This window comes from Nicotiana sylvestris, chromosome 7, assembly GCF_000393655.2.
Source record: "Nicotiana sylvestris chromosome 7, ASM39365v2, whole genome shotgun sequence".
Taxonomy (NCBI): Eukaryota; Viridiplantae; Streptophyta; class Magnoliopsida; order Solanales; family Solanaceae; genus Nicotiana; species Nicotiana sylvestris.
Window position 1 is genome coordinate 163,508,001 of NC_091063.1, and position 72,089 is coordinate 163,580,089.

Sequence of the window (72,089 nt, forward strand, 5' to 3'; positions counted from 1 at the left end):
ACAACTAAAAGGCGCAAGCGTAGAGGCATAGCAATCAGCCAAGTTGGTAACTAAACCCGACCCACCAATAGTGTCAATCAAAGACCCAGACATCGTAGAAGCCTTCAAGGCAACCATAGAGGATCTTGACCCAGTCCAATTAGACAAGGTCGACAACACAAAAGAGGCTTACATAGGGCACACCCTCTCGGAGCCAGGTAAGTATCATGAATTTCTAACTGACAACGCCGATTTGTTTGCCTTCTACCATTCAGATATGCCCGGAATCCCAAAGGACATCGCCACTCACAAACTGAAGGTCGACCCACTCTATCCGCCAGTACGACAAATGAGGAGAAAGTTCAATGCTGCGATCAATGAGGCAGTCAGCGAAGAGGTGGATAAACTACTCACCAACGGTTCCATTAGAGAATCGAAATACCCCCAATGGGTCGTCAATGTGGTCATGGTAAAAAAAAAAGAACGGGAAATGGCGAATGTGTGTGGACTTCACCGATCTAAACAAAATATGCCCAAAAGATTCCTTCCTATTACCCCACATTGACCAACTAATCGATGCGACATCGGGGCACGAATTCCTGAGTTTCTTGGACGCCTACTTCGGTTACAACCAAATTCTAATGGCTGAAGAGGATCAAGAAAAGACGACTTTCATCACTCATCAGGGAACTTACTGCTATAAAGTAGTTCGGACTCAAGAACGCAGGGGCCACGTACTAGAGGTTGGTCACCAAAATGTTCAAAGAGCATCTCGACAAGACCATGGAGGTCTATATCGACGATATGCTAGTAAAATTGACAAAGAAGGAAGATCATATTAGCCACTTGTAATAAGCCTTCGAGATATTGAGGCAGTACAAGATGAAGTTGAATCCGGAGAAGTGCGCCTTCGACGTGGCCTCAGGAAAATTCCTAGGTTTCCTTGTGTCGCGGAGAGGAATCGAAGTCAACCCGAATCAAATCAAAGCTATCGACGCGATACCAAATATACTGACCAGCAAAAAGCAAGTGCAGAAACTAACGGGGAAAATAGCCGCCTTATCAAGGTTCATTTCACGTTCCTCGGATAGATGCCACAAATTCTTCAATGTGCTGAGAAAAGACCACGGGCTGCAATGGAATGAGGAATGTGTCGACGGCCTGAGGAAACTAAAGGTGTATCTATCTTCGCCGCCACTACTCATCAAAGCAGATCCAGGCGAGTGTTTGCTTGTGTACTTGGAAGTTTAAAAAGTTGCGATAAGTGTAGTCTTGGTCCGTGAAAATAAATGTACGCAATCTCTGATTTATTATATCAGCAAAACTTTAATCGATGCTGAGACAAGGTACCCTCACTTTGAAAAGCTAGCCCTGGCACTGGTCGTGGCTTCACAGAAGCTCAGACCGTATTTTTAATGCCACCCCAAAAAAGTAGTAACGACCTTCCCTCTAAGAGGTATCCTATACAAACCCGAACTATCGGGTAGACTCGCCAAATGGGCCATATAATTAAGCGAGCATGATATAATATACCAACCACGAACTGCCATTAAGTCGCAAGTGCTCGCAGACTTCGTTGCTGATTTTAGCACAGAGATATTGCCCGAGGCAGAATAAGAGGCGCTTCGTACCTCCACACATACCGACTTGTGGGTCCTCTACATCGATGGTGCCTCTAATGCCTCGGGATCGGGACTGGGACTCGTCCTCGAGGTCCCTACGGGTGAACTGATTCGCCAGTCCATACGATTCCCCGAGATGACTAACAACGAGGCCGAGTATGAGGCTGTGATTGCAAGTTTGAAGCTAGACCTCAAAATATGGCGCTCGGCGACTCGTCCTCCACTGCGACTCCCAACTCGTGGTGAACTAGGTCACCGAGATTTTCCAAATCAAAGAGCAGAGGCTACAAAAATACCAGTCAGAAATCCATAAACTACTGCCAGAGTTCGATGAGTGCCGCCTCGACCAAATATCCAGGGCGCAAAACATCGAAGCAGATGGCCTTGCTAAACTGGCTGCGGCCACCAAAAATATCAATAGAGAGAACGTGGTCACACTCCTTCATTCCGCAATCGACCACGTCGAGGTACATTCTATAAACTTAACTTGGGACTGACATAACCGCTTCGTAGACTATTTGCAGGATGTAGCACTTCCACAAGACAAAAGGAAGCCAAAAAACTCCGGGTACAGGCAGCCCGATATAGCCTAATAAACAATGATCTCTACAAAAAAATGTTCGGCGGTCCTCTAACCAAATGTCTTGGACCACATCAAACAAGGCGAGTACTAGAAGAAGTACACGAAGGACACTATGGCGCCCACACGGGAAACCATGCCCTTATTCGATGCCTCATCCGTGCCGGTTACTATTGGTCCACCATGAAAAAAGAAGTCGCGGACTACGTCCGAAGATGTGAGCAATGTCAAAAGTATGCCCCCGTGATACATCAAGCAGGAGAACTCCTCCTTTCCGTCACTTTGCCATGGGCATTCATAAAATGTGGAATGGGCATTGTCGGCCGCCTCCCAGCAGGGCGAGGTAAGGTACGCTTCCTTTTGGTTTTAACTGACTATTTCTCTTAATGGGTAGAAGTAGGTGCATACACTCAGATACGTGAGCAGGAGGTCATCGCCTTCATATGGAAATTATATGTCGTTTTGGCATCCCCAAGGAAATCAGTTGCGACAACGGACCTCAATTCATAGGAAAAATAACCACCGAGTTTTTTGAAAAGTGGCACATCAAACGAATACTCTCCACGCCGTATCTTCCTGTCTCTAATAGCCAAGCAGAATCCTCCAACAAAGTAATATTGAACATATTGAAAAAGAAGCTTGAGGAAGCCAAAGGGCTATGGCTTGAACTACTACCCGAAGTATTATGGGTATATCGCACGACACCAAAATCCAGCACAGGAAAAACGCCATATTCACTGATCTATGGGACCGACACAGTTATACCTGTCGAAGTTGGGGAGCCCAGCTTGAGATACTCTAACGAGAGCGGAACATGCAATGAAGAAAGTAGGCTACAAGATCTGGATGAAGTCGAAGAACGAAAAGACATGGCCCACATAAGAATGGTAGCCCAGAAGCAGCAAGTAGAGAGATACTACAACAAGAGAGCCAAGGTGCGACCACTCAAAATTGGCGACTACGTCCTTAAGGCCAAGACACAAGCATCAAATAACCCTAATGAAGGAAAATTGGGAACAAACTGGGACGGACCATATAAGATAGTAGCAGCAGCAAACAAAGAGGTATTCCAGCTAGAAACAATGGAGGGAAAACTGCTCCAAAACAACTGGAACATCGCCCACCTCAAGTGCTTCCACTTCTAAAAGAAGATGCCACCCAAGCCCTACTCTTTTTTCCTTACCCGGGTTTTCCCGGGAAGGTTTTTAACGAGGCGATGAAAGGAACGCTCTATGGATCGACGTGATGTTCATTACCTCGGCCCGTCAATATGGTCTCCGTATCGAGGCAATGAAGGGACTACATATAGATAATCAAAATCACCATTATATGTACAGAATCATATCTCCATTGTATGCACGGAATCAAATCGCCATTTAATGTACGGAATCGTATCTCCATTGCATGTATGGAATCAAATCGCAATTTTATGTACGGAATCGTATCTCCATTGTATGTATGGAATCAAATCGCCATTATACGTACAGAATCATATCTCTACTGTATGCATAAAATCAAATCTCCACTAGTCAACGTGTGACGTCTTCCTACGGGAATCACGACAGGATTCTACTTCGACGACAGCCGAAGCAACATCCTAATGGCCAAGGCTATCGACAAAATATGAGTTCGACCTCGTTCGAACTACGACGGGATACTACTTCGACGACAGTCGAAGCAACATCCTAATGGCCAAGGCCATCAAAAAAATATGAGTTCGACCTCGTTCGAACTACGACGGGATACTACTTCGATGACAGTTGAAGCAACATCCTAATGGCCAAGGCCATCGACAAAAAATGAGATCGACCTCGTTCGAAATACGACGGGATACTACTTCGACGACAGTCGAAGCAACATCCTAATGGCCAAGGCCATCGACAAAATATGAGTTCGACCTCGTTCGGACTACGACGGGATACTACTTTGACGATAGTAAAAGCAACATCCTAATGGCCAAGGCCATCGACAAAATATAAGCTCGACCTTGTTTGAACTACGATAGGATACTACTTCGACGACTGTCGAAGCAACATCCTAATGGCCAAGGCCATCAACAAAATATGATTTCGACCTCGCTCGAACTACGACGGGATACTACTACGACGATAGTCGAAGCAACATCCTAATGGCCAAGGCCATCGACAAAATATGAGTTCGACCTCGTTCGAACTACGACGGGATACAACTTCGACGACAATCGAAGCAACATCCTAATGGCTAAGGACATCGACAAAATATGATCTCAACCTCATTCGAACTACGACGGGATACTACTTTGACGGCAGTCGAAGCAACATCCTAATGTCCAAGGCCATCGACAAAATATGAGTTCGACCTCGTTTGAACTACAACGGGATACTACTTCGACGACAGTCGAAGCAACATCCTAATGGCCAAGGCCATCGACAAAATATGAGCGACCTCGTTCGAACCACGACGGGATACTACTTCGATGATAATCGAAGCAACATCCCAATAGCCACGGGTGCGAACGTCATGCAATAAATGAAAGAGGACAACAAACAAACAAACCGATAAAAGTAAAGTTCACATTGCAACAATATCATTTACATTTGCCCTTACGAACAGCCCTAACACGACCGTGCTAAAAATTCCTAAGCAAAAAGTGAAATAGAAACCAAAATTATACATCATCCCCAGTGGGGTAAGCATATTCATACCACGAATCCGAAGCAAGGTGATTCGCATTATCAGAATTGACACCTTCCCCGTCAGGAGTGAGGGGGTCGTATCTACATGACTCATAGGTTGCATGCGCTTCGGCATGCACCGCCTGAACCTCCACCTCTGTTGACCTGCCCTCGGCGTGAAAAACCTTATACACATCGAGCCGAGCCTCTGCAAGGACCCACAACTCATACAAGCAACAAGGCGAGCCCTGATCGGCTGAGGCACGAGACGTGGAAGGCTGGGAACGTCGATTTGCCTCCTCCGTCCTCAGCGAAGCCATTAGCCCTCGCAATGCAACCAACTCCATCTCCAGCTCCCTAACACGCTCTTCAAGCCTTGCAATTTGACGACCGGGGGCTTCCCTCTCCCCATTAAGCTCTAACCAGGAAATATGGAGGGCATCCTCCAATGATACCGACATAGAAATAGTGGCTTCCAACTTATCAGCGTTGGCGTTCAGCTCGCCTTTGAGCCTGTCGACCTTCGCTGCCCTAGCATTTAACTCGGCGGTTAAGACGCCCCCCTTCAGCTGTAAGTCAGCGCTCTCAGCCGTTACCCCCTGCTCAACTCGAGCTCGCCCTCCTTCGCCTTAAGGAAAGCCTCCAGTTCGCTATTACGGGCGATAGCCCTCACAAGCTCCTCGTCTCCTCCAGATCCTCTATCCTACGCTCCAATTGGTCCTCCCGCTGCTTAAGTCCCTCGCGAAACACCTAGAACTCGGGATCCTGATGATAGATGTCAGACATCGCCCGATGTTTAGCACGGTACTGATGATACTTCGACGACATCTTCTGATAGAGGCTCGTCCTTTTTCGTTCACGACGCTCTCTCTCCACCTCCAAGACGAGGGTCTGACAAAAGAGGAGCAGAGTTAGAAAACAAAATACACAACGCAGATTGTCACACCAACCCCACGATAAAAAGATAAGAAAAGGTAACCTACTTGTAGAGCCATACCGGCGACCTTCCGAGATAACTCCGCGTCGCTCATCACTCCAAGCGTCTCACTTTCAAGAGCGACACATAGAGGAGAAAGGGCCGACGCAACATGCTCGCTGTTTAGTAGCAAGTTGTAGCTCCCCGGGACCACCACGTGACGGTCAGACCCGTCTATCCTTACCTCCATATGGTTATGGCGACCCAAAAATTCACTGACGTCCTCCGAGGCGATATCCGAACCCAAGCCATCACCCTCGACACGAGGTCCTCCGGCATTGGATGACGCGCCACCTTCAACGAAGTGCACTGAACTAACTCCTAGGCCAACTCCCTCCATTCAGGGAGACCTCCCCGACAAAATGACATCGGCCATAAATACGGGCACCGGGGCAGTGCGGGATGCTTCGCTTCCGTCAGCATCAGTAGCCACAACCTTTCCTAGCTCCAACCTTCTCCTTTTTCTCTCTAACGGCTCGTCACCGTTAGAAAATTCATCAACTGGATGTGAGACCGGTGCCAATGAGGCTTCTTCCCTCGTGGCCACGGTTCGAGACAAATCCCCCTGTCGAGGAAGTTGAGGACGGTTTTCCCGAACAGACTCGCACAAAATGAATCGAGTGTCTGCAGTAGCAATGGTTCATCTAAAAGCAGGAACTAGCGCCCTTCGCCTAGAAGTTCCCCGACCTGTCATCACAAAGAGTCATACGGTCAAGCAGGGTCATAGCCTATGAGGTAATAGAGCAAACGTTTACCTGAGGAAACCTAGGGCCATAACGTTGCACGAAGGCATACCAAGTTCGAGTTCCCTTTGTATGGGGCAACAAGCGAGCTACCCAGTTCCTGAGACCCGCAATAGGGCGAGGCGGGCGGCCCATAGCTGTAGAATGACGAGTGAGCAAAAGCTACAATAATTACAGAAAATAGGGGGACATAACGAACGACGGCACATACGAGTTCTATTCCATCGCTCCGGAAATCCGACAGGGTCAGAAACGACGTGTTCGATCTTGATAAAGTACTTATGCCAAAATTTACGGCTCGCCCGGTCATCCGTCCCGACCACCAGCCCTTTTGTACCACGAAGCCTCAAATGCACCATGGTACCCCTGAGGAAACCAGGCGTGAATAAGTGCAAAAGATGATGGACGGAGACGTCACACTCTGCCAACTCTGCATACTTAGTCAGTAGCAGAAGCACCTTGAGCGTGTACGGCGAAAGCTGAGCCGGGCAAATATGGTAAAATCTGCAGAATTCCTCCGCTAGAGGGAAGAGAGGAAGGGTGTAGCCGATCACAAAAGGATATTCGTAGAAAGCACAGTACCCAGTGTAAGCACGTGATTTTTGCCCTATGAAAAAATTACTCCCAAAAAATTCAAAATAAATTATTTTCCTTTGTGTGCAATTTTTGTTATTTTTGTGGTATTTTTGTATAATTATTTGTATTTTTATGAGTGCATGTTTATTTGTTTTAATTAATAAAAATATAAAATATATCACATTTTCATTTAGTATTTAATTAAGTTTGTTTTACAAAAAATGAAAGTCACAAAAATAGAAATATTTTGCATTGTTAGCATTTAATGTCAAATTATGCAATTTAGTTTTAATTGGTGTTTAATTGTGTATGATAATTTCTGTTAGGAGTTTAATTAGTATTTTTGAAGTTAATTTAGTTTGTAGCTCAATTAGAATTTTAGTTTTATCAAAGATATAAAAAAAAAAAGAGGGCTACAAAACGTTAATATTTGAATTGAGTCTAATATAACTATTTTAACTATTTTACCTTATTTTGTCGCAAAAGAAAAATTACAAAAAAATATATATGTAAATTTTAGCTTATGTATTTCTCATAAACTTGAAAAAATACAAAAATAGTACCTTATTTTTGTACTTTGTATAATTTCGAAAATTATAAAAAAAATATATAGTTTTATTAATGTTTTGTAGTCATTTTTAAACTTAAAAAAATATAAAAATAGTACTTTATGTTTTTATCGTTGTATAATTTCGAAAATTAAAAAAAAAGTTATTAACGTTTTGTAGCTATTTTAATCTTGAAAAATACAAAAATAAATAGTACTTTATATTTTATCTTTATATAAAAACGAAAATGACAAAAATAGTTTTATTTATGCTTAGTAGCTATTTTCATCTTGAAAAATACTAAAAAAAAGGGGAGAAATAGTTTTGTTTTAAATAGTCTTATTTGGTAGTATTTTGCTTACATAGGACTAAAAGAATAACATCGTGTTTTTATTCTCGATTCCGTGCAAAGAATAATATTTGGGTTTAAACTACCCGTTTTTAAGCCTAATTTTCGGACCTGACCCATAATAATCCGAACCCCACCGCGCATGGGGGACACATGTCTTGGACTCCTACACACGTGGGGTCCATGTCCTTTGATCCACGGACAAAGCATGGCATAGGGGAGGGGATTGAAAATTGAAAAAGGCTGAAAATTGTTTAAAGGAGAAAGGGGGACAACACGTGAAGGGGATTGAAATTTTAAAAGCAAAAAGATTTTGAAAGGGGGGGGGGGGAGCACGTGAAAAGGGAGAACAAAATAAAACTGAAGAGGGGACTGTTCACCCTTCTTCTTGATTTTTTTGAAAAAAACTGAAGAAAACGGAAAAGAAAAACGTTGGCCATTGCTTCTTCTTCTTTCACGTCCAAACGATACCAGTTTTCCGTCGCGTCCACCACCCCGTCGAGCAGCAGTTGCTGCAGCTGCTTCACGCCATAACCATCGTCTTCCTCACTAGCTGAACCCGCAAACGACCCCCACGCCTCAGCTGCTATCAAGCAGCAGCTGCTGCTACTCCTCGCCACCAAACCCCATTGTCCCGTCGACCGCCTCGCTGCGTCGCCAGGTCCAGGCTCACCCCCATCGAGTAGCAGCAACTGCTGCTGCGTCGTTCGCCATCATCACGTCCAAATGACCCCCCCCCCCCCCCGTACCTCAGCTTCTCTCCAGCTGCTGCTGTCGGTCACCCCGTCGACCACCCCACTGCCCCGTCGTCCAGCTACTGTTCACCACCAAAACCCCAGCTGCTCCTCACGTCAACCATGGCAGCAGCGAGTCCACCTGCTGCCGCTGCTACTCCTCACGACACCCCCGCCCCTCCATGCTAATCCGCCACAGTCCAAATGTCCAGCTTCTGCTTCGTCCTTTTTCAACGTCCACAAAACAGTTCATTCGACCTCCAATAGTTCAACTCCGAGTTCGACTTGGGTTCGTTCAAGTTTTAGATTTTTCTTTCAAGATTATTTAGTTCCTTTGATTTATTTTCCGTTAGGGTTTTTGGTTTTAAGTGTTTTTCATAATCTTGTTTTGTTCGTTCTATTTTTCGGATTATTGAATCTTTGTTTAAAGTGTTTATTTTTGTAAATCTTGTCTTGTTCGTTAGTTCTCCTTCTTCTTCAAGACCTTTTATTTGGTCAAGGTTTTTCTTCTGTTTGTTTGAGTGTGCGTTATAAGCTACCTTCGATTTGAACAACTTCGTCGAATAGTTAGTTTATGACTGCTTTGTTTGGACGAATACAACATGAATCACTTCTTAGGTCTGTTTTGATGCTTGAATCTTTTGTGTGAATTTGACTTAAGGATTGGTTGTAGCTGTGTAGTGATTTGGTGTAGTTGTAAATCAGAGAGGTTTAAATACAGATTGCTAAAAGTGAGGGCAAGGCAATAATAATAGGGGATTTTCAGGGGTATTTTTGGGTGTTTAAAATATTTAAAATGTTTAGTGTTAGTAGTCTGCCAGTTGAATATTCAGTGTATAATTAAATTAATGAATTATTTAATGAAAAGGGAATTAGTAGTGCAGAATACACCCTGTCTGGTATCTTTAAGGGTGGAAAATCAGAAAGTAAGCATGGGATTAATGATAAAAGTGTATAGATGCACATGGGAGGGAATATACAGGGTGAAAGTGAAAAACTTTGAATAAGTAATGTTTAGTTCTAGCCTATAAATTGGAGTAGTTGATATAGAAAAGGGGACTGGAAAATTTAGAAAAGAAAATTTTTTCAGAACTTCAAAGTGAGAAATAGGCTAATTTTTTAGAATTAAAAGTGAGTCTTTGAGAGCTAAAAATTGAAAGTGAGGTCCTTTTCTTTACTACTGAAATCAGAACTTTGTTACTGCTTCTGTGGATTGCGTTTAGTGCTACTGAATTTTCAGTCAGACTTTCCGGGGTTTTTCAGTTTGGTTCTGACCATTGTTACACTGGTTATTGCTGGTTTTTGTTGTTGTTATTTGCTGTGGGATTCTGTTGTTGTGCTACTGCTGTACATTTTTGCTCCTGACCTCTTTTCTCTATTTGTAATTCGAATTCCAAGTACACATTTGTACACTCTCGGCTTGAAGCAAAATGAAATATTAATCAGGCTTTGTTCCTGTTGAATCTCTCCTGTTTAGATTTGTGTTTGAATATAATTTTCCTTTCTTTGTATAAAAATGTAGTCGATTAATTAATGAGTAATGGGGTTGCATATGTATAACTTCTTCATATAATAATGTTAGTTTAAATTAATCAAATACTAGTTAATTTATTTTGATATTATGGTGTGTCAATCTCATGATTTAGTATTATTGACTAATAGAATATAGAATGAAAGCAGTTTTTCTTTGTACAAACTCGATCACAATTTTTCATTCACATTAGCCGTAAACTAATAACTAATAAGTTATGTTTTTCAGCATGTAATTAATTGAGAAATTTTCTTTTATTTTTAGAGACAAACTTAATAGAAGAAATGTAGTCACTGTAGGTTTATCCTTAAAAAATAAGAATGAGATGAGCCTCGCCAAATAAAAATACAAAATTGCGGGGCCCTCAGTAAATATTTGCTTTAAAATTGCTTAGACTTCGGGATGGACCGTTTAGTAAAATTCCACGGCCCTACCCAAAGTAGATGATACGCTAGTCGCTTTAGGCGCGCCTTTAATAATTTAATTTTCTTAAACTCGGGTGCACATTGATGTGACCCAAATCCAAATCTCAACGGAGTCAAAGTGTGTCGACGACCACGGGTACATTGATTGTAACGTGGTTCGAGATACATTTTCACAACGTTGCAATTCCTTGTAAAAAATAATAATAATAATTATGAAAGCGGGAAAAAGATAAAATTTGCACATAAGTTCATATTTGTATAAAATAAGATAATCAAGCTGAATATAACAGTTGAGCGACCGTGCTAGAACCACGGAATTCGGGAATGCCTACACCTCTCCCGGGTTAACAGAATTCCTTATCCGGATTTCTGGTATGCAGACTGTAATATGGAGTCATTCTTTTCCTCGATTCGAGATTAAAATTGGTGACTTGGGACACCCTAAATCTCCCAAGTGGCGACTCTGAAATAAATAAATAAATCCCGTTTCGATTGTCCTTTAATTGGAAAAAACTCATTGCACCCTCGCGGGGGCGGAAAAATGAGGTGTGACAGCTCTGGCAACTCTGCTGGAGACGCAACCCAGAACCGTTGGTTCAGGGTTAGAAATCGAGCTTAGAATAAATTGTTATGTTCAGCTTTATCTGATTTTGTTACATGATCTGTGGTTAATGTGCTAACTAATTGCTTTTACCGCTTTGATATTTTGTGAACTGTATATAAACTGTGCCGAAACCCATCTTCTCTCTGAGTCTTCTGAATCATGAAGAAGGGTGTACTTCGTACGGCTTCTTTTCTGTATAGTGTCAAGTCCCAATTTAGAATGAGGTTTGGATAAGTCGCAAAGCCGGTGAAGCTTCTGTATTCCCGGACTGCCGCCTCCTCCTCGGCTCGAGCTGTCCGCTCGGGTAAGCCAAGTCTAGAACAAATACCCAGGTTCTGAACCTAGAATAACTCAACTTCATGCCGGATCCCTAGTAGGAACGCTTATCTGCATCATGTGCATTTTTTGACTTAGGGGACTCAACACAGGGGTTGGGTCCATTCTAGGAATAGCAACCTGAAACAGAAAAGACCATCCTGATGCATCCTACTTACTGCTTGTGCATGTTATTTGCTTTGGACTTGCATGCTGACCGGTTTTGAATATTGGAAAAATTTGAAGAAAAAAAAAGAGAAAGAAAGGGAAATAACAGTGTATAGAATTATTCTTCTGTTTTGAAAAAAAATCAACAATGTCCAAATACTGGCTAAATTCTGCCGAAATTTTGAAAAATGAAAAAAAAGAAAAATACTTTTTTATATAGTTTTTTTTTTCACTCAAAAGGCAAAAGAAAAAATGAAAAAAAAAAAGTCTCGTATTTTTTTTGGTTGAAGAATAGGTTAGTCATTTTGAAATGAAAAGAAAAAGCTTCACTTTGTCTTGTTTTCAAAATAAAAATAAAAAAGGGAAGAAAAATAGTTTGTCTTGCCATGAAAAATGAAAATGAAAAAAAGTCCTATTTTTAAAATATTTTTTTTATTTATTTAGTTGTTTATGAAAACGCCAAAAATAAAAATAAAAAGAGTCTTGCGTTGAAAGTGGTTTTATTATTTGTTGCAAATATATATATCTATATATAAAAATCCAAGAAGTTTTTCTTTTTTTCTTTATTTCCAAAATATATATATATATCTTTATTTGTTGCAAAAAAATATTTGTCTTGCCAAAAAGTCTAGAAAAGTTTTTTAGACGCCCAATTTTCAAAACAAAAAAATCCAAAAATATTTTTGACTTCTTTAGAAAGTTTTTTTTATTAAAAAAAAATAATAATAAAATAAAAAAATCCGAAAATATTTTCCTTCTTCTTTCAAAATTGAAAAGAAAATTCAAAATTCAAAAAAAATACTTTTAGAAGCATTTCTTTCATTAAAAGTAAAATTCCAAAAATACTTTCTTAGAAATCCTTCTTTGCAAAAATGCTCCCTTTCTTCTTTATAAGTCTTTCCTTCAAAATAATAATAATAAAAAAAAGCTAGGTCATTTGCTTATTTATGATCAGCCCGAACTACGCGGGTTTGATTCTCACCGGATGTGAGATACGTAGGCAACCCTCATCGGGTCCAACCCCACCTTTTGCTAAAATAGCCAAAAATAAATAAATTATAAAAAAAACATGTCAAAATTTTGATTCTGTCATGAATCATTCGGGTGATGCTATTTTGTCAAAAATAGCCGAATGTTCCCGAAAGGGACGTCGGAGGGCTGACTTTGCATAAACAGCCACTTTTCGGGTCATGTTTAAGATTTGGTCTAGTGGACCCCCACAGCCTTAAAAATCTTCGTCCCCGAGGCGTTGAAAGGCCGTGTTTGCAATGTTGAGTTTTCTATTTTTTTTTAAAATGATAAAAAGAGTCATAAATAAGTTGGGTGATGCTGTTTTTGTCAAAAATAGCCGAATGTTCCCGAAAGGTACGCCGGAAGGCTGACTTTATATAAACAGCTACCTTGGGTCATTTTTTACGGATTTTGGTCCAGTTGACTCACACAGCCTTAAAAACCTTCGTCCCCGAGGCGCTGAAGGGCCGTGTTTGCAACACCACATTTTCATTGTAATTTGAAAAAAAAAAGAGTCAGCGGTCAGGTGAACACCGTATTAATTTTTTGTCAAAAATAAGCCAAGCCAGTTTCGGCCACGTCTTAAACCGTTCTTGCCGAAATAACCTTAGAGTATCTCTCAGTTGTCGAAAGGCTATTTTCGTAAAAGAACGGACAAGTTTGTAAAGTGTCATAAAATAATCCTCCCCGACCTCAAAATTCATGTGGAATTTGGAAGGAGCCACGTTTGCAAAAATAACCGTTTGGTTGCCTTTGTCAAACGGGGAAAGAAACTGGCCGTTTGTAAATCTTTTGATTAGAATATGTGAGTTGTTTGATTTTCGAGTTTGTAGGTCATTTTCAAACCTTTGAAACCCAGTTTGTTTTAATATGAAAATTGAAAAAATGTTTATTATTGTTTATCTTTTATTTGTCCGAACTACGCAAGGTCTGATTCATGCGGGGTCATGATACGTAGGCAATCTCCATAAGATTCGACCACCACTGAAAAAAAGAAAAAAAAAAAGAGAAAGAAAAATAAAGGAAAGCGCGAGTGCATCGCATCTCTGATAGAACGGTTTAACTGCTTAGGTGCATTGCATCTCTGATATATGATTGTCTGTCAAATGCCCTAACACTAACGTGATGACTTCCCTTTGCTGTGTTCATATATAGAAAGTGGTTGGTTGTGGTAACTCCTCCCTTGCAAAGCAAATGACACAGAACCTCAGAACATAGTGGGTCAGTACTGATGACCGACAACAATTGGTCGAACGGAACAACGGGTTGGTAGAAGAAGTGAAAATGCTGAGACAGCATGTGGCAGACATGTATCAGGCATGGATAACTGGGAAAACACCGCCCCCTCCACCGCCAAGCCTCTTGAACTCTGTCATTTCCCAAGCACCCAACACCATAACGGAAGATCCCCCATACTCTCCATCCCAACCCACTTATGGCAGCTTTCCCAGCTACCCGAGTAGCTCCATCACTCATCAACACTACTCCCCTCCCCAACGCTACTATTCTCCACAAGATTCCCAAGGACGGACTTCACCGTCCAAATACCCAGCTCCACAGAAGGCCTATCCACCCTCACAAGCCTACCGGAAGCCCCCTGGATCAGGTTTCCGGCCCAATCAAGCATTTAGGAACGAGAGGTTGCTGAAACGAGGAAAGGCTCTCACCCTTATCGGAGTATCTTATGCCAGTCTGTTTGAAAGGCTAAGGCATGCTGGCTTGATTGAGCCACTCCCCGCATGTACTCCAAATCCACGTGCAAGGAACTTTGATCCGGCAGCACGATGCGCATACCACTCCAATGTCAGAGGACATAGCATTGAAGACTGTCATTCCTTGAGAAAAGAAATAGAAAGAATGATTCAATGAGGGGCAATTGTCATCAATGACAGTGACATGGAGCACGTGAATCCTCTTGAGAACTCGCTGACCAAGGTTGATGATGTTGAAGCTGGTAATGGTTTTGGCAGTATTGACGCAAAGCTCAGTGGCTAAGATGCCAGGTTTGATAATTGGGATGGCGCTTCGTTCCTTGGTTATCAAAAGAGAAGTTTTTGATGGTTTATTTTGTTGTCATTTCTGTTGACCGGATTATTCTTAGTGTTGTGTCAAACTTTCTTATCTTTCCATTTGTCATAGCGGTTTGTTTAAGTTTTGTCCAGTTTGTTTCTTGGGTTTTGTTCTGGTTTGTTTTGTTTTGTTATTCAAACCATTTCACCGGTAGTCTAATGCAAAATTCGGTCTTTTATTATTTCCAGTCATCTTTTTTGTCTAGTCCTTTTATCATTTTGTTCAGCGCCGATTCGAGTGACATGACATACGCACACAGTTTGGGCCTAATCTTAAAGGATAATCATAAAACCCCGGAAAGGTGATCTGACCATTTAAAGGAAATAAGGACAGTTGAGATTATTCGGAGCTCGAGTCATATGGAACTGGGGCAAGTAAAACATAAAGAAAACCGTTAAAAGCAAGATTTGCCAAATTGGCATAAGGGTCTTCATGATAATGAGAAGTGAGAATGTCGCCCAACGGTGCTTTAGAAATGTCAAATGAAAAAGCAAATGTGTGAATATATTTGTCAAGTCCAGCACCATCAGAAGAGGCTACAAATCTTTGTTTAATTGTGTTGTTTGCACTTGGCATGTTTTGAAGACTGGAATGACGAAGGCATTTTGTTCTGCTACCTAAACACTTTATCCTTCGTTACCCCTTTTGAGCCTTATTTATTTTCTTTCATACCCCTCGTTCGGAATCAGTAGCAACGACTAGAAAACGCAAGCATGGCAGGGAAACAAAAGAAAAAAAACAACAACAAAACCAAAAAAAAAGAGAAAAAAGAGGGAAAAAAAGAAAAGAAGAGAAAAATGATAACAAAAAAAAAACAAAAGAAAGTCAGAAGAAAACGGAGGAATTGGGAACTACGTTTGACCTGATTCCTCAAAGAGGATACGTAGGCGCTTCACGGCTCGGTCATTGGGTGCATAGTGTGCATGATGTGCATGATGGGCATGATGTAATAAAAAGTAATATATATATATATATATATATATATATATATATATATATATATATATATATATATATATATATATAAATAATCCCCAAGCAAGAAACTGGGGCAAGGGTTGCGCTTGTTGTAAACAAATATGGTTCAGAAGGTTGTAATTTTGAACCCCAAACTGATTTGTTTTTGAGCCTTTAATACCCTTTCTTTCTAGCCCTATCCAAAAACCCACATTACGGTCCAAAGAAAGACCTTCTGATCAGTCTTCAAAAGATGCCAAGTCAGACAAATGAGAGTTTTACCGGTGAACATAACACTCTGTTCCACAGCAGAAAGGACTCTAATCCCCAGCAGAAAGAGTCATACCGGCAACACTCCAAATCCCCAGCTGGAAAGTGATACAAATGAGAGAGTCTAATCGGTGAAAATCTTTACGGACACCATAAGGCGATGAAAGCTGAGAGAAAAAACAAAATGAGAGAGGCTTGATAGTGAAAACCCTTCGGGCACTATGAGTCGAATAAGATTGGGAATCAGATGGGGAATCGTCAAGGGAAGATCTTGAAAGTCGATATGCATATCATGACCATTAGAGTCGGTGTCTGCGTTTGATAGGTTTTTATTTATAGTTTCTTTTGTTTAAAGAGTCATCTTTTTCCTTTGTCTTTTATTCTGTTCCTTTTTATCCTTCTCCTTTCATAGAAAATTCCCCAGTAGAGTCTGTTGGTCAGAACAAGTGAGAATTGACTTCAAAATATGCCATCAGCTTTACAATTATGCAAGATGAGATCTGGCTAGTACATCCAAGTGGTGTAATCAGCAAGGAACAAGCGTGAGGCCAGTGTCAAGAAAGATATCCCTAGCAAAGGGAATTGACAAAAGGATTGACGAGTGTCAAGAGGGACATCCTTGCCTAAATCAAAGGTTATAAACCTCAAGGCCGAGGCCCGTGGACAAAGCAAGGAGAGCCATGAGCATGATTTGGGAAATTCATACTAGACTAAAAGGTCAGGGAAATGCAAGTTTCCGAGCTATGCCACAAAAGAAGAGGGATATCCCCAGCAGAAAGGGCTTATCCCCAGAAAATAATATCATCCCCAACAAGTTGTGGAACGCAGAGCGAGGAAGGAGAAAGGGAAAACCATCCCAGTGGAGTATCACAACCAACCACCGCGTTTTAAACTAACAAACTTTGTTTGAGTTGAAACAGGTAAAGGAAATGGCATTGATGACAGAAATGCATGCCACAAGGGATATTATCAAACTGGGGCAGAAAATTTTCCTTTTATTTAGAAAATTTTCTGGAAGTCAGGTACTCATTCGGGGAAGAATAAAGAGCCAGTCTCAAGGGAAGTGGTCTTAGAACCAGTGTTGCCCCCAACATAATAAGTTTCAATGGAGGAAGTTGTTCCCCAGCAAAGGGATGAAACTTGAGCTCAGAAAAAGCAAGAGGCCAGCATTATTCCCAACAGCCTTCCGAAGAGTGAAGCACTAGTTCTGAAGGAATCAGAATCCCCCAGCGGTGTTATCCTCGACAACGTTATCCCCAGTTGATAACATTCTATCCCCCAACAGGTAAGTAAATAATTCCCCAACAGTGTTATCCCCAGCAGTTTCGAGGAGTCCAACACAAGTTTGGTGAAAATCGGTATCCTCAGCGGTTCCTTTCGGGGAAAGGCAAAACGAGTCTTAAGGGAGTTAGTCTTCAAAGGAAGAAGCTATGCGGAAAAAAAAGGAAGAAAAAAAAAGAAAAAATGAAAAAAAGAAAAAAAAGGGAAGTAGTTTGCAGAGGAATGAAACATCGTACTTAAAAGGAAGTAATTTTGGAAGGAGTAAGATAACATATTTACTCAACAGAGTTATCCTCAGCAGTGTTATCCCCAGCAGATCATCGAGATGTAGAAGCATCCTCGACAGAGTTTCGACCAAGTTTCAAGAGGGTCGGACAACCCAGAGTGGGTAAGGAAGAAAAGTAAAATTCATCCCCAGCAAAATCGAGGGAAGACAACACAGGTAAGTAAATAATTCAGGGATAAGGAAATGGTTCACGCATAGGAGACGCACTTCCTAAGTTTATTTTTTACCCATAGAGGATGCATTTCCTCCTAAGTTTGTTTTTACCCATAGGAGATGCATTTCCTCCTAAGTTTATTTTACCCATAGGAGATGCATTTCCTCCTAAGTTTGTTTTTACCCATAGGAGATGCATTTCCTCCTAAGTTTATTTTACCCATAGGAGATGCATTTCCTCCTAAGTTTGTTTTTACCCATAGGAGATGTATTTCCTCCTAAGTTTATTTTACTCATAGGAGATGCATTTCCTCCTAAGTTTGTTTTTACCCCTAGGAGACGCACTTCCTAAGTTTGTTTTTACCCCTAGGAGACGCACTTCCTCAGTTTGTTTTTACCCATAGGAGATGCATTTCCTCCTAAGTTTGTTTTACCCATAGGAGAGACATTTCCTCCTAAGTTTAGTTTTACCCATAGGAGAGGCATTTCCTCCTAAGTTTGTTTTACCCATAGGAATGACATTTTATTTTAAAAGTTGTTAGTTTAAATAGGCGTCCACCTGTATAACGAGAGGAATATTTTCATGTCTTAGTTAAATAGGCGCCCACCTGTATAATAAGAGGAATATTTTTATGTCTTCGTTTAAATAGGCGCCCACCTGTATAACGAGAGGAATATTTTTATGTCTCAGTTTAAATAGGCGTCCACCTGTATAATAAGAGGAATATTTTTATGTCTTAGTTAAATAGGCGCCCACCTGTATAATAAGAGGAATATTTTCATGTCTTAGTTTAAATAGGCGCCCACCTGTATAATAAGAGGAATATTTTTATGTCTTAGTTTAAATAGGCGCCCACCTGTATAATGAAAGGAATATTTTTATGTCTTAGTTTAAATAGGCGCCCACCTGTATAACGAGAGGAATATTTTTATGTCTTAGTTTAAATAGGCGCCCACCTGTATAATAAGAGAAATATTTTTATGTCTTAGTTTAAATAGGCGCCCAGCTGTATAATAAGAGGAATATTTTCATGTCTTAGTTAAATAGGCGTCCACCAGTATAATGCGGGAATACATTTCTGTCTTTACATTTCTGTTCTAGGTCGCCCACCAGTATAATGCGGGCATACATTTCATATTTTTGCATTTAGGTACCCACCTGTATAACGAGAGGAATACTTTTGAGTCTTATACTGCAGATTTTGAAATCAGTAACCCACCGGAAGGTAGAAGGTTACAACAGGAATTTCCAGCAGGAAACAATAAAAATCCCCAACACCGAAAAGCAGAAGGTTGCAACAAGAGGTCCCAACACAAGTTCAAGCGCATGAGTCAAAAGAAAGAAAAGACGCGTCTTGAAAGAAGCGGCCTGTGAACATTAAATTATGCCCAGCATAACAAATCTGATGAAGAAAAGCCGTATCCCCAGAGAAACCTCTGAAAGTTTAGTGGAGGGAGCCATATCCCAGCGGACCAAACAAGGTAGTGAGGACTGGGATTCAAAAAAGCAAAAGGTCAGTGCCATTCCCAGGTTTTCGGAAGAAAAAAGCGGCGGAAGAAACACAATCCGACAAGAAAGCAAGGCAACAAAGACAAGTTGAAAATAGATAAGATCTTGTGATCCATAGGCTAGCCTAGCTTCTGATTTTATTGTTTTCTTTTGGATACGGTGTAATAAGGAGATCAGTAAGGCAGTGGTAACAGTATACAACATCAGTAACAGCAGAACTACAGTTCTCCAGTAGTCCCAGCTACCGAAACTTCCCGAACTACATTAACCTGATTCCCCTTTAGCCAGGGATATGTAGGAAACCTTTGAAGCAAAGGTTCAGTTAAATCTTTTTTTTTTTAAAAATGCTTCACACGGAGTACTCGGATGGGCAAAAATCGCTCATTTTATCTTTGCACAAAAACCCTTCGTGTCTTCGGGCAAAGAGGGGCAGCTGTAAGCACGTGATTTTTGCCCTATGAAAGAATTACTCCCAAAAAATTCAAAATAAAATAATTTTCCTTTGTGTGCAATTTTTGTTATTTTTGTGGTATTTTTTATAATTATTTGTATTTTTACGAGTGCATGTTTATTTGTTTTAATTAATAAAACTATAAAATATATCACATTTTCATTTAGTATTTAATTAAGTTTGTTTTACAAAAAAATGAAAGTCACAAAAATAGGAATATTTTGCATTGTTAGCATTTAATGTCAAATTATGCAATTTTATTTTAATTGGTGTTTAATTGTGTATGATAATTTTTGTTAGGAGTTTAATTAGTATTTTTGGAGTTAATTTAGTTTGTAGCTCAATTAGAATTTTAGTTTTATCAAAGATAAAAAAAAAAAAAGAGGGCTACAAAACGTTAATATTTGAATTGAGTCTAATATAACTATTTTGACTATTTTACCTTATTTCGTCGCAAAAGAAAAATTACAAAAAAATATATATGTAAATTTTAGCTTATGTCATAAACTTGAAAAAATACAAAAATAGTACCTTATTTTTGTACTTTGTATAATTTCGAAAATTATAAAAAAATATATAGTTTTATTAATGTTTTGTAGTCATTTTTAAACTTAAAAAAATATAAAAATAGTACTTTATGTTTTTATCGTTGTATAATTTCGAAAATTACAAAAAAAAAGTTATTAACGTTTTGTAGCTATTTTAATCTTGAAAAATACAAAAAAAATAGTACTTTATATTTTATCTTTATATAAAAACGAAAATGACAAAAATAGTTTTATTTATGCTTAGTAGCTATTTTAATCTTGAAAAATACTAAAAAAAAGAAGGGAGAAATAGTTTTGTTTTAAATAGTCTTATTTGGTAGTATTTTGCTTACATAGGACTAAATGAATAACATCGTGTTTTTATTCTCGGGTCCGTGCAAAGAATAATATTTGAGTTTAAATTACCCATTTTTAGGCCTAATTTTCGGACCTGACCCATAATAATCCGAACCCCACCGCGCATGGGGGACACATGTCTTGGACCCCTACACACGTGGGATCCATGTCCTTTGATACAAGGACAAAGCATGGCATGGGGGAGGGGATTGAAAATTGAAAAAGGCTGAAAATTGTTTAAAGGAGAAAGGGGGACAACACGTGAAGGGGATTGAAATTTTAAAAGCAAAAAGATTTTGAAAAGGGGGGGGGGAGCACGTGAAAAGGGAGAACAAAATAAAACTGAAGAGGGGACTGTTCACCCTTCTTCTTGATTTTTTTGAAAAAAACTGAAGAAAACGGAAAAGAAAAATGTTGGCCATTGCTTCTTCTTCTTTCACGTCCAAACGATACCAGTTTTCCGTCGCGTCCACCACCCCGTCGAGCAGCAGTTGCTGCAGCTGCTTCACGCCATAACCATCGTCTTCCTCACTAGCTGAACCCGCAAACGACCCCCACGCCTCAGCTGCTATCAAGCAGCAGCTGCTGCTACTCCTCACCACCAAACCCCACTGTCCCGTCGACCACCTCGCTGTGTCGCCAGGTCCAGGCTCACCCCCGTCGAGCAGCAACAACTGCTGCTGCGTCGTTCGCCATCATCACGTCCAAATGACCCCCCCGTACCTCAGCTTCTCTCTAGCTGCTGCTGCCCGTCACCCCGTCGACCACCCCACTGCCCCGTCGTCCAGCTGCTGTTCACCACCAAAACCCCAGCTGCTCCTCACGTCAACCATGGCAGCAGCGAGTCCAGCTGCTACCGCTGCTACTCCTCATGATACCCTCGCCCCTCCATGCTAATCTGCCACAGTCCAAATTTCCAGCTTCTACTTCGTCCTTTTTCAACGTCCACAAAACAATCCGTTCGACCTCCAATAGTTCAACTCCGAGTTCGACTTGGGTTCGTTCAAGTTTTAGATTTTTCTTTCAAGATTATTTTGTTCCTTTGATTTATTTTCCATTAGGGTTTTTGGTTTTAAGTGTTGTTCATAATCTTGTTTTGTTCGTTCTATTTTTCGGATTATTGAATCTTTGTTTAAAGTGTTTATTTTTGTAAATCTTGTCTTGTTCGTTAGTTCTCCTTCTTCTTCAAGACCTTTTATTTGGTCAAGGTTTTTCTTCTGTTTGTTTGAGTGTGCGTTATAAGCTACCTTCGATTTGAACAACTTCGTCGAATAGTTAGTTTATGACTGCTTTGTTTGGACGAATACAACATGAATCACTTCTTAGGTCTGTTTTGATGCTTGAATCTTTTGTGTGAATTTGACTTAAGGATTGGTTGTAGCTGTGTAGTGATTTGGTGTAGTTGTAAATCAGAGAGGTTTAAATATAGATTGCTAAGAGTGAGGGCAAGGCAATAATAATAGGGGATTTTCAGGGGTATTTTTGGGTGTTTAAAAGATTTAAAATGTTTAGTGTTAGTAGTCTGCCAGTTGAATATTCAGTGTATAATTAAATTAATGAATTATTTAATGAAAAGGGAATTAATAGTGCAGAATACACCCTGTCTGGTATCTTTAAGGGTGGGAAATTAGAAAGTAAGCATGGAATTAATGATAAAAGTGTATAGATGCACATGGGAGGGAATATACAAGCTGAAAGTGAAAAACTTTGAATAAGTAATGTTTAGTTCTAGCCTATAAATAGGAGGAGTTGATATAGAAAAGGGGACTGGAAAATTTAGAAAAGAAAATTTTTTCAGAACTTCAAAGTGAGAAATAGGCTAATTTTTTAGAATTAAAAGTCAGTCTTTGAGAGCTAAAAATTGAAAGTGAGGTCCTTTTCTTTACTACTGAAATCAGAACTTTGTTACTGCTTCTGTGGATTGCGTTTAGTGCTACTGAATTTTCAGTCAGACTTTCCGGGGTTTTTCAGTTTGGTTTTGACCATTGTTACACTGGTTATTGCTGGTTTTTGTTGTTGTTATTTGCTGTGGGATTCTGTTGTTGTGCTACTGCTGTACATTTTTGCTCCTGACCTCTTTTCTCTATTTGTAATTCGAATTCCAGGTACACATTTGTACACTCTCGGCTTGAAGCGAAATGAAATATTAATCAGGTTTTGTTTCTGTTGAATCCCTCCTGTTTAGATTTGTGTTTGAATATAATTTTCCTTTCTTTGTATAAAAATGTAGTCGATTAATTAATGAGTAATGGGGTTGCATATGTATAACTTCTTCATCTAATAATGTTAGTTTAAATTAATCAAATACTAGTTAATTTGTTTTGATATTATGGTGTGTCAATCTCATGTTCTAGTATTATTGAATAATAGAATATAGAATGAAAGCATTTTTTCTTTGTACAAACTCGATCGCAATTTTTCATTCACATTAGCCGTAAACTAATAACTAATAAGTTATGTTTTTCAGCATGTAATTAATTGAGAAATTTTCTTTTATTTTTAGAGACAAACTTAATAGAAGAAATGTAGTCACTGTAGGTTTATCCTTAAAAAATAAGAATGAGATGAGCCTCGCCAAATAAAAATACAAAATTGCGGGGCCCTCAGTAAATATTTACTTTAAAATTGCTTAGACTTCGGGATGGACCGTTTAATAAAATTCTACGGCCCTACCCAAAGTAGATGATACGCTAGTCACTTTAGGCGCGCCTTTAATAATTTAATTTTCTTAAACTCGGGTGCACATTGATGTGACCTAAATCCAAATCTCAACGGAGTCAAAGTGTGTCGACGACCACGGGTACATTGATTGTAACGCGGTTCGAGATACATTTTCACAACGTTGCAATTCCTTGTAAAAAATAATAATAATAATTATGAAAGCGGTAAAAAGTTAAAATTTGCACATAAGTTCATATTTGTATAAAATCAGATAATCAGCTGAATATAACAGTTGAGCGACCGTGCTAGAACCACGGAATTCGGGAATGCCTAACACCTTCTCCCGGGTTAACAGAATTCCTTATCCGGATTTCTGGTACGCAGACTGTAATATGGAGTCATTCTTTTCCTCGATTCGGGATTAAAATTGGTGACTTGGGACACCCTAAATCTCCCAAGTGGCGACTCTGAAATAAATAAATAAATCCCGTTTCGATTGTCCTTTAATTGGAAAAAACTCCTTGCACCCTCGCGGGGGCGGAAAAAGGAGGTGTGACACCCAGGCCTGTGGACGTCAACATAATCCTCCCCCGCCAGAATCATCTCCACGTGGGCAGGAATACCATACTTTATGCGGAGTACGAGGTTCAGAGTAGGGGGCGGACTTTGAGGAAGTCACTCCGGGATAGGGGATGCCTCGGTAGTAGCGCCTCCACTGTGAGATGACTATCACCCTCTTCTATCTCCACCTCTCCGCTACCTGAAAGAGGCGCTGCGGTTGACGGAGCAACCTCAGGAACCTCTTCATTAGTACGACGAGACCTTGGCATGATTTCGTTTAAAAGGAGTAGCTACACAAAGGGAGTAAAAAAGAAGAAACTTCCGGCCAGGAATGGAAACAAGAAGGTGTAGGAGCAAATGAAGAAGACTGAAGAGTTACCAAGAGAGTGGCTAAAGTTTTTCAAAAAATCAAACCCTTTATCTATTTATAGGGTTAGGTGGTGCCAGAATCGAGGCGGCAGGTTTTAAATCAGCACAAGAATCATAGCGCCAAAATCGTCAGTCTGCGCCTCGAAAATCCGCGTGATGATGACGCACGTAAAAGCTGACATCACCTCCGGGTGGCGTGTACTCTTCGGTGCTCCGCCCAGCATGATAGCTACCCTTCGTTGGTCATGTCGTAACATCCCAACAGGTCAAATTCCCCCTAAGGAAGGCATAGGGTCCGCTCATCGTGGACGCATCCGATCTCGACATCGACGAGCGGAAGGACTAATTGTATGGGTCCAAATTTGATCGACCACGACCTACGGTGAGCATGACAGACGACCAAGCACCCATGAGTCGACACCTAGAGGGATACGACCCCATGATAAAAGGAGAGACGCTACGGCATCGACAGTAGAATCAGCACATTAGGGGACCTAGGGAATATTCTTTAGATATTTCTTAACCTGTCGTTCCTGCGATCGGAGAAAAATCCTTAGTTTATAAGAGGGATGAAAGTCTTGTAGGGGGGGGGGGATTTTTTCATTTTCTTGTAAAACTTACTAACCTTGAATGAAGATTGACAACTCTTTTCTCTCTATTATTATCATCCTAGTGTTTATTATCTTCAGCTACAATTTATCCCTTCATCTTTGATTGATTTGTCCGAAAAAGTTTAACATCTTTTGAGTCAAACAAAAATGCTGAAAGTTCAATAAGAGATATTAAAGAGTTCTTTAACTTCACCTCATCTTGATTGGTATTTGGTAAAAATCAAGAAAATATTCTCTGTTAATTTTCAAGATTTTATTCTCCAGTATTAGATCTGCCAAACAATCAAAGAAATTAATGAATCAGTTAGGCAAGCTATAGTTTCTCTAAAAATTCTCATAATTAATTGATGAATCTCAGAAGCAATAAATACAGGTTGCAATAATCTAGTTTCTTAAAATAAAAAAGATCTTAAAAAAACATACAACATGATCTCCGCACTCTTTCTTCTTCCATATTTTCTTTTACATCAAGCAAAATATATTACTTAATTAATTGAGATATAAGTTAAGAAATCACAAAGCTAAAGGGAAGATATGAAGTTACACTCTCTATGTAACATTACAAAATTGAATGCTAAAAGTTTAAAACATTAGTGTGACTCGTAAATTATGTAAATGTTATGGGACGAAAATTCCAATATTTGAACGATAAAATATAATACAAATTAAACTAACCGTTTAATATGTTAATTATTGTTGAAGTTACGTACTTATATAAGTTAGATAAAATAATACTCCCCCAAAAGAATGACGGGATTCAGAATATGATGACCAATAAATATATTCTTCAGTGTTAATCCTAAATTAGTTCCTATATTTTTTTTTAAAAAATAAGAAATTACATAAAATAGATAATTTGCAATTTTAGCTGAAGATACGTAATAAATTTTTGAAAACTCTTAATGGAAAAAATTATCTGACTTCAAGCAAGAAATATTTCATATTAGGAATTGTTTTTTATTATCTAATATTTGAACTCCAAATCTTTAGTAGGGACAGATTCTATTATATTCTACCAACTTTAGATAGCTAGAGCCTAGAGTTATTAGTGCAAATGTTTCAACATTTTGACTCTGCACCATATAAAAAGTGACATATATTGTGTAACAGAGTATTTTATTAATTAATATGTAACCTAAACTAAGTATTTTGTTCTACCAACTATTGAAAAAAATCAAATACTTAGAGCCCGTTTGGACATAAAAATTTTTTTACATTTTTTTGAAATTTTTTCGTTTTTTTTTTTAAATTGGTGTTTAGCCATAAAATTTTCATTTGAAGATGAATATTGGAATTTTTCGAAAATTTTAAAAACTCCAATAAAGTATTTTTGTAAAATTTCCACTCAGATCACTCGCAAAATTTTAAAACAACACAAAATTATATTCATGTCAAACACAACTTTAATTTTTAAATACCATTTTCACTTGATTTTTTTTGTTATTGGAATTTTACGATTCTTATGTCCAAACGCCCGCTAATATTTTGTTCTACCAACTATAGAAAAAAAAATCAAATACTTAAAAAATCGAATCATGTCAAAAAGTTGGTAACTCCTCTCCCTATGGTCAAAAGTGACATCTACCAAACCTCGTTGTTGGTGGATTAAAAAGGCAACTAGTATAAAAAATTAGTTCGACTTTTAAACTAACAAGTCCAATTCTCAAAACACAACGTACAACTCTGCACTGCAAATTCTCACCAACCAACTTATTATTATTAGTAGTAGTATTGTTATTGTTATGCTACTATTATTATTATTATTATTCTTTTTTTAGATTCTCACCAACTTCAACTAATAGAAAAAACGGAAAAGGGTCAAATATGTCCTTATACTATTGAAAAAGGTTTAATATTATCCCCTGATATACTATCACTCTAAATATACCCGTAACGCCATACTATCGGTCCAAATATATCTCTGACATCATGAAAGTGGTACAAACCTACCTTTCCTCCGTTAACTGCCTCCCCTATAAACACATTTTATTGCTACCTCACTATTTCACCCTATTTGCAGCTACCAAGTTCAATTACTTTGAGATTCTATCATTATTTTGAAGACTTTAGTGCCTCTACTTCCTCTTGCTTTTCAAAATACTTGTTGCTTCTCCGACCGATCCTAGAATTGTACGTACCTTTCACTTGACCTTACAATTTATGTTTTATTTTGCATTTCCTTGTGTTGCAGCTGAATTTGTAAGATCTATTTACGGAAAATTTAGTAGCACTTTTATTTTAACACAAACGTAAAGAGAGAAAAAATGGTAGCCTTCCAGAAATGTGGTTGAAGAGAAAGAAACAAAAAAAATTAACTCTCGTGTCTAGGTTGCTTTTCTTTCTCACCATGGTCAATTTTGAAACCTTAAACTAGTTTACCTGTATCTTTGCTTAGTTTTTTTTATATAAAATAAAATGTATTTTCGTTCGTATACATGAATTTTGAATAGCAAAATCAAAATTTTTTCGGTTCACATTGTTTCATATTATCTTTAGTTGTCAGCATTTCTTTTGATATAGTTTGTTTGTATATCTATGATCTGTGATTTTTCTTCAAATGAACGGGAAAGAAAGTTGTGGGGAAGGGATGAAAATGAGAGTATAATGGTGAGGTGGTAATGAAATGTTGTCATAGGGAGGCAATTAACAGAGGAAGGATAAGTTTGTACCGCTTTTATAATATCAGGAATATATGTGGATCGATAGTATGATGTTAGGGGTATATTTGGATAGTATAACGGAGGACAATATTAGACCTTTCCAATATGATAGGGGCATATTTGACCCTTTTCTGTAGAAAAAATTATAAAACCATCTTAATGGGAACATGTGAGTCATAACTAACGTAACGATACAAAAAACCCCGAAAATAGAATGGAAATGTACGTTCATGATTGGCTACACGCAATTTTAGGGATCATCTGGCCCGTTAAAATAAACAGTGGGTCCCGCAAAGAGAGGGTAAAGTTGGGGTGCTAAATCGTGTTTTAAACAAAAAAACGGTGTGGTGCTAAATGGGTCCCACAGAAGGTCATTGTGGGCCATAGGTTGGTTGGTGTATGAAATGAAAGTGAGAAGAAAGAGAGATCGAGAAAGCGAGTGAATCATACGCGCCATTGTCCCCTTCAATTTCGCTTGTGTATAAATACTGGACCATAACTTCCCCAAACTCGTGACCATACACAGATCAGATCCAATTCTCTTCTGTGCTTCCCTTCTCTGCTCTCAAATTCTTCAGATCTACAAAGTTTTCTTCATTTTCAGAGGTATGTTTTTCAAATCCATGCCGCAAATTTACAGTTGTTACTTCTTTTTTCTGTATCAAATTGGTAATGTGTTTACTCGTATTAGATCTGTTATGAATCTCATGCATATTTTTTTTTTGTTGATTTACGATCTAGATCTCAGCATTTCTGCGGTGAATATTCTCGTTATATTGAATTATATTTATGAACATGAGTATCATACATGTTAGATTCGTTTGGTAATAACTGAATGTCTGTAAATTAGTGTTTTTCTATCGACATTTTTCGATATCGAGTCGTATTCATGAATTACTTAGGTTAATAGTTAGATCTCAGCATTTTTGCGGTGAATATTCTCGTTATATTCAGTTATATTTGTGAACATGAGTAGTTGAGTACCATACATGTTGATTCGCTTGGTAATTGTTGAATGTCTTTAAATTTTCGATATGGAGACCTATGCATGCATTACTTAGGTGAATGGTTAGATCTCTTTGTTTACTAGTGATGTTATCTTTGATTGTTACGTTTTTTGTTAATGTTGGTAAAAACTAGTTAGCCGGATCTCATTGATAAACTAGTTTTACTGTACCAAGGAGTTGTATTTGGACAAAAGTTTGGTACTTTTCATAAATTTGGGTAGTTTAAGTGTTAATCGCGAGTGTAACGGCATAAACCTGTTTGATCTTGGTTAATTATTGAAAAGGAAAAAGGAAAATAGTAATTTTTAATTGTTGCGTTGTCTCATATGAAGTACTACTCAGATCTCATTTATAATTTATAAATATCTTACAAGGAGTTGCATCTTCATATGATTTAAGGGCTAACAATGTAATTCTTCATTGTTAAGTTTAGAAAGGCAAAAGCCAATAAAGCAACCAAAAAAGAAGTTGACTCTGGTTGTTATATTGTCTTCTAAGGTTATCTGAGGTGTGTTGATCTCATTGCTAAAAACCGGTTTTTACAGTAAAACAATTGCATCTTTGTACTTGTGCGGTTACTGCAAGTGCTATCAGCAAATATTATTATGGAAAAACGTTATATTATCATATTATCATATGAGTAAAAGGTAAAATAGTGTTAGATTGATGATTCAATCTTGTATTGCTTACATTTAGTTAGGGAAATGTTTTTTGGAGTTCTCAGCAAGAATACCAAGGATCTTATAAAAATCTCTGAAGTTGAGTTTTGGGGTAAAATCTGTGATTAGTCTTCATGCATATTTGATCCTCAAAATGTTCTGGTCCACTAGATCTTCTTAATAACAGTGTTTCCATTACAATTATGACCTAGTTATATTGCTAAATAGTAAGTGTTAATATAATGGATGGAGGTCAACTCTGGTTATTCCATCATCACTCTTGAGTCTGACTACTTTCATTGTCTCATGTGTAATGCAATCAGCTTTTCCCTGATTTTCCTGGTAAATTGAATATTTTAAGATAGGTTTTAACACTCGCTCTTAAATTTGATCAGGGCAGACATGGAAACTTTCTTGTTCACCTCAGAGTCAGTCAATGAAGGCCACCCCGACAAGCTCTGCGACCAGGTCTCGGATGCAATTCTTGATGCTTGCTTAGAACAGGATCCAGAAAGCAAGGTTGCATGTGAAACCTGCACAAAGACAAACATGGTTATGGTCTTTGGAGAGATCACAACCAAGGCCACTGTTGACTATGAGAAGATAGTGCGTGACACATGCAGAGGCATTGGGTTCACCTCAGCAGATGTTGGCCTTGACGCTGACAACTGCAAGGTTCTTGTCAACATCGAGCAGCAGAGCCCTGACATTGCCCAAGGTGTTCACGGTCATCTTACCAAGAAACCAGAAGAGATTGGAGCTGGTGACCAAGGTCACATGTTTGGCTATGCCACTGATGAAACCCCAGAGCTCATGCCCCTTACCCATGTTTTGGCCACTAAGCTTGGTGCCAAGCTTACCGAAGTGAGGAAGAACAAGACTTGCCCATGGCTCAGACCAGATGGCAAGACCCAAGTTACTGTTGAGTACAAGAACGACAATGGTGCCATGGTCCCAATTAGAGTTCACACTGTTCTCATCTCAACTCAACATGACGAAACTGTCACAAACGACCAGATTGCCCAGGACTTGAAAGAGCATGTGATCAAACCTGTGATCCCATCTCAGTACCTTGATGAGAATACCATCTTCCACCTCAACCCATCAGGTCGCTTCGTCATCGGTGGACCACACGGAGATGCTGGACTTACCGGCAGGAAAATTATCATTGACACCTACGGAGGCTGGGGTGCCCATGGTGGAGGTGCTTTCTCAGGAAAGGACCCTACTAAGGTGGACAGGAGTGGTGCTTATATTGTTAGACAGGCAGCAAAGAGTGTGGTCGCCTCAGGACTTGCTCGCCGCTGTATTGTGCAGGTTTCTTATGCTATCGGTGTGGCTGAACCACTTTCCGTGTTTGTTGACACTTACAAGACTGGAACAATTCCAGACAAGGATATTTTGGCTCTGATCAAGGAGAACTTTGACTTCAGGCCTGGAATGATGTCAATCAACCTTGACTTGTTAAGAGGAGGCAACTTCAGGTACCAGAAGACTGCAGCTTATGGTCACTTTGGCCGTGATGACCCCGACTTCACATGGGAGACTGTCAAGGTCCTCAAGCCAAAAGCTTAAGTGAGGTGTAGCCTTTTGGCCATTATTTTTCTTGCAGACCAATAAACAAGCTTCATCATATCATGCATTGGTGGCAGGAGAAGAGAATTTGTGTCTCCATTGGAGGATTCTATGAGCTCTGAGTCATTGAACATTTGTTATTTTTCTTTCTTTTTTTTCACCCTTTTCTGCAGTACCTTATTTTTATTTTGTTACTGTTAAGTAGCAGTGATTTAAGTTTTCCCTGTTAAGTAGCAGTGATTTAAGTTTTCCCTGTTAAGTAGCAGTGAATTAAGTTTCCCATGTTCTATCATATTATATGTGAACTTGTCAAATTATCTCCTGAGGTGAAAGAGTTCCTTTGTTTATCAATTGGTTTGCTTTTGTCTGGAAACACTGTTATGCAAATACAGTCAGGTAATAGTTTATTGCTACCTGTGAACATGCGCATGGTAAACTGAGAATTGTGATAAAACTAAAAGCAGAACTAAAATTTGGTGATCTACAATTGATAATAACGAACAACTCAGTCTGTTGACGATACAAAAGTACAGTAATCTGTTATAGAAACTGCCATTCAAGATCCAATGATTTGTTTCAATTGCAAAAGGTACTGAAAGTTCCTTCTAAGAGTGCAACCACAGACGGTCATGCAATCGCTCTTCTCCTCCACCAAACATCTCATCAACCCTCTCACCATCTCGATAGAAATGAAAAGTTGGCGTGTAACGTATATTCTGAGTTGTCTCTAGACATTCATCGATATCAGCATATATGAAAGAGAGTTTTGGGAACTTCTTGCTCAGCTCCTGAAATGTAGGAAGGATCTGGTTGCAGACACGGCACCTACAAATGCAAAAACAACAATAGTCGATATTCAGTATACAAAATTCATCTCATTGTCACAGAATAATTTCCATATATTTGTCTCATGCTTGCATCATTATAAATTCCAGATGCTCGCCAAAATCATATAGCAGACATGGAACTCACATCTATCGTGTCTTAATTCCGTTTACTTTTGTAAAACTGAGAGAGAATCCGCATCACGTCTTTTCTGATGGTGGGCTTCAGAGAGCTTAAAGGATTATGCTCTACCAAACAAGAGCATGGTAGATTTAAGTTAAGAAATTAAGGTTAATCCCATGAAAACAGGGAATTAGCAAGAATCCCGCGACAACAATGGAACATTATCCTTATCAATATCAGCTTTGTTCATAGCCGAACCTCTATAACTAGTAAACAATAAAAACCAGGAGGACCTAGAGAAGATATGGAGCAGTGTCATCAAAGGCGAAAAGCGAAAAAAGTCCTAAGGTCCATTGGGGCTTTAAGCGCAAAGCGCAAAAGAAAACGTGTGCTATAATGAAAAAAGGCGCAATGGAAAAAAAAATGCAAATATGTATGTGTAGTCCAATGCTAATAATTATAAGCATAAATAACAAATTTATGGACAAAGAATTAGGAAAAGAAATACGATAAAGTGAAATATCAATCGTTTTGTGTCACCTCTTTAGAATTATGCTAATTGGCAAGAAAAAGCATACCTTAGAGCCTTGATGACAACACTGAAGCGCCCTCTAAGCGAGGCAAAGCGCTCAACATGTTTTGAACCTCGCTTCAGGGTTTAAGCGCGGCTTTGACAACACTGATATAGAGAAACTAATTTCTAGTAATATTGTCATAACTAGCTAATAAAGAGATAGACAAAGGAAGACAAACTAATTTCAAGTAGGGGTTTGAAACAGAGGTGTTAAATGTGCAACTTTCGAGTTGAGCGGTATTATAGCAGTTTTGCACCTTCAACCCCTAAAAGCATTTAAAGAACGCACCCTCTACAACTCAAAATACCATGAAAACCAGTAGGACTTCAATAAGATTTAGAGCCAGGGCCTCGTACACTAGCAAGTAACGAAATTGACAGAGGAAGACGGACTAATTTTAAACAGCGGTTGGAAACATAAGTGTTGGATGTGGAACTTCTGAATTAAGCATTATAGCAGTTCTACAATTAAGAACTCCTAATAACAATTAAAAACATTACACTCTAAATGCAGCCAAAGTAGTCTTCAAATTCATCTATGGAACTCAGACGACCTCCGGTTTTGCTAAAATAGATATATACGACCAGCAAATAGCTATAACTTCACCTCCACCATTTGCAGTTTTTGCTCTCAGCACATATCCAATTCTCAGCAGTTGGTTTGTTTCTACTAGATTCATTCATATTCTAGTTGAATTTCATACAAGATGCTAAAAAGAAGTGTATACAAATCAGGCCTAATGTTCAACAAAGTAAGTTGAGAATCATGAAGTCTTAAGTTCAAAAACTCATATTTCAGTGGAGACAAAAACTCTAATAAGGAGTTGTTTGTTTTGAAGACAAGTTATGCTGGGATTAGTTATAATGGGATTAATTATCCTGGTATTATTTCTTATTGACTGTTTGGTATGTTGTATTAATCCTGTGATTGTCAATTTTACTTCTTTATCGTGAACAACTTATCCTGAGATTACTATTCCACTATCTGGCAGGTATAACTTATCCATGTACTATTTTAATCCTGGGATAAGAAGATTAGTAACCAAACAAGGGATAAGGCGGTATTAAATCTTTATCTCAGGATTATTTTTGCTTATCTGTTATACCAAACGAGCCCTAAGTGATTTTTTTTCATATGCCCAAACCTTGATGGACAAGATTACCAGGTACCTGCGCTAATAGGAGATAGCAGGTATCACATGGAATTAAAGGTACACGTAAGTTAGCCCGGACACCATGATTATAAAAAAAAAATTGTAAGGATTTGAACCAGAGAAGTAACATTAGGATTGACATGTTTCCCTCCCCTACCCCTAGAAGTAAAATCCCCCAAAACTGCCCCCTCCTCCCTCTCCTCTCCCCCAACTCACACCTTATTCAGATTGGTATACCTAACTCCATAGCAAACTAGGGAAAGAACACAAAGCAAAAGCACTTCCAACTAAAGAGAAATACAAGATTATGCTAGAAATATGGAAAATAAAGAAGAACCCAGAAAAGAAAAACACCAAACAAAAGATATTTAGTGAACCATTAACTTACCAAGAAGCCCCATAGTTGATTACAGCCTGCAAACACAGTTTTCCCAAAAGCAGAAGTTAACAAAAGCTTCAATTCATCATTATCTATAAGTAAAAAACTTGTTTTTTAAAAAAATCTTTATACAAAAAACTTAACTAACCGGAGTTTTAGTTGTTCTAATATTGTGAAAAATGTCCTTGAGATTCTCGTCACCTGTGGCTGTCTTCAAGTTTCCCTGCTCTTCACCCATTTTTCGGTTTATTTTTTTCCTGAATAACTATCAAAATCCATTAATTATTATTCCAATAAATACCCCCACACTACGTCTCTTACCACCCCCATTTAGTCCAATTTTTTCTCTTGACGAATCTGCCCCTGAAAGCCTATAAAATTCACTGAAAAAGTTCAAATTTGTTCATATACAATTCGAAATTACTCAAAATTATTACCTTCCATAATACTATTGGATAAATATTGTATTTACCATTACTTATTGCGTTGTATCGTATTATTACTAAATACAATATTCATTATGGTTATTACTTAAATTTTATTACTATATTGTATTGTTGAATTTATCGTTATGAAACAACGAGACAAAATGTGTACTCCAAAATCAACTGGAGGTATGAATATCATTAATCTGATGCTCTGGAACAAGGTTGCAATTGCTAAAGTCTGCTGTGATTTAGCTCATAAAGAAGACAAATTGTGGATTAGATGGATCGATGCCTATTACATCAAACAACATCAGATTCAGACCATGCCTATTCCAAAGCAAGCTAGTTGGGTGGTTCGAAGAATAATAGCTTCCAGAGATATTCTACAACAAATTTAGTGCACAAGGGATGACAAAGAGACTATCAGACATATGTATCTACAACTACTGGGAGACTTACCAAGAGTGAATTGGAAGAGCTTGGTATTTCAGAATTCTGCTCGACCAAAGGCTATTTTCAGTCTATGGTTAATGTTGCATGGGAGATTACCTACCAAGGATAGAGTAGCAAGCTGGGGGCTGAACATTGATCAGAGTTGTGTATTATGCCAGGGACAATTAAAAACAAGATCATATGTTTTTACATTGTTCTTATGCAACAGAATTATGGAGTTGAATATGGAAATGGATTCAAGAAGATCAAGGAAACAACAACAATTGGCAACATCATCTTTAGCGGATCATCAAGAAAGTAAAAAGGAAATCTAACCATGCCAACATCTTCATATTGGTATTCACAGAAGCATCCTATGCTTTATGGCTGGAAAGGAATAATCGTATCTTTAAAAAAAAGATGTCGTAATTGTGAAAGTTTAGTACGAGAGATAACCTATATTTGTAATGTTAGAGTTGAACCTAAAGCTAGAATCCAATTACAGAAATACTTATTAGTATATTGAGTAGTAGCTTGTATAGTCCTCTTAAGTAGATTAATGTTGCAGTGATGTAGTTGAGATAGTCAACAGAGTGTGATGTTTGACTATAGTTTTGTAATGGTTTACTTTGGTGATTAATACAAAGAAAGTTAATTACCAAAAAAAAAAAAACTTAGAAGTACCACTTTATGTAATAACCTATTTAGTGTGATTGTGTCGTTACCTTATTTTTTTTCTCTCATTTCACCCTTCTTTATTATATATTTATTATATTTTATTATTTATCCTACCTTTTAATATCATGATTCTACCTTGTACCTTACTTTTTTTTTTTGGCAATATTATAATTTTATTCTTTATATTATAGGTGCATCATCATGAAACGATAGCAAATAATATAATATATTCAAATATTATATACTTCAAAATAATACAGTATAATATAATACAATAATATTATACGATATATAACGACCATCCAAACAAGCTGCTACCAAGACAGGTGAGCTTCACGTGTCTAAATTCTTCCATAAAAAGTCTAAATAAAGAGTGAAAAATTTCCTATTAGACTAAATATTTAATAGAGGGCAAATTGGTAATTACGACTTACAAATTTGCCCCTTCTCCCTGAAATCCACTTTCCATGTTATTCTTCCATTTTCTCTGAAAATTCTTGAAAATTTGCTCTCAAGTCTCTCTACCTTAAAATTACCAAAATTTTCAATAATCAATTCTTGAATCCCTTTTTCAAAGATTTCAACTTTATTTCCTTAAGCAGCTGAAACTTAAATATTTTTCCACTGATTTAGTATTTTCTATGGCTAAGAAAAACCATGTCTTTAATTACAAAGCTTCTGAAACTAACTCCCTATTCACCACATCTTTTTCTTTTACAAAACTGTCCAAATATGAAACAATTATTGAAATTTCATGCACATTTTGTCACAACTGGCCTTTCCAATGACACCCTTTTCCTTAGTGCTATTTTATCTTTTACTGCACTCTCTCCTAATGGAAATTTAGCTTATAGCCATTTAATTTTTGACCACATAGATTCACCTAACACTTTCATGTTTAATACTATGATTAGGGGTTATGCTTCTAGTTTTAATCCAAGTAAAGCAATGATTTTTTATGTTAAAATGTTGAACTATGGTTTTGTTCCTAATAATTATACATTCCCTTTTGTTGTTAAAGCTTTGTCTAGGACTAAAGATTACCTTTTTGGTGAAGCCTTACATTGTTCAGTTATTAAATTTGGGCATGTTTTGGACCTTCATATAGTAAATTCACTTTTACATATGTATGCAAGTTTTGGGTTGTCTAATGAGATCATGATTATGTTTGATGAAATTCCTGAACCAGATATCGTTTCTTGGAATGTGATAATTGATGATCTTGGTCAAAATGGTTGTTTTTATGAGGTTCTTGATGCAGTCAATGAGATGGGTCGATACGGGGTTGAGCCTAACTCGGTTACACTTCTTGGACTTGTCTCGTCGTGCTTGAAAACGGGGGATTTTGGTATAGGGAAGTTGATTCATTTGTATGTAATAAAGAAAGGGATACACATTAGTGAGAATCTTGGAAATGGTTTGATTGATATGTATGCTAAATTTGGAGATATGGAATCAGCTGACAAACTGTTCAATAGGATGCAAATGAAGACAGTGGTAACATGGACTTCACTACTTGTTGGTTTTATACAAAAAGGTGAACTACAAAAAGCTAGTGTAATTTTTAATCATATGCCTAAGGATATTACTGCTTGGAATGTTATGCTTAATGGATATGCTGAGGCTCGCGATATGAATTCAGCCGAAATGATCTTTAGAGCAATGCCAAATAGAGATTTGGTTTCTTGGAACACTATGATTGTTGGCTATACTCAGAACAAGAAGTATATGAAATCCTTAGAGCTGCTAAGAGAAATGCTTAGTTTCGGATTGAAACCTGATCGGATAACATTAGTGGCATTGTTCTCAGTTTGTGGATACGCAGGTGTACTGCGTATTGGTGAAGCCGTTCATTCTTTCGTGGAGAAACAGAACATAAAGGAGGAAGAAGTTGAGGTAGCCTTATTGGAAATGTATAGTAAGTGTGGTGATCCTGAGAAAGCTCTTAGAGTATTTGAAACCATACCAAGAAAGTTGGTGTTAGCTTGGACTAACATGATTGTAGGACTAGCAATGAACGGTCTTGCAAATGAAGCTCTAATGTTGTTCAATAAAATGTGTGATGAGGGAATAAAGCCTAATGAGATAACATATTTAGGTGTTTTATGTGGTTGTAGTTATGCAGGTTTAGTAAAAGAAGGTAAATGGTTGTTCAATGCTATGAGTCAAGTACATGGTATTACACCAAGATCTGAGCATTATGGTTGTATGGTTGATCTTCTTGGCCGAGCCGGTTTGCTAAAGGAAGCAGAGATGTTTATTCAAGAAATGCCAGAAAAGGCTGATGCTGGAATCTGGGGTGCATTATTGGGAGCTTGTAGAATGCATGGTAAGGTTCAATTAGGTGAAAAGATAGCCAAGATTGTTACTCAAATGGACCCTTATCATTCGGGTCGTTACATTCTTCTCTCCAACATTTATGCTGCAGAAAATAGATGGATTGATGCTGAAAAAGTAAGGAAGAAGATGAAAAGTTCAGGTATACATAAAACTCCAGGCTTTAGCTTGGTTGAGATGAAAGGTGAAATGCACCAATTCATAGTAGGCAATCTTTCTCTATGAGATTTGCCAAATTTGATGCATGTATGTACTAAGAAAGAAAAAAGCTTGTGCATTTTTTAGTATAATATGGTGTTCAAATTGGTTAAATATTACTCTCTATTCTATACAAATTTATAGTGGACTGGATTAATTTTCAGTTTAGCACCAGATATTAGATATTGTATCCTCAATAACAACAAAATATATTTCTTCTTAGAAAATGGATCAAAGAACAATTGAAGCCATTGCAGCTAGGAGGGAATGTTGTCAGTCTTGTAAATGTGTAATTGGAACAAGTTTTGTTAGACAAATAGGAAAGTTGAAGCTGAGTAGAGAACCCGGATGACCGTGGAGGCCTGAAAACAAGACAGTCCAAAAAAAGACCTTCTGTCTATACACTTTCGAGAATATAATAAAATAGATGAGACGACAGTGATTGACAAAGCAGGGGAGTTGAGTCTTGTCTCCTTTCACTTTATCGTACTCGGAGGAATGGTGACCCGAGAGTACACGCCAGACGAAATGATTGTGGCTCCATATACGGGGGATTATCGGGTTCTTATCGATGCATTAACTAGAACCTATTGAAATTGGAAGTAATCGTAAGCGAAGGAGGGAAAGGAAAAGCAATAAAAACCAAACTTTTTCAAAGTGAAAGACATTCGGAAAGATATTTCAGAAATTCGTAATCAAGAAAAAAAATTGTTCAAGTCCTAAATAGCAATTGTATCATATAGCCCCCCGGGCCTAGCTCAAGTGGCAAAGGGTGGTAGATTTGTGTCTTAGGTCACAGGTTCAAGCCCCCACACCATGCAAAGTAAAGTCTGGTATTTAAGTGGAGAAGGGTAGAGGGGCCGGCCCATTATCCACCGAGTTGTCTTAGGTCACAGGTTCAAGCCCCCACGCGCAAAGCAAAACCTGGTATTTAAGTGGAGAAGGGTAGAGGGGCAGGTCCATTATCCACCGAGTTTTGAAGGCTGCGGTTGGTTCAAAGGATCGGCCCAGAAGGATTTCTCGGTCATAAAAAAAAAAAAGCAATTGTATCATATATGTATAGTCGTCACTCAATGTAGGCTGTCAATATAAAAGGCCACTTTTAGACTTTAGTGACTTTGTCGTCACTGAATGTAGGAAGACAATAATAATGACGACGTAAAGAACACTTTTACGGACGACTTCGGCGTCACTGAATGTAGGTCGCCAATACTAAAAGGCGACTTAGAGTCTCACTTTTAGTGGCAACTTCAGCGTCACTGAATGTAGATCGCTAATACTAAAGGCGACATAAAGACCTATTCACTGAAAAGCTTACTACACGTATTATGAGTTACTGAAGGCAATTAGATTATTCTTTAAATTATTACTTTTCTCATAGAAAATATTAGTTAATCCAAATTAGTGGGACTACACTGGGTTTGTTATTATTTGTAAATGTGTAACTGGAACAAGTTTTGTTAGACAAAATGCCCAAGCTGAAACAACATGAATTTCAGTATATTCAAACTTTCTTAACTTTTGATTTAATGTAAACTAAACATTTTCAGAGTTAAAGACATTGGGAAAAATATTTCAGAAATTTGTAATCAAGAAAAAAAAAATTCAAGTCCTAAATAGCAATTGTGTCATATATATATATATATATATATATATATATATATATACATTGGGTTAGAGGGGGTTGTGTTGTATCTTATTAATTTTCTCCAACTTGTTTTTCACTATCTTCAAGTCTTCATTTAGGAAGCAGATAGACGCCACAGCTTTACAAGGAGCTAAGAAAGTGACAGATAATAACATAATGTAACCAAGTAAATTGCAGAAGATAAACTACTAGGCCAGAAAATGAGAGATACTGTGTCAAAGAAAGCCTTGTTAGATCCCAGAATTTCAATAAGCTTTAAGTAATTGTGTCTTAAACTTTATGAAATAGTAAATATTGGCATTCGCATTGCGGTCAAATCTGAAAATAAAGTTACTCCTTTCCCTTCCCTTTTTGAGGCGATTATTTCCTCTTGATTTTTTTTTTTTTCCTTTTTCTGGTGAGCCCATCCTTCTATTTCATTGTCGCGGGGAAGTCGTTAAACCTGTAATCTCCTTTTTGGCATTTATATGTCCAAGATTTAGAGGCCATTTTAGGCAAATATAACTTGGATATGCAAGCCAAGAAAGGATGACGATAGGAAACAGTCTGGAAAATGCATGTGTCACTCAATTTCAGAGAATGCACCGGCATGAAATTTCTGGCACAACGACTGAGAAGCAGCTTCTATTCTTGATAGATCCTACAGCAACACAACAAATCCTATTCAACTTTGATGAAAAAAGAAAATGCTTCAAAGCCAATGTGACATCTTCATCAAGAGGTCTTTACCTTTCCTTCAAATGTAATTACAAGAGGGCCTTCTCTTGATCTGCGATAGCCTCCTTCATATCCAAGAAAACAGGTAAGAGTCAGGAAGGAGGAAAAAAGTAGATGGACTCGGGGGGGGGGGAGGGGGTCAAAAAAATATGATTTACCAATGTAAAGATCAGGGAACTGAGCGCAAAGCTTTGACAGAGGTTGAGCAACTTCGACCTGCAATACAGAGTGACGCGTAATGATCAATGGAATAGGACAAAATAAGAAGTATTAAATATCCATTTCTGACATTATGTGATAACTGAAATTCTAGAAGGTTATCCAGGGTGTAAAATACTATTAATGATACTCCATTGATGAACGAATAGATATATTGTTATCTCAAGTATCTGTAACGATGATTGCATGATAGCCGCAATACAGAGCAGGTTCCATTACATCAACTTAATTGCACTAAGAATGCTAGCAGCACATAGATAAAGTGAAAGTTATTTGAGCATATGCATTTTTCAGCTATAAGCATATGCAGATCTAGGATTTCTAGAAACGTTATCCTTGTATGAGCACATAAGAAAAACATGGGAAAAGGATCTTAAGTTCACTGGACTGTGGTGCCTTTTTCTGCTATGACAAGTCCTTTCCAATGCTTCAGTTCATTTAGTATGCAAGTTCAAATCTGTTGTAAGGGACTGAGAATATTATTTACCTGATTTATTAACAATTCATATTTTTCTTCACTTCTCATTTACAATATGGGAACTACAGATTTATACATTCTTCATGAAGTCTAGTACAGCAAAAAGGAAATTTGCTTTTCAGAACTAGAACCTAGTGATAATCAAAAATTTGTCAGGTACAATTTTCAAGTTCCAAGGAAAACATAAAAGACAATAGTTAGCCAAACCAGGGAGAGGAGTTCCCATAAGAAAGGCGAAAGCAGGAGTCTTTCGTCCTAACATGAAACAGTTTGGAAAAAAAGAAGCTTGGAAAGGCCACTTACTAGCACATGGGGAACAAGGGTTCAAAAATACTCATGATATAAAAGGAAATGACTTCAGTAGTTCTAAATATTACACATCAAGAAGGAAACTATAAAAAGGGGCATAAAAGAATCTAAGAAAGGGTTACGTAGCTCTCACATCAGAAAGAGTTGTTGCAAAGCATTTTGATACAAATGGATCCATCAATACCAGGATGCCATTAGATTTTGCCAATTCGATCAGACAATCCCATTGCCGATCCAGCTCTACAACATTTGTCGCAGTGAGAATAATCACATTATGGCACTTGATCTACAAAAAACAAAATGCACATGCTAATTTTTTTTTACTTCATAAGTATCTTAAACAAATAGGTAAGAGTGTCAGCAGGAATATGAATATAAAACAGCCCCATGTAATTAAAAGAATGAAATTAAAGAGGGAAATCGAGGCAAAGACAAGGTAGCTTCACTGTCAGCAATCAGCTTTTTCCATATTTGTTAACCATATTGACAGCTTTGCATAAGCCAAAAAAATTGTTAGTTCTATGTGATCCAATTTCTTATATCATCAAGAGTTTCCTCTTTTCTTTTTCTTTAATAAAATCCAGCTTTTTGTAAAAAAAAAAAAAAACTTCAAAGGCCAATAAGCAGCTTAGGGCATTCAATCAAACACTACCACTACAAATATCTAGAACGAAAACTTGCAACAATAGCAACAACCATGCCTCAATCCCTACATAAATTGGGATCAATTATATGAATCACCCATATCCATTCAGCTCTATTTGCGCCCTCGGTTAAATGAATCATCATATCCATTTGGCTCTTTTTGATGAAGTAATAATAGATTTCATCGTTGGCGTCAAGAAGATGCATAATAATACAAAAGTTATGGAAGCAAAAAAGACTTTGTTAGCTCAATTACAAAAAGACTATTCTAGTACCAAGGAGCTAACGAAGTTCAAAAAGTTGTCGAGAGAATCTAAGGGGGAAATCATCATATCCATTTGGCTCTATTGAGCCCTTTTCACTCAAATATGCAATATTTTAAGATGAATTAGTTTTTCTATAAAACCAGAGGATCTCTAAACCTCACACTTATTTGAACACAAACATGCATATCTCTAAAGACGACGGAACCAGAGAAAACAAAAAATAGGAAAGATGACGAATTTTAGATGTGTGCCTATTTGGATATAATAATAGAGTCAGATTAAAAACATTGCTGGCCAAACTTCGGCGACAAGAGGAAGAATCCATAGAAGATTTATATTTTAGATAATGACTGCATGGGCCCAATCAAAACTATGCTTGTAAGTAGTAGGTAAATAAGTCCCACGCCCCCTCCTGCTAACAGAAAAACAGAAAAGGGGAAAGTTGAAGAGTCATAAATGTGTGCCTATTCAGATGTGATAGCTTCAGATTTAAGAACATCGTCCTTTGGATATAAGTGTAATTTCTTTTCTTTTTTATAGGCAACGCAACTAGTATTTTTTTATCAAGACAAGATGAGTAACGACAAAGAGAACTATATCAATCATACTATAAAAAAATGCATTTTGAATATTTGGCTGGTTCCTTAGCTTCGGTCTTCAAATATGGCTCTTTGGTATTGAGGACAAAAGTCTACTAGTTGCTACATGCATCTAAAAAGATGTTTCGACATGTCCACAGAAGACCTCGAAAATTTCACCTCCAAAGTGATAACCAAAATGGACAGCTCTTCTATAAAACTGATCTTCTTTTTATACAAACAAAAAAGTATTTTCTACAGGAACAAAAAAGGTTCTTGTTATGCAGATGACCTTCTTTTATTTGCTAGAGGTGACCTTCCCTCAATCTCTGCTATTCATAGATGTTTTTAGTCAATTTCCTCAAGTATCAGGGCTACAGGCAAATCTGGAGAAAAGCTCAGTGTGCTTTGGTGCTGTAAGAATGGATATCCTGCAACATTTAGGCTTTACATTGGGGGAACTGCCGTTCAAATACTAGGTATCCCACTTGCTACAAAGAAGCTTTCATTGATACAGTGGCAACCTTTGATAGAGAAGATAGTTGCAAAGATCTCCTCCTGGGCAGCAAAGAAATTATCATATGCTGGTAGAGTACAGCTTGTTCAAACTGTGCTATTTGGTATTCAATTCTATTGGTCGCAGCTGTTTACTTTGCCTTCAAAGGGTCTTGAAGATGATTGATTCATACTGCAGAAGCTACATCTGGTCTGGGATAAATGTGATCACAAAAACGGCTCTGGTAGCCTGGGATAGAATGTCTGAATGTGTACACCTAAATCAAGTGGGGGCCTAAACTTGATTAATTTGCATCCATGGAACAAGGCTGCTCTAGCTAAAGTCTGTTGGGATGTAGCAAACAAGCAAGATCGACTATGCATAAGATGGATACATGCTTTCTACATCAAAGACAAAAACTTTGAAGAGGTGGCAATTGCCCAACAAGCAAGTTGGATGGTGAGACAGATTCTAAATACTAGAACAACACTTCAACAGTGCATCATCATTAGCATCAAAGAAAGAGTATGATCAGAAGCTTCTACTTGCAGCTGTTGGGAGACAAACCAAGAGTTAACTGGAAATGCCTGATGTTTCAAAACAATGCCAGGCCAAAATCTATATTTACCATGTGGCTACAACTACATGGGAGAATGTTGACTGCAGATAGGTTGATACAATGGGGACTAGTTGTAGATTCCAGGTGCTCTTTATGCCAAGCTCATGATGAGATCAGGGAACACTAAGGAGTTGTGGCAGAGAATCCTACAATGGATGTAAAGGCAGGATGTTGCTAGGGATAATTGGGAACAACATATGCACTGGGTTGTACAATGTGCCAAGGGTAAAACACAACGAGCACAAGTCTATAGGATGGTATATGCTGAGTTAACTCACTTCATTTGGATAGAAAGGAACCTGCGATTGTTTGAAAAGAGAAGCAGAGGAGTTGATAGTATTGCACGAGACGTAGCCTACATATGCAACTTACGAGCCACCACTGGGATTAGTAGCACGGTGCAACATTTTATGTTTTGATATAGACAGTTAGTGTAAGGCTTTAGTTTCTGTAAGATTGATAGCTGCTGAGTTATAAGCAGGCCATGGATATGTAAAGTTTACTGGTGATTAATACAAAAACTGTTAGTTACCAAGAAAAAAAGGTCCTGACTTATAGCTAGATACATTCAGCCGTTTGGATCTTTTTTGTTGGATACTCTCAAATCAGTATGAATGAGAATTGATTCACTGCATGAAAAACAAATCTACTAAAACCGCCTTCCACTCGCTTAAATAAATTATGAGGTTGTCACTTGCCTTTTGCACCCTATGCCACTCTTTTAAGGTGTTTTACCACTTGATGAAAAGAATGTCTTATTTGATTTCCAAATTCAAAAAATTAAAGTACATGGAACTTGAGAAATTATTCCTAGCGTGCTATTTATTAAGTAGCATCAAAGGAAAGGCCTAACTAACTGAATCTCCAATTTTGACAATAGAGCTTGGCAAATCAATTTAGTAGATGACAATGAGGGTGTTTGGCTAAGCTTATAAGCTGGTCAAACTGGTTTATAAGCACTTTTTGGCTTATCTATGCGTTTGGCAAAATTAAAAGTGCTTATTAGTTAAGTGCTTATAAGCCAAAAATAAGCCAAAAGTCATAAGTTGGTCTCCTCCAACTTATCAAGTTTCAGCTTATAAGCACTTTAGGTTTGACCAAAATATTTACTATTCTATCCCTAAAATACTTATTTTTAAAACAAAACTCTTCGTATACCCAGTTCTTCAGTTTTTTATTATCAATTTCAGCACTTTTATCCAAACACGTAACTGCTTATTTTTAAATCAGTTTCAGCACTTAAAAGTGCTTTTCAGCACCTAATGCTTATCAGCTACTCTAAATCAGCTAAGCCAAACGGGCTCAATATACAAAAATATAAAAATAAAGCAAAATTTTCAATTGGACCACCCACTTGGACACTAGGTAGACATCTGATAGAGACATAACATGAATGTAATGACCAGAACAAAATGGAAATAAAAACGACCAGCAAATATAGAACAAGCTACTTATGGTTGGAAAACTATGTTGGTCGGATATGGGTCAGGTATTAAATACGAGTGTGGATCTAGAGGTCGGATTCGTCATCACATGAATTTTGGGATTTGGGGGTATGGATCCGAGTGTGGATATACACTGATGCTAGGATACAACTAATAATATATATGCCAATTAGTTATTTAAGATTGTTGAAAAGTAACTTATTTTCGATTTACAAGGTAATTTAAATCCATTCCTGTCAATTAAGTTGAGTGGGAAGTGTCTATTGCATAGTTATAAATTGCTATAAATATATATTGTAATCTAATATAAATATTTGTGTGGCTATAAATCATCTTATTAAGGGTAAAATGAAAAGTTTAAAATTAAATTGTTCCTAAATATAGAAAGGTATCATTCCTTTTTTAGGACAGGCTAAAAAGGAAAGTGCGTCACATAAATTGGGAAAGAAGGAGTATATAATAGTTTGAACGGAGAAAAGTAATTAGTTTTTCCAGAATTTTGGTTCGAATCTATCATTATCTATTTATGCTTCTTGAGCTTTGTTAGTAACTAGAAAGCAAAAAGCAATTGTGGTCGAAATAACTGTCTTTAATAGCCAGAGCAAAAAGTACTCTGGTAAAAACTAAACCCTTAATATTTTATTCATACGGTATATTGTAAAATAGCAAATTGTTCTAGTACTTATGTGAATATACATATGACATAAACCAAAAATCAAACCAAATATCCAGTCAACCTAAACTTCTTGGCCATAGGTATAGTCACAGCACCCAAGTTAGATTTTGACCAAATCTGGTGCAAATCCCACACCCACATCCAAATTGTGTCGGATGGTCAAGGATGCAGAATTTTTTTTGAAGGATCCGAGCAACATTGTTTAGAAAGATAGACCATTCTAGGGGCTGATAGCTTCTTACTTAAAAATAGACAGTTTTCAGGGCAGTAAGCTGCATGTGAGTTTCATTAAAGCTACTTCCATAAATAAATATAAACAATATTTATACTTAAGCCTAAACAATCCTCAAGGTGTGTGGAAAATTTTTTAAGACAACATACAAACAAAAACTCAGCAAATTAAACAAACCTTGAATTGAAAACAATAATTAGAAAATGTACCTACGTCTAAACGTCCTCTCTAAGTGCGATTGAAGATGTTTTAACACAATATAAAAACAAAAACTTAGCAAAATATATAATGGTTGAGAATGAAGTTGGATATTATTTTACACTAAAAGAAATAAAATGTCAAAACTACAGAAAGAACTTAAAATAACCATCATAGTTCAGATAATGGCCAACATACCAAAGGCACAGGTAGCTGTTCATGATGCAACAATTCTGTAATACCCTCGGGCAACAGCGCCATCTGGAATAGGAAAAGAAACAAGGGTTACCTTTATAAATAAGGATGTTTTTCCTGAAAATGATAAATAAGTATGTTCTTCCTTCCACTTATTTAATTTGTATCTTTCAGAGTCAGTTAGTTGATGGGCACACAAGATGGTACATAATTTCAAAATCAGTTTAGTGGAACAATCTCTGGAATGACACGAATTCCAGAACTGCCTTGAAGAAAAGTATCAGGACTTGAAACTTTTGGGTCAGGATCTTTCTAGTGCATGTAATCATAAATGGAAATGCGTCTGAAAAGGCTGATTCATCCTGTAGAAAAGTAATATCTCCAAGCTTTTCCTTACCGTTCAGGTTATTACTTGCTTTGGATGTCTAATATTTCGGATATGAGAACTATATTGAAAAAGCCTTAATATTATTCAGCTAATTTACCAATCAAGGTGCAGAAATGAATTCCAAGGTTTCAAGAAAAAAATACAATTTTGTTCATGTAAACTGGATTCCAGCCTATCAAGGAGCTTTTTCATTTAAACTTTCAATCGACTCCTAACAGAATGAAATGAGAGATTTCTTAATACCAGTGCAATAGAAAGTAACTGAAGCACCAAACTCAAAAAGCACAGGTACGATAGTAACAACACTGTGCCATTCTTGCCCACAATATTGCATTAAAGAAAAGCTCTGACCTCGTTCTTGTCACCGGAGCATTTTTCACCTATAAGGTGCCTCAGATGTTCTTCAAATTCTTCATCAGGAGCCTGAAAAAGAAAGTAATGGAAAGATTTGAGACACTGATATATCAGTGTAAAGCGAAATATCAAATAACATTTTTGAAAGAGTTTCATAAATATCACAGACTCTGGCACCACTGTCGTATCTTTCGAACATGCAGAATGACACAAGGATTATAAAACTAAAGTAATAGTGAATATTTAATTATTTAAAGCATTATAGTTGTATTAACATATCTAAACCTATATGTAAAAACCATATTCACATTTATAAACACATAATCATAGACATCTATGCATCAAATACATTTACCAATAAAGTATCTAGGTGACTTATCCATGGTAATTTAAAATTAGATGTTTGATCATCCTTCTCTAAGACCTGTACCTTCATTTAAACTATTAACTTGACTAAACCATCCATCCCAGTAGAAAAGAAAATAAAAGCAAGGAATTACAACTTCAGATGTGTTCTCTGAGAGAACACAACACACACCAATGAGGGAAATTACTTAATGAAAGCAGCCAACAGCGTACGACACATGGCACATCAAGTTTGCAACGTATGCCACATCAGCCAGACATGCAAATAGTTTAAAAGTTTCCATGCTACAAAGTTAAATCATTCAGAAGCTATTGCTCAGGCTAAGTCGTGGATTAAAAGCACGCAGAAGGATCAATATTATGTACCATGCGAACACCAAAGGCTTTTGCTACTCCTGCTACAGTAACATCTGAATGCAATGGGCCTATCCCGCCAAATATAAGTACCTGTTGGAAGATAACAATTTTTAAAACCTATGCTCAGAGCTGGTAGTATTTCCTCACAGACAAGTACAGACAGACATACAAAACTGATGCAGACTGGACTACGATACAATCCATACTGACAAATGCTTCTTACCATATCATCTGTGGACTTCTGTCTCTCTACTTCCTCGGCTACAGAATCTATCTGAAATTGAGAAGGACGAGATTACAAATGGAGATTAGAATAAATTTCAAATTAAAAAGGTTTAAGGTTTCTCAACTATCAAGGTGGCAAATAAAGGAAAAAGCCGGCGTGCTTCAGGAAAGCAATTACAATTGACTGTTCTAGCTAATAATTGGCTTGGAATGGTAATGAATCTTTTCCAATTACTAGGGAGATATTCGGGTTAAGCTATCCATTTTTTCCCTGAAGCTTATTAGAGAGGATTTTATTTCTACCTTTGACATCTTTCTTCTGACTGCATGCACAGTTCAAACAATTGCAAAAGCTCCCAATAACATATTACTTACATCATTTCGAGTGACAGCAACTCGCGATACTGCCCAACCAATAGAATGGAGCTTTTTACACAACATAGACCCCAATTTGTCCTCTACAGTGCCAAACCTGAGCTATGGAACCAAGAGAAAAATATCTGATAAGCAAGCAGATGTAGACGGCATGGAATATTAGATTTTAGATTCAGAGCGAATATATATTCACTTGTCCCTAGCCTATTAGCTCTCTGCCTCAAATGGCTGAGTTAATGTAGAGCAAACTGAAAAGATGGACTATATTCTGCATTACACGTAACCGCATAGAAAACGAAAAATGTAAACATCTAATTTGACCAATGCACAGAAAATTGAAGGTGTCTCCTTATGTCCATCCGGTTACCAAAAGAGAAAGTCAAAATGAGTTAATGTGACACATCAACTAGAATCCAAGACCATGCTCTGCCTCTCATCAAGTCACTGTCGTTTGACTAAATGCCTATGAAAAAATATTATATCCATTTAACCAGATAAAGAATACAAAATTCAAATGAAATCTTCTAATATAAAACGCCAATTTCGTTTACACTTCAAAATATGATTGTTATATTCCTTCTGTATTATAGACTCAAGAGTTCAATTAGAGGGAAATTTCCATTGAAATAGAGGATAACTTGTTTCCAAAAATCAGCTGAGATAGCTGGGTTAGGGAGAAACTATGTGATTGCAGAAATTTGATTCACTTGCAGGAAATTTAGTTACCCAAGAGATTGTGTGTTTCAAGAACAACTAAAGCACATTCAGGTTCAACAATTTATAACTTTTAATAAATACTCTCAGGTTCAATAACAGCCGATCATAGAAGAACCAAAAACTAGAATATGAAGTCCTAACAATCAATAGAAAATTCAAAAGAACACACGCTAAAGGACAATATCAGTGATAAAGATATGGCAGAAATCCAACAAAAATTACATATAATGAGAAGAAGCCACTTAGAAGAGCATGTGAACATGGTACAAGGATCATCAAATACAAATGTCAAGCAACAATAACTTACAAAATTTCATCCCCCACAGTAATAATCGAGGCAGTAAGCATGCTGCCGGAATTCAAATTCTCCATTTTCACTCCATTGCTAATAGAAGATAATTTCCCACACACCAGAGAGGAGTTCTTCTTTACCCTTCCAGCTCTTTCCAACCTTCCATCAGCAAGTAAATAGGCAGGTTTAAACTTCTCTTCACTATTGTCGGAGTTCCTGATGCACAAAAGTGCATTACGAACAGTGTCATGAATGCTCCCAATTGAGGTATACCTACAAGAGCAGTAAACAAATAGATGGTCAAATCAATGAGTATAGCTCTGGAAGTTGAAGTTCCAAAGTATAATTCATGAGTATTGAGTAGCACAAATCAGATCAGCAATACCAGAGATGCTAGTATAAATCTCCAAAATTGAAAGAGAGATTAAGATTTCATATTTTTCGTGTAATTGCAGGATGATGAATCTAATAAAATTTTGAAGTGACACAACAGAAAATTACCCCTGATCATAAAGACTGCAGTACTGAACCTTGGATACCAATAGGAACGCCCATACATCTCTGTCGCATCAAACTTTGCAGGTTAGTTATTTTAATTCATCCAACATGAGAAACAAACAGTAAAGTGGATCACCAAGGCCATCAAAAATACACAAAATCATGGCAGTTGAAATCAAAGAAAATTTGCCAAATGAACATCTTCCATTGAAAAGGGCATGCAAAACCCTGAACTAGGTAAAAACAGTGATGCAACTGTAAGAAGGCACGGGAGAAAATATGATATATTGATATTGTGTGTTCAATACAATACAAGAGGGCCTTATTTATAGCTATACTATACAAGGACATACTACTCCTATTCCAATGTGGGACAAGACTACATTATGTACATATCTAACACTCCCCCTCAAGCCGGTGCATACACATCATATGTACCGAGCTTGTTACACATGTAACTAATACGAGAACCAGTAAGAGACTTAGTGAAAATATCTGCTAGTTGATCATTCGACTTTACAAACTTTGTAACAATATCTCCCGAAAGTATTTTTTCTCTGACAAAGTGACAGTCGATCTCAATGTGTTTAGTCCTTTCATGGAACACCGGATTTGACGCAATATGAAAGAGCGGCTTGGTTATCACACACTAGTTCCATCCTGATGATTTCTCCGAACTTTAACTCCTTGAGCAACTGCTTAACCCAAACTAACTCACACGTTGCCATAGTCATGGCCCGATAATTCGCTTCGGCGCTAGATAGAGCAACTACATTTTGTTTCTTGCTCTTTCACGAGACCAAATTACCTCCTACTAGAACACAATATCCAGATTTAGATCGTCTATTAGAAGGTGATCCTGCCCAATCAGCATTTGTGTACCCAACAATCTGCCCGTGGCCTCGATCCTCGAATAGTAATCCTTTGTCTGGAGCTGACTTTATATACCGAAGAATATGAACAACTGCATCCCAGTGACTATCACGGGGAGAATCCATAAACTGACTTACAACACTCACCGGAAAAGAAATGTCAGGTCTAGTCACTGTGAGGTAATTCAATTTTCCAACCAACTTCCTATATCTCGTAGGGTCTCTAAGAGGCTCCCCATGTCCAGGCAGAAGCTTAGCATTCGGATCCATAGGAGAGTCAATAGGTCTGCAACTCATCATTCCAGTCTCCTCAAGAATGTCTAAGGCATATTTCCGCTGTGAAATAACAATACCTGAGCTAGACTGAGCGACCTCAATACCTAGAAAATACTTGTCTTCCCAGATCCTTAGTTTGGAAGTGCTGAAAGAGATGTTGCTTTAGATTAGTAATACCATCCTGATCATTGCCAGTAATAACAATATCATCAACATGAACCACCAGATAAATACACAGATTCAGAGCAGAATGTGATAAAACACAGAGTGATCGGCCTCACTACGAGTCATGCCGAACTCCTGAATAATTGTGCTGAACTTACCAAACCAGGCTCGAGGGGACTGTTTCAAACCATATAGTGACCTGCGCAATCTGCATACACAACCACTAAACTCCCCCTGAGCAACAAAACCAGGTGGTTGCTCCATATAAACTTCCTCGTCAAGATCACCGTGGAGAAAAGCATTCTTAATATCTAATTGATAAAGAGGTCAATGACGTACAGCAGCCATGGACAAAAAAAAGACGAACAGATGCTACTTTAGCCACGGGAGAGAAAGTATCACTATAATCAAGCCCAAAAATCTGGGTATATCCTTTTGCAACAAGACGAGCCTTAAGCCGATTAACCTGGCCATCCGGGCCGACTTTGACTGCATAAACCCAACGACAACCAATCGTAGACTTACCTGCAGGAAGAGGAACAAGCTCCCAAGTGTCACTCGCATGTAAAGCAGACATCTCGTCAATCATAGCCTGTCGCCATCCAGGATGAGATAGTGTCTCACCTGTAGACTTAGGAATAGAAACAGTGGACAAAGAAGATATAAAAGCATAATGAGGTGACGACAGACGATGATAACTTAGACCAACATAGTGGGGATTAGGATTAAGTGTGGACCGTACACCTTTGCGGAGTGCAATTGGTTGACTAAGAGGAAACAAGTCCGCAGTAGGTGCAGAATCTGATGTAGGAATCACCTGGGCCTGATGCTGGATGTAGACGGTGATGATAAGTCAAGAGTGGCGGAGCTACAGAAGGTTGAACTGGATTATGTGGATGAATTGGACCTATAGGTGGTGGAACTGGAGCTATAGATGGTGGAACGGGAGCTATAGGTGGTGGAGCTGGAGATGTAGAGGAAGATGGATAGGAGAGTGACTGAATCTCCAAAAGAAGAGACTAGTAGTACCTCAGAAATATCTAAGTGATTACATGGACCTGTGAAGTATGATTGGGTTTCAAAGAAGGTAACATCAGCGGACATAAGGTACCGCTGGAGGTCAGGAGAATAGCATCGATACCCTTTTTGCATTCTCGAGAAACCAAGAAATACGCACTTAAGAGCACGGGGAGCTAACTTATTTGTTCTTGGAGTAAGGTTATGGACAAAATAAGTGTTTCCAAAGACACGGGGTGGAAGGGAGAACAAAGGTAAGTGGGAAAACATAACAGAAAATGGAACTTGGTTCTGGATAGCTGAAGATGGCATACGATTAATAAGATAGCAAGATGTAAGAACTGCATCCCCCAAAAACGCAACGGAGCATGAGATTGCATGAGTAGGGTACGAGCAGTTTCAATAAGATGTCTATTCTTTCCTTCAGCTACTCCATTTTGTTGAGATGTGTACGGACAAGATGTTTGATGAATAATCCCATGAGATTTCATAAACTGCTAAAATGGGAAAGACAAATACTCTCGGGCATTATCACTACGAAATGTGCGAATGGAAACCCCAAATTGATTTTGAATTTCAGCGTGAAAGGTCTGGAAAATAGAAAACAACTCAGATCGATTTTTTATCAAAAATATCAAGGTGCACCTAGAATAGTCATCAATGAAACTAACAAAGTAGCGGAATCCTAAGGTAGAACTGACCCGACTAGGACCTCAAACATCTGAATGGACTAAAGTAAAAGGTGACTCTACTCGATTATCAATACGTCGAGGAAAGACTCACACTCTAGAGCTGACAAGTGAGATAAACCAGGTACCATTTTCTGAAGTTTTGACAAACTAGGATGTCCCAACCATTTATGTAATATGGTGAATCAGTAACAAGACACGTTGTTGAAGGAAGACAAGATGTGAGTCCATGTGATTTAGCAAGGATAAGGTAATAAAGTCCATTTGATTCACGCCCGGTACCAATGATCTGCCATGTACTGCGTTCCCGTATAAAAACATAGTCATCAAGAAATAAAACGGCACATTTAAGTGATTTGGCTAGGCGACTAACAGCTATAAGATTAAAAGGACGATTAGGGACATAAAGAACTAAATCTAAAGGTAAGGAAGGAATTGGGCTTGCTTGACCTATTGCAGTTGCCATGGTTTGAGACCCATTGGCCATTGTGACTCTTGGAAGAGATTGAGAATACGAAAAGTAGTGAAAAGAGATGTGTTACCATAAATATGATCTGATGCACCTGAATCAATGACCCAAAACTCAAAGGATGAAGATTGAGAGACACAAGTCACGCTATTACCTGTTTGAACAACGGAAGCTATCTCAGAAGATGTCTGCTTACCTGCTTTGTACTGAAGAAACTCAAAATAATCCACTAAAGAAACCATCCGACTATTCGAAGTATCGGTTCCCATGTCGCTACAATTAATAGTAGTAGGATTAACTTGAAATAGTGAAAATTAGTAACTCCTTTGGGAAAACCGAAGAAATCGCTGAGAAAACATTGTTTACAGCAGGAAAACAAAACATTGTTCTGCGTCGGAAAACAATGTTCACGCCAGAAATACTGTAGCTCTCGGAATATTACTGTAGCAGCTAGAAAAATTCAAAGTGGTCGGAATGAAATAAAAACAGTAGGGGTAGGATCGGAATTACCAGACGACCCAACTGTTCTGAAGAAACTTTTTCAAAAAATGGCCGGAAGTCCACTTCTGAAATCACTGTTCACGCTGGAAAAATATAAAAGTGGTCGGAATTTGGTGTAACCTGGATGGGTAGGCTCGGAATTGCAAGGGGAATAATCTGTCCTGAAGAATCGTCGCCAAAAAATGGCCGCAAGGTGGCCCACGCGACGTCAGAACTTTGCCGGAAAATTTTCTTCCGACCGCTACACTACCGCCGGAGATTTTCACTGGGGTTTGGTCGCCGGACAGTGACTACTCTTGTGGTAGTGTTGGATTTTGCACAACACTAACCGAGACAAAGCAGATGCAAAACAACTTTGAAAAATCGCCGGAAAAAAGGGTTCCGGTGACTGATTTCACTTCCCGGAATCGCTGGAATTTATGCACAGCGATAAATCTCTCACGATAGCTCTGATACCATGTGAGAAGGCACGGAAGAAAATATGATATATTGATATTGTATGTTCAATACAATACAAGAGGTCCTTATTTATAGCTATACTATACAAGGACATACTACTCCTATTCCAATGTGGGACAAGACTACATTATGTACATATCTAACAGCAACCAAATCAACAAGGGAGAGTAGTGAAAGAAAATGTCAATTGCTTGAGTCATGACTAATAGTTTAAAATGAGATATTGACTAAGAGTTTGGTCATCTCTATCTTAGCTGGATTACATTGGATTCTAGACCTTTAGGTTGTTCCAAAGGTTGAACTTTCTTGGATTGTTTGTTCCAAAGGTCATACTTCTGAACGTTATTTCTTGGTGCCAGGGAAGTAATGCTTCAAAATGATAGTAAAAAACATTCAATCCTGCATTGCCATATTGAATCAATTAAATATAATGGAAAATCACACATCCATCACTTGCCATGACCAACAACTGAGAGAAGAAGAGAAGAGACACTTATTTATAGGTGCCACCCATAAATCATAATACACATAATTTTTGTTCCAATGTAGGACAATATTTAACTAATGAAATTAACACTTCTAACATTCCAACACTATAACTTAATATTCTAACACGCTCTCTCAAACTCAAGCAGTGGTTAGGCCTGCCATGTTATAAAGCAGTGGTTAGGCCTGCCATGTTGTACGGGACCGAGTGTTGGCCAGTTAAGAACTCACATATCCAAAAGATGAAAGTAGCAGAGATGAGGATATTGAGGTGGATGTGCAGGCATACTAAGATAGATAAGATTAGGAATGAAGCTATTCGGGAGAAGGTGGGTGTAGCCCCCATGGAGGACAAGATGAGGGAAGCAAGACTCAGATGGTTCGGGCACATTCAGAGGAGGAGCATTGATGCTCCGGTGAGGAGATGTGAGCGACTAGCTGTGATGGGCACGAGGAGAGGTATAGGACGGCCCAAGAAGTATTGGGGAGAGGTGATCAGGCAGGACATGGCACGACTTAGGATTACTGAGGACATGGCCTTTGACAGGGAATTGTGGAGGTCGAGCATTAAAGTTGTAGGTTAGGAGGTAGTTGTGAATATTTCTTCGGCGCATCAGAGTGAGACTTGCCAGTTAGGTTTTAGTTTTAGAATGTTAGTGGTTTCTATTGATGCCGGTCTTTACCTACTGGTTATTGTGTACTTTCCATCTACTTCGTGTTTTTTTTATATCGTTGTTATTCTATTATGATTTTATTGATAATACTAATATACCGTCTCTTGTCGTCTTCTTGAGCTGAGGGTCTCCTGGAAACAACCTCTCTACCCCTCAGAATAGAGGTAAGGTCTGCGTACATACTACCCTCCCCAGACCCCACAAGTGGGATTACACTGGGTCATTGTTGTTGTTGTTGTTGCTCTCTCAAACTCAAGGTGAGGAAACCTAGTTGAGTTAGATTTTCTAACATGCTCTGTCAACCTATTACAAGAATTTCTCTTGTAATTCTTGCTAGAGAATTACAAGAGAAATGATCAGAAAATGGAGAAATAGTGAATGAAAGAATGGCTAAGATACTCAGACACAAAAGGAATAGCCTAGAGAAGAGACCCTCTACTTCCGTAGGTAGGTTGGAGGTTTGGGGGATTGGGTTCAAGAAAAATGCTGAAATGCTCGTGGAAAAATAAAAAGCAGTGCCACCAGAATGATCACCAGAACAAGGGTGACGTTGCAAAATTCATCGAAAATAGACATGTCGCCGCTGGCACGACCACCGGAACGGGACCAGTACTGCTGGAACAGTCATATAAAAGGTCAAGAAAGTACAACTGTGAGGAAAAAGACACTTCGAAAGGGCAAGTGGCACAATCACCCTCGGATAAATGGAAGCTATTTAAGACACTGTCAAGATCGTAGGAATTCTACAACAACAACAACAACAAAAAATCCAGTGTAATCCCACAAGTGGCGTCTATCGGAAACAGCCTCTCTATCTTCTCAAGGTAGGGGCAAGAGCATAGATATTCTGCTACCAGAAAATAAGATTTAAAGAACAAAAAGAAAAGATGTATCTATAACTCCATAACACACCATTTATAAATGTCAAACAGAGTACAAACACGATATCTAACTTAAGAACCTAATATTTCTAAATTTCTAACATAATCACTTAAAATACTAGCAAATACAAAATTCCAATGGTTGGAGGGTTGTTTTTTTTCATTTTGGGGGGGGGGGCATAGGCAAGGACACACACTCACCTTAATCTCTCTATTCTTTAACTCTTTCGACTCCACCTTCACTTTTATATGTGCAATTTGCCTATAAGGAAATGAAGCAATGCTATGATGCCTTGACATTGGGGTGTCTTGGAATCGGAGTTATGATAACTGGTTGATTGGAACCATAAACAATAGTCTTATGCTTGTCATTGGTGGATTTCATCAATTAATATCTTACAGCTCCTTACCGTAAAATAACACCAAACAAAGACCAAAACCAGTCCCTGGTATTATAATAGGGTTTTCCTTGTAGGTAAGGACCAACATGCTTGATAATCAATAAACTCTTCCTCTTTTTTCTTCCTTATCTCTTCGGCCTGCTGTCTTTCTGGGGCCCTTTTCTTCATGCATTTCAACAAGAAAAGCAGCTCTTACGAGCATCAATGCATCAGAAGTGCTATCTTTAACACTTAAGTACATAATTGATCTTCTATAGTTCGAGGGAACCAACTTATAAAAGAAATAGTTCAAGTCAACCATTATCTACTTTTAACATGTTCTAGTGACCTCCATTTGGATTAATTTATTTAAAATCCTTAGAAACAACAGTTGCTTTCTTACACTCCTTGAATAATTAAGCTTTAATCTCAATCCAACTGTCAATGGACTTGAAGCTAGTGTTTGCACTTCAAAAAAAAACTCAAAAGGCTACTAATACTTCTAACAGTATTTCCATGAAAAATCATGAAGAACAAATGAATGTCAATATCGACAATATATTAACATTAATCTGCAAAAGCATTTTGTAGTCGTCTCTTCTCAGATGAAAATGGTGAGGTATGATGATAATTAATATCCTACTTGGATTCAAGTTTTAAAGTCTAATAGAATAAGATTGAGAACCGCTAGATTTCCTTTTTATTTCCTCTTATTTGCACCCATCAGTTTTACCAACTTATATTGCATGTGTATGAGTTGCATATAAGGTGTAGCCAAACCTGTATGACCAGTCCAAAATTGGGTTCACCCTCATGAAAGGTGGCCACCCAGGCGAGCTAGGTGAGAATTGCTCTTGACCTACCTGAAAAGTACGTTCCACAAGCAGTGGTCAGCCGCAGATCATACTGGTTTACATTTAGAAGATCATTGACTAGTTGGATTAGTTAACTAAATATTTACTGCAGTAGGATCTCCGATTCGGACACCAAGAAAAATAGCTCGAATTGGATTTGCCTTTAGCAAAGCCTCCAGACCTGATTTAAAATCAAGTCTAATAATATCCATTTGTATGTTGTAACTGCAAGAGAAGAGTGATCAAGCCAAATGATTAATAAGGGAGATGACATCATATACAGCGACACCACTGTATCAGCTTCTTTATATAAAATTGGTTCAAGGTAAACTATCATTTCTCACATACGTTGCTGCAGCTTCATAGGTAAATGAGTTGATCTCAGGGAAAGCAGATTGGCTCTCGAAATATATTGTTCGTATCGGGAATGTCTTTCCGCCATCAGCTGCATTTCCTCCTGAATTATTTTCTTCAGCTTCATGTAGAAAACAGCCTGCCCTCAGCAGGTGAAGCAAAACCTGAATCACAAAAATTCATATATGTGGTCAAAAATTTATGAAAACGAACTATTTATACCTCAACACCAAGAAAGGCGTAAAGAACTTACAGTAGAATCTTTCCCACCATTAAAGCTTAACGCAACCTCTTGTACACTGTTCAGTGTGGGGACATAAGCAATATCAAAACAAAGAAAGCTGAGAAATGCTTAGCCAACTTCATTTTAAAACAGAAAAGTAGTAGTGATAGCTCTCAGATCAAATCATGTTCAAAGATGCAAGTCATTCCGTCCTGTTTTATTTACCCATTATCCTATTTTTTGGATAGAGAAAAAAAAAAGGACCTCTTTCTCTAAAAGACAAACTATACCATTTTCCAAAAGTCCAATTAACATAAATAGTATTGTTCCATATCATTATTGTATTTTATGTGACACTTATATACACTTTTTAATCGAGGAATTAGTTTCACAAGTTCTCTGCTGAATCTAGATATAATACCTCATCCAAATTATAACCCCTTAATATCCAAGAAATGTCAGCTAGGTCAACACAATAAGGATAGAGGGAGTATAGCTTATGCATCTATGCGTGTAGACTTGCAGTTGATTTCTTCTCATCTATCTGGGCGGGTAAAGTTACTCCTACTATATTGGTAAAAGGATGCAGAGGCAGAGCTAGGATTTCAACTTTATGGGTTGTGAATTTTAGGACAAAGACTTCAAGTGCTAAAAACTGGGCTCTAAATATTATATTTGTATATATTTAACGAATTTCTTAACACAACTACATTGTTTGGACAAAGCCATTGGGTTCACCCGAACCCGTACTCAAGCTTCTAACTCCACCCTTGAGAGGATGCAGGTACCCAGTGGAATAGCCGAGATGAGCAAATCGATCATAGTTATAAATTTATAGAAAAAAAAACGAAGTGGAAGCATCACTTACTAATAATTCAACAACTTCAAACAAAAAGTGAAATTTTGTGCATTTATTGCTTAGCAGCATAATATAAGGTAACAAGATAATAATATGCTCTGATATCACAATGCTGTGAACTTGAAAATGAAGTATTACTCTATATGTTATACTCCCACGTCCCTTCCAGTTGCAAATAATCCCTCATTCTCAATTTATGTGTCATTCTTTCCTTTTTAGAATATCATTTTTTCTACATTCAAAAACAATTTACCTTTAAAAATTTCCCTTTTGAACTTAATGCAATCAATTATAGTGACACAAACCACAAGTTTAAAAGTCTTCAATTTCTCGGTGCTTAGTCAAACGGGGCCGCAGAAATTGGGACGGAGGGAGTAACATTGATTGTTTAAAATTGCACAAACTTAGAGCAGATCAATAAAGTTGAATCTACAAATGATTTTGGAAACTTACGAGTAAAGAGCTAGCGCTCTTCTAATAACGTAAATGGCGTTATTATACTTAGTCTTCAATCTTCCATCATCACATTCTCTAATTGCTTTATCGATCTCCATCTACACAAATTTGAAAAAATTACCATAAATCATTTTCAATAATTAAACATGAAAACCTAGATTTAGATTCAAAAATAAGAATTTTGAAGGGTTTAATAGAGAATTTACCTGGGGCGTTGAAGGGCTAAAACAGAAAGATGTGGCTAGTTTAGAAATACGAATGAGATTGAGGAATTCAGAGAATTTTGGCTATAAGAGAATGCGCTCCACAGATTATATATCTGTTTTCTTTCTTTCTTGTGGGAAAAAACAAATATAGTAACTAAAGTTTTCTAATAAAGAGACAAATAAAGAAGAGAAGACTAAAATGGGTTTTGCTTTGCTTTTAAATGCATAGTTTACGTTTCTTTTGAGGGGTACAAGAAAGATGGCTGAATAAACTGAATTTCTATCCATGTTCCACATTGTAACGGTCAAGGTCACAATTCAAAGTACTTCTATCTATTTCTATTAGGTACGTATTTATTTTGGTGTCCGATTAAATTTGTATTTGGATCGAAATTCTTATTTAAAGGTACAATTTCATTCTTATCATAGACGATTTCATTTTTATGGCTCGAACTTAAAATCGTTGGTAATACAACGATTAAGAATTGAGAGATACTAAGAGGTCGTTTGGTATGATAAATAAGTAAAATTAATTTTGGGATAAAATTTAGTATCGCATTATCCCTTGTTTGGTTACTAATTCCGGAATAAGTTATTCCAAAATTTAAAATAATAGTGAGATAACGTATATCTGCCAGAGGGTGGAATAGTAATCCCGAGATAAGTTATCACATGATTAAAAGTAGTATCAGAATAACTTATATTTGCCATAGGGTGAAATAATTATCCTAGGATAAGTTATCCCAAGATAAAACAGTAAAATTGATAATTTCAGGATTAATACAACATATCAAATAGTCAATAAAAAATAATATTAGTATAATTAATCTCAGCACAAATAATCCCGGCATAACTTGTATTCAAATTAAATGACCCTTTTGCTATTTCAGCATAACCATTGGTAATACAATTCAAAGTACTCTTACGCACCTATTCTTTTATCACATTGAATAATCTTAACTTGGTGCTTTCTTTTTCTTCTTCTTCTCTTTTTTAAATTTGGACTATGAATATTAAGCATGGGATGAAAGTAGGGACTATGACTTTTATAATATTAGAAAAATGGAGATTAGTGTGAATTATATATATGGTGACACTTCTGTTCAACCAACTCTATTGAAATGTTCAAGTTTCGCAAGATATCGATGTCTATAATGCTATGATAAAGTTTGTACACGAGCTCATGCCTATTATGCGTTTTATTTTCTTAGTTTGTGTTGACACTCTCGTAGTTATTACTTAATACGTTTATTTTTATTTTTTTTCTTACTTTTTCGAAAGTATATTTAGTTACTTGTTAGCTTTAGAGAATGGTAATTTCTATGGTCTTTAATAATATTATCTTCTACTTTGTAAAAAGCAACCTTATTTACATCGACTAGAATTTGAAATTAGAAATCCAATAATGGTAAGCAAAAAGTCACGAAAAGTGATCACTATAATCATAAAGAAAGCTTGTTCAAAATACATAAGGATTGTTGCATATTGTCAAAGTTACAAATTTTAGGATAATTTAATTAGATCCTGCTAGATTAAAGAAACTTGAAACATGTCTTTTTTTTCTTTTTTTTTTTTTTCAACAATCCAAACTAATATTTCGTAATAGAAGCCTATTCTACCAATTGTTAAAAGCAATATTGTCATCAATTTAATTATTAAAAACTTCTTAATAAATCATTTACCCAAAAATATAGTAGAAAAATAAAAACAAGAAAGAAGCTTGAGATAACATTTTTTTATTTTTACTTAATATACTAGAAGTGAAATGCTTACTGATCTAAAGATTAGCTAATATTGATGCGGTGTTGTTCCATATTTTATTTTATTTATTACTTTCATTCAAAAAGAAAAGTAGGCAAAGTTGGTCCAATGCCAAAGTAGGAAAAGTGTGCCAAAATTCAGCACCTTGAACTTTTGCCATTACAAGTGTAAGGATTTGACCAAGCTTTTTTGATCCAGAACCTTTTTTATATATAAATAAAATATTTTTTTTATTTTAGATAGTTGAGTTGTTTGGCCAGTTTTTAGGAGAAAAACAAATACTTTTACATAGTAGCAAAAGTCATTGTTCATAAGCTAAAAAGTAGAATTTTCTCATAAGCGCATTTTGAAATCTTGGGCAAAGCATAAATTGTTGCTATAATATTGATAAAAGTTTTTTCATTGAGTAACTAAATTTTTATTAAAAAATTAATTATCCAAACATAAAACTACTATTATCCAAAAGTGCTTTTTTCAAAAAATATTTTTCAGAAAAACAACTTTCAAAATAAATAAATTTAGGACCCATTTTGGCCATAGATTTTGCCAAAATTTATTCGGATTTTTTTTGGGCAAATACATGATGTTCATACATTTTATCCATATTTTGGCAAATTCCCAAAATTCAAATCCCAAAAGCAGCTCAAGAGCTGATTTTGGCCCAAAATATTACTATTGTATTTTTTAAAAATTACCCCAAACTTTTATATTTTATAAAAAAGCCCACTATTTATTATTTTGTAACAATATTGATTCGTCTTTGTTTGACCAAAAAGTATTGAGTTTTTTGTTAAAACAATTAATGAGGAAATAGAGAGTGAATCCTAGTTAAATATAATAAATTCTAGATCTAAAATATAAAAATATCAGTGGGATGAGACTGTGCTCAAGAACAATAAATATCAAGTATATGACTAATGTTTGTCAATGAATATCATAATAGAAGTATGCAATAAACGTAGATAATGACAATAAATGTAATAAGAAGGGATTTGTCACCTAAATGTTAGGTGACTTGGATGATTTTCTTCCCTGACAACAATGTGGGGTGGTAAAAAATGAAGATGTGTAAGGAATCTTTGGATCTTGTGAGTGAATAACATAAATCGAGTAATGTGATCAGTGAACAAGCTTTTATTCTCTTTAGTCAACCCTTTGTAATGTGCTCTTATTGAAGATCCCCCTTTTGTTCTTTATCTCTTTTTATTTATAGGGGATATCCCTGAGAAACCCCAGAAAAGTATAACTGAAGGAATATTTAATAGAATATTCCTTCTTTCTATTCAATCTTATCCTACCGTTACTTTCATACACCCGTTACTCGACCTCAGCGCTAATCACTCTTAAGACGACTCCTCGCCCTTATGCTGTGGCCGGTTTAATCCTCGACTACGTCCATTTACAACTATTAAGTCTAATCCAAATTTTGACCAATACAGTTAGTCCCTCCACTTGTTGAGGTCGTGATCTTGGACGTCCTCAATGAGCAAATCTTGTCCACAGTCGTTCAGAGGAAATTTGGTCGTAACGATTGAATCGAATTGGCCGAGGTCGAACTGGAGGCGGGGCTGCGGTTGGTGTGGAAATCGTAGGATGACATCATGCCACGCGCGTCATTATTATGCGTTTTCCCAATGCAATGTATGTGCTTCTATCGCTTCATTTTTGGTGACGTAGACAGCTTTTCTGCCTCGATTTCGGTGTTACCCAACCCTATAAGTAGAGGAGGGGTTTCATTTTTTAAACTTTCAGCATTCCCCTTGTTGCATGCATATCGTTTTTCTTTGATCTTCTTCTTAGATCTCCACTTCCGATTTCTTGCAATTTCTTCAACTTCAGCCCCCGATTTTTTTTCCGGCTGACATCTTTTTTCTCTGACTTTGCTGTATACACTTTACTATTGAAATATGTCAAATTCCCCTCTCATTCACGATGGAGTCAGTGATGCCACTCCCTTATCGGTGGCCATTCCTCCCGGCGAATAAGAATCGGTGGTTGAGGAGGAAGATAGTTTTCTCACCGTGGAGAAGGTGATTCCCAAGAATCCTTTGGTCAGACATGATTTCCCAAAGGAACCTGCTCCTGCTCATGCTCAAGAGCTTTCTGAGATGGGGCTGCGTCAAATAGCCGACCTCCGGTCCAAGTACCATATTCCCTCTCATATCGAGATTATCCCGGCGGGAGATGACATAGTACAGGTTCACCGACCTGGATATTGTGATTTCTATGTTTACCCGTTCTTAGTTGGTTATTCTCTTCCTCTCCCCCCATTAGCGGAGGAGTTTTGTCACTTTTACAATGTTTCCCTGACGTAGCTTTCCCCTTATTTATACAAAGATTTTCTGATGCTGGCGAAGTATGCAGAGTTGGCCGGCTGTGAGGTCAATATTTTCCATCTATTGCATTTATTCTCACCCAGCTTTTATAGAGGTATGTTGATACATCTGCGGCATCGTGGGGTCAAGGGGTTGGTGGCGGGGATGGATGATAAGATAAATCGGTGATTCTGGCATAAATACTTCTTTATCAAGACCGAGCACCTGGTGACGAATTAGATCGGGTTCCCCGAGCAATGAAATTATAATCGTAAGCGTCCTGTCGTATGTTCATTATTTCCTTTATCTTTTGTTTTCGAATCTCATGGCTTTCTTGTTTTCAGCTGAGAGGCGTGCACCTTCTCCCGTTTCAATATTGAAGATTGGGTGACTTGTGTGTTACCCCACACCATGGGAATTCGCGACTAGGCATCCTTTCACAAGTGCTTTGGACCCAAGACTTTGTCCAGTAAGTGTTATTTCTACCTTAACTTATTGTCGTTCACTATTGCCTTTTGACGCGACCTTCTTTTGGTGCTAGGTCGGCGAGTTTCCAAAAAAGCGAAGGCTCTAGTACCTGCATTTTGCCAAGTTGTCGCATCGGCCGGAATGCAATTTGCTTTAGCTGAGTCTGCTCGAGAAGGTCAGACCCTCAAACAATTGTCGTGCGAGATGAAATCTCTTCTCAACCTATCTTTCACCTTGTAGACGAGCCATCTAATGGCGAGAAGACATCATCGAGGAAAAGATGAAGGGTGGAGACCGGGAAGGCCATTGTCGCTGATGTTGAGCTGGAAAGGTTCGTTGCTTTGGAAACCGAATATGTGCTTACGCCAGACATCGAGGCCGTTTTTACGGCGGGTTGTCATGGAGAGGATACCCTCTGGAGTTGAGGGGTTCATGGTAGTGGAGAGCTTACACGGACCGCAGAAGGTGGATCATCATCGGCGGTCGGGGAAGTAGAGTTGTCCCTGCAGGGGACGACGACTCTGGCTCGGACATCGACCCTGAGGAGGTACGGACCTTCATGGAGAGGACTACTCATGTGGAGATAAGGACGGAGGGTCCTAATCGGCATATAGTCATTCCCGTGGACTACGACCTCTTGGACAACTCAGAACGGGTGCAGGCCTATGCTCCCTATGCACAGTTTCTGAGAACATGACGCTACAGGCGATGCAAGATGTGTATCTATTGTTGGGTATATCTGGCATGGCCCTACGAGTGAGTGCTTTTCCATGTTAGGATTTGTTTCATATGTGTAATATGCTTACACTGACTTCTTCTCTCTTTTTTTGCATGCCAGACTCTTACTATGGGGATTGAGCATGACCGACGGGAGGAGCGGAGGACGGCCATTTTTAAGAAGATGACCTCCAAGTACAAGGAATACCGTACCAAGCACTGAACGTTGGTCGACTTTCTCAGCCAGGATGGTGAGAAAGCTTTAGTACTTAGTTTTTTTTGGCTTTGCTATTTTGTGAGGGCGTTCTCAGGCTCTTTGTAAAAAGTTGTAATTCGACAATTGAAATGGAATGATTTCCTTTTTGTTATGTATTTCTGGATTCTCATTCTCTTTTTTTTTGTTTGCTATGCGGTGAAGTCCCTAACTTTTCGGTTGTTTGCATGTAGTGTTTTGGCATAGTCAAACGTAAAGTAATTCGAGCGAGGTCGAATGTAAAATAATTCGAGCGAGGTCGAACGTAGAGTAATTCGAGCGAGGTCGAATGTAAAGTAATTCGAGCGAGGTCGAATGTAGAGTAATTCGAGCAATGTCAAATGTAAAGTGTAAAATGACTTGGTGGAGTTGTGCAATGATGTTGCTTTGTTTATTTCATTCGTTGAAGAATATTACATGTTTCTGCTTGTTTCATTCATACATTGGAGAAGTTCTAGTCTACCTAGTCCCTTCATCGTTCGGCCTGGAGAAGTAGTCGATAGGCGGGGAAATGAATCATACTCGAACTTCGAGATGTCCCCTTAGTCGCCTTATTAAAAACCTCCCCGATAAAACCCAACTGGGACAAAACCCGGTGAGGGAAAAAGAGCATGACTTGGAGGGCGTCCGTTCTCAGAAGTTGAAGTATTTGAGGTTAGCGACGTTCCAATTGTTTGATAGTAGCTTTCCCTCTATTGTTTCTAGTTGGAATGATCCTTTGTTTGTTGCTGCCGTGATTTTGTATGATCCTTTGTCTCGAGTCGTTGCTTGCATGTGTTTTGGCTTTAAGTACCTAGTCCCCGACTTTAAGTGGTCTTACTTTGGCCTTTTGTTGTAATATTGTTCTGCTTGCTGTTTTTGGGCTATCATTCTTATGTAAGCCATGTCTTTTCGCTCCTCCGCTTCGTTGAGGTCTTACTTTCTGTTCTCGTCATTGCTTGGTCCGCTTTCATTGGAGTATCTCAAACTTGGTTCTCCGACCTCGACTGGTATCACTGCGTCAGTCCCATACACTAGTGAATTTGGCATTTCTCTTGTGCTTGTTTTTGGCGAGGTGCAGTATGCCCACAACACTTCCGGTAGTAATTCCGGCCACAGTCCTTTGGCGTCCTCAAACTTTTTCTTCAAGATGTTTAGTATTGTTTTGGTTGAGGATTCGGCCTGGCCATTACCGACAGGGTGATATGGCGTGGAGAGTATTTGCTTGATGTGCCATTTCTCACAGAATTCAGCGTTTTTTTTCCAGTGAATTAGGGTCCGTTGTCACAGCTGATTTCTTTGGGAATGCCGAAGCGGCATATGATGTTTATCCATATGAATGTGATAACTTCATGTTCGCGTATTCGAGCGAATGCAACTACTTCTACCCACTTGGAAAATAGTCAGTTAAAATAAAAAGAAATCGTATATTACCTCGTCATACTGGAAGGGGTTCAACAATGTCCATTCCCCATTTGATGAACGGCCATGGCGATGTGACCGAGTGGAGGTGCTCGCCCGCTTGGTGTATCATAGGAGCGTATTTCTGGCACTGTTCGCACTTTTTGACATATTTGGCGGCTTCCTTCTTCATGGTGGGCCAATAATAACCTGCTCGTATGAGGCATCTAATGAGGGCTCGGTTGCCGGTATGGGCACCATAGTGGCCTTCGTGTACTTCCTCGAGGACGCATCTTGTTTGGTTCGGCCCTACACATTTCGCTAAGGGGCCTCCAAATGTTCTTTTGTATAGGTCATGGTTTATGATGTTGTACCTGACCGCCTGCATTCGAAGCTTTTTGGCTTTTTTTTTTGTCTGATGGGAGTACTCCCTCCTGAAAATATGTTATAATACGGTTGCACCAGTCCCAAGTCAAATTTACAGAGTGTACCTCAAGTTGGTCTATTGAGGAGTGGAGAAGGGTAACCACATTTTCTTTAATGTTCTTGGTGGTTGCTGCTAACTTGGAGAGGCCATCGGTGTATAGGACCCATAGGTCGGGTAACCTGGGAGAGGTACGAGAAGTTTCCTACTCGACATCGGGCATTATTTTGGCACTAAAATCGGCGACGAATTCGGTGAGTACCTGCAATTTTATCGTTGTTCGCGGCTGATATGTTATATCGTGCTCGCTCAATTCTATATCCCATTTGTCCAATCTCCCTGACAGTTCGGGTTTATGTAGGATGCTCTTTAGGGGGGAGTTCGTCACCACCGATATGGAGTGGCATTGAAAATAGTGTCTAAGCTTTCGTGAAGCTATGACCAATGCCAAAGCCAATTTTTCGAGGTAGGGGTACCTTGTTTCGGCGTCGACCAGGGTTTTGCTAATGTAATAGATTGGAGATTTCCTACCTTTGTTTTCACGGATCAGTACTGCACGTATTGCGACCTCTGATATGGCCAAGTATATCAGGAGGCGCTCATCGGGTTCTACTTTAGCGAGTATCGGGGGCGAATACAAGTATGCCTTTAGTTCTCTTAAGGCCTCGATACATTCTTAATTCCACTGGAGTCCGTTGTCCTTTTTAAGCATGTTGAAGAATTTGTGGCATATGTCAGAGGATCGTGAGATGAACCTAGACAGGGCAGCTATATGGTCTGTCAGATTTTGCATCTGTTTCTTGATGGTCAATACTTCGGTTATCCCTTCGATGGCTTTGACCTAGCTGAGGTTGACCTCGATGCCTCTTTGTGAAACCAAAAAGCCGAGGAATTTGCCCGAGGTTATACCGAAGGCACACTTTTCGGGGTTCAACTTCATATCGTATTGCCTTAGTATACTGAAGGCTTCCTTCAGGTGGTTGATATGGTCTTCCTTCCTTTTTTATTTGACCAACATATCGTCTACATAAACTTTCATTGTTTTACCGAGTTGGTATTTGAACATCTTGGTGACCAGCCTTTGATAAGTCGCCCTTACGTTCTTCAACCCGAATAGCTTGACTCTGTAACAGTACGTCCCCTGATGGGTGATGAAAGTAGTCTTTTCCTGGCCCCCTCCTCTATGAGGATTTGGTTGTAACCTGGGTAGGTGTCCAAGAAGCTCAACAATTTGTGCCCTGCCATTGGGTCGATGAGTTGATCGATGTGAGGTAACGGAAAGGACTCTTTTGAGCATGCCTTGTTTAGGTCTATGAAATCCACGCACATCCGCCACTTTCCATTTTTCTTTTTCACCATGACTACGTTGGCAACCTATTGGGGGTATTTCGACTCTCGAATAGAGCCATTAGTTAGTAGTTTATCCACCTCATCACTGACGGCCTCATTGATTGCGGTGTTGAATTTTCCTCTTACTTGTCGTATTGGAGGGTTGAGTGGATCGACGTTCAACTTGTGCGTGGCAACGTCTTTCGGAATATCTGGCATAGTTGAACGGGATTGAGATCTTCTACCGTTGACTATGAGACTTCCATGACGTTGGGATCCTTGATGACGTCTTTTTGTTGGTCAAGTTTAGGCCCCCGACTTTGGTAATTGCTATTCTTCCGAGTCTGCTCCCTTTAATTGTTGAGTGTATGTACAATCTTGGGAGATATGGTAGCATTCTTGGGTTGTGCGTTGTTTACCTCGGATGCTGAATATTCCCCATGGAGTAGGGAACTTGATTACTTGATACAGGCTGGACAAGATGGCTCTCATGGCGTGTATCCATGGTCGCCCTATGATAGTATTGTAAAATGTGTCCTGGTCATGACATGGAACATTGTTTCTAGGGTGACGTCCCTAGCCAGAAGCAGCGTTATCTCTCCTGAGGTTCGCTCAACTGCATTGTTAAAACCTGTTAGTGTTATGCAGTGTGGTACTATCTTGTCCTCGAGTCTCATTTGTGCGAGAACTCTAGGGTGAATAATATACACGCCACTTCCGTCATCTACCATTATTCTTTTTACATCAGTATCTGAAATACGTAAAGTAATGACAAGAGCATCGAAGTGAGGAAAATTCAAATCGTGGGTATTTGACTTATCGAAGATGATACTGTCTTTTAGGACATCATACCGTTCGTGGGTGATCGACCGCTTTTGTTTATGTGTGGTGATAAAATTTATGTGGTTGATTGCTACTTCATTGCCTCCACTGATGATCAGTTGGATGGTGCAGGCGGGGGAGGGTGGCTTTGGAGGGCCTTGGGGTTGTTCTCGTCCGCGACCGAAGTTGACTCTCCCTCGGTCACTCATTAACTCCGTTAGGTGTCCTTGGTGAAACATGTTCACCACTTCTTGCCGTAGATCTATGTATTCCTCGGTCTTGTGGCCCCGTTCTTGATGAAACTCATAGAGGACGCGATTTTCTGGTACTTGGGTCGGATTTTCATCTTTTGAGGCCAGTTTACCTTCAGGCCGAGTTTCTCTAGTGCGTACACTATTTACGAAGGAGAAACACAAAAATTGTGAGCTGATAAGAGTGGAGGCATACCTCTTTCGTTCCGCTGAGTCCCTGTTGTCGCCCCCCTTTTTCCTCACAGAGTCCGGGTTTCGACATTTCGGGACAACTCCTTTCCTTTTGGGAATTGAGTATGAGATTTGTAGAGTCGCCACCTAACGGATTAAGGTGCGTTAGGGCACCTAGAACAATTAACTTGCGAATCGGTTTACATTACCAGAGATTGGGTAAGGGCTCGAAATTACCTTAAGGGGAAGGTGTTAGGAATCCCTCGAGGTCCACAAAGGTGGGACCCGACCAAACTCAATTTAAGAGAATTAGTCTTATAAGCAGATAAGGTCATGGCCCTTGACAGGGAATTATGGAGGTCGAGCATTAAGGTTGTAGGTTGGGGGAAAGTTGTGAATATTTCTACAGCACAATAGAGTGAGACTAGCCAGTTAGGAGTTAGACTAAGAATGTCATTGGTCGTCTATTGATGCAGGGCTTTACCTGCTAGTTTTTACTATACCAGCCATCTATTTCGTATTCTGTATTTCATATCTCTTATATTGTTGTTATTTTATTATGCATTTTTATGGTACTAATATATCGTCTCCTGTTGCTTTTTTTGAGCCGAGGGTCTCTTAGAAACAACCTCTTTACCCTTCGGGGTAGGGGTAAGGTCTGCGTACATATTACCCTCCCCAGACCCCACTTGTGGGATTATACTGGGTCGTTGTTGTTGTTGTTGTTGTTGTCTTATAAGCAGATAAAAAAATAGATATTTCTTTTAAAAACAAGGAGTAAAAGGGGTCCTAGGTTTTTTAGCCTATAGGATCACTTCTGTGCAATATTTGGTAATCGTCCCCAAATTAGGGTGCTACACATAGCATTAGTGCACAGGTCATCATATCTTTTTACTACCCAAACCCTCCCCTTTTTGATTATTACCTAAACGTTCTAATAACATCCAGTACGTACCCTATGTGTGCACTGCCGGTACCTTACCTCTAGCCCTGGAGGTGTTTAGGGACTCTATTTAAGGCGGTTCTAGACTCACCTATGTTGTTTAAAAGGAGAAAACTAAGCGACAAACAAAAGCCAAGTAGGACTGTCACACAAGAAGCAATTAAGTGGGCTCATGTTAACCTCCACAAATAGACAAACAAATGCACGATGTTCAAGCAATTTTAAATGATTTTAGGATCCTATAGGTAGGATGTCTAAATGAGCACAAAAACAGAATATACAACAGTCTTAAAGAGAGTAGACGAGCACCTATCAGTTTGCCTACGGATTTGGTTAATACTCTGAATTTGAGCATATTTTAAACAAGCAATCACAGTTTTAGACCCAGAATTTTAATTAACCTATAGGCTTGCCTAAGTGATAATTGGGCAGAACCCTATAGACATGGTATCTAAGCTGTGAACCAATTGTTGATTTTAACAGCATGTTTTTATCTTTAAAGCCTACCGGCATGCTTTCGAAGTAATGAAACTGGTTATAGCATTATTTCTTATAGACATGATACTTAAACACAGAAACTGGTTTTTTACACCTACTTTCTATAGGCATGATATCTAAGTGTTGAAACTGTTTTTACGCTTATTTCCTATAGGCATGATATCTAAGCGCAAAACTAATATTTCCTATAGGCATGATAAATATATGCATAATTGATTAACTTATTTTCTATATGTATGGTATCTAGGTGACTTTAGTTCCTATAGGCAGGATCTCTATTACTCATGCGTAGGCAGAATTCTTTAAGCACATTACTAGGAAAATGGTTATTCAAACAGACAAGATCCTATTTGTATTGGAAAAAATTAAGTTCATGTACAGAATTAATTATGAGGTGACATGTTATGACACGTGGACCGGTAAAAGAATGACAGTTGGCAAAGAATAGTTGAAGAGGCACGAGCTTTAGCAGGCACGGGCAGAGACCCAAGGAAGTCAGGAAGGATAGGTGCTCGAACCTATTGATATTCAGAAGTCGCATCAAAAGGGGTATAGATATGTATTATTGGTAATTAATAGGCATTAATCACGAAAAACGTTATGGAATCTATATTGAATCAGTTATGATTACCAATTATAACGTTACATTACATGTTATTAATTGTCCATAATGACTCTATTATGAGAGGAACAAAACATATTATTTAGAAATAGCTATAAAAGGTCAAGACTGGA

The 72,089-nt window shown here is 38.2% G+C and overlaps 4 protein-coding genes across 4 annotated transcripts; 2 read left to right on the forward strand and 2 right to left on the reverse strand.

Moving 5' to 3' along the window:
• Nucleotides 1-27,989: 27,989 nt before the first annotated feature.
• Nucleotides 27,990-31,105, forward strand: LOC104212951 (S-adenosylmethionine synthase 1). Its single transcript, XM_009762325.2, has 2 exons — nucleotides 27,990-28,145; nucleotides 29,601-31,105. Exon 2 carries the CDS (start codon nucleotides 29,608-29,610, stop codon nucleotides 30,778-30,780), a length of 1,173 nt encoding a protein of 390 aa, XP_009760627.1. The 5' UTR covers nucleotides 27,990-28,145; nucleotides 29,601-29,607; the 3' UTR covers nucleotides 30,781-31,105.
• A 138-nt stretch (nucleotides 31,106-31,243) lies between these two features.
• On the reverse strand, nucleotides 31,244-34,103 carry LOC104212950 (thioredoxin-like 3-3). The gene is made up of 3 exons (XM_009762324.2): nucleotides 33,984-34,103; nucleotides 33,845-33,870; nucleotides 31,244-31,605 (listed from the first exon to the last, which is right to left on the reverse strand). Exons 1-3 carry the CDS (start codon nucleotides 34,071-34,073, stop codon nucleotides 31,386-31,388), a joined length of 336 nt encoding a protein of 111 aa, XP_009760626.1. The 5' UTR covers nucleotides 34,074-34,103; the 3' UTR covers nucleotides 31,244-31,385.
• A 2,002-nt stretch (nucleotides 34,104-36,105) lies between these two features.
• Nucleotides 36,106-37,935, forward strand: LOC104212952 (pentatricopeptide repeat-containing protein At2g29760, chloroplastic-like). Its single transcript, XM_009762326.2, has one exon. It carries the CDS (start codon nucleotides 36,106-36,108, stop codon nucleotides 37,933-37,935), a length of 1,830 nt encoding a protein of 609 aa, XP_009760628.2.
• A 1,829-nt stretch (nucleotides 37,936-39,764) lies between these two features.
• LOC104212949 (uncharacterized) lies at nucleotides 39,765-60,154 on the reverse strand. Its single transcript, XM_009762323.2, has 17 exons — nucleotides 60,023-60,154; nucleotides 59,814-59,914; nucleotides 58,532-58,577; nucleotides 58,273-58,442; nucleotides 58,032-58,149; nucleotides 57,851-57,933; nucleotides 50,205-50,264; nucleotides 49,719-49,976; nucleotides 48,695-48,791; nucleotides 48,318-48,368; nucleotides 48,104-48,184; nucleotides 47,369-47,440; nucleotides 46,633-46,695; nucleotides 41,413-41,565; nucleotides 40,432-40,489; nucleotides 40,286-40,338; nucleotides 39,765-40,196 (listed from the first exon to the last, which is right to left on the reverse strand). The coding sequence occupies exons 2-17, from the start codon at nucleotides 59,912-59,914 to the stop codon at nucleotides 40,119-40,121; spliced, it is 1,542 nt and encodes a 513-aa protein (XP_009760625.1). The 5' UTR covers nucleotides 60,023-60,154; the 3' UTR covers nucleotides 39,765-40,118.
• Between the last annotated feature and the right edge of the window lie 11,935 nt (nucleotides 60,155-72,089).

What these genes read in the sequence shown, in the direction of transcription:
- LOC104212950 (XM_009762324.2), bottom strand. Translation starts at nt 34,073, where the DNA reads ATGGGTGAAGAGCAGGGAAACTTGAAGACAGCCACAGGTGACGAGAAT. An exon ending in TTAGAACAACTAAAACTCCG is followed by an intron (nt 33,871 to 33,983) that starts GTTAGTTAAGTT and finishes CTGTGTTTGCAG; the next exon opens with GCTGTAATCAACTATGGGGC. An exon ending in ATCAACTATGGGGCTTCTTG is followed by an intron (nt 31,606 to 33,844) that starts GTAAGTTAATGG and finishes TTGCATTTGTAG; the next exon opens with GTGCCGTGTCTGCAACCAGA.
- LOC104212951 (XM_009762325.2), top strand. Translation starts at nt 29,608, where the DNA reads ATGGAAACTTTCTTGTTCACCTCAGAGTCAGTCAATGAAGGCCACCCC.
- LOC104212952 (XM_009762326.2), top strand. Translation starts at nt 36,106, where the DNA reads ATGAAACAATTATTGAAATTTCATGCACATTTTGTCACAACTGGCCTT.
- LOC104212949 (XM_009762323.2), bottom strand. Translation starts at nt 59,914, where the DNA reads ATGGAGATCGATAAAGCAATTAGAGAATGTGATGATGGAAGATTGAAG. An exon ending in ACTGTGGGGGATGAAATTTT is followed by an intron (nt 48,792 to 49,718) that starts GTAAGTTATTGT and finishes TCCATAGCTCAG; the next exon opens with GTTTGGCACTGTAGAGGACA. An exon ending in GTTCCCTGATCTTTACATTG is followed by an intron (nt 40,339 to 40,431) that starts GTAAATCATATT and finishes TTGGATATGAAG; the next exon opens with GAGGCTATCGCAGATCAAGA.